The sequence below is a fragment of the Vespa velutina genome, chromosome 7 (assembly GCF_912470025.1).
Source record: "Vespa velutina chromosome 7, iVesVel2.1, whole genome shotgun sequence".
NCBI classification, from domain to species: domain Eukaryota; kingdom Metazoa; phylum Arthropoda; class Insecta; order Hymenoptera; family Vespidae; genus Vespa; species Vespa velutina.
Window position 1 is genome coordinate 26,343 of NC_062194.1, and position 62,109 is coordinate 88,451.

At 36.1% G+C, this 62,109-nt stretch overlaps 2 protein-coding genes and 1 long non-coding RNA gene across 11 annotated transcripts; 2 read left to right on the top strand and 1 right to left on the bottom strand.

The window, feature by feature from the left end:
* Positions 1-8,650: 8,650 nt before the first annotated feature.
* LOC124950381 lies at positions 8,651-52,555 on the bottom strand. 8 transcript variants are annotated; one of them, XR_007101346.1, is made up of 8 exons: positions 52,388-52,555; positions 12,883-13,047; positions 12,595-12,820; positions 11,750-11,975; positions 11,338-11,511; positions 11,072-11,217; positions 10,349-10,459; positions 8,651-9,502 (listed from the first exon to the last, which is right to left on the bottom strand). It is a non-coding gene; the product is annotated as an uncharacterized LOC124950381 (long non-coding RNA). The 8 variants fall into 8 exon arrangements; XR_007101345.1 differs by having other exon boundaries at positions 12,883-13,020; positions 52,388-52,554; XR_007101348.1 differs by lacking the exon at positions 52,388-52,555 and having other exon boundaries at positions 8,651-9,210; positions 9,317-9,502; positions 12,883-13,330.
* On the top strand, positions 13,380-15,871 carry LOC124950379 (troponin C, isoallergen Bla g 6.0101-like). Of its 2 annotated transcripts, none has more exons than XM_047496975.1 (5): positions 13,380-14,176; positions 14,275-14,308; positions 14,396-14,539; positions 14,724-14,939; positions 15,138-15,871. In XM_047496975.1, the coding sequence occupies exons 1-5, from the start codon at positions 14,156-14,158 to the stop codon at positions 15,161-15,163; spliced, it is 441 nt and encodes a 146-aa protein (XP_047352931.1). In that variant the 5' UTR covers positions 13,380-14,155; the 3' UTR covers positions 15,164-15,871. The 2 variants fall into 2 exon arrangements, with proteins under 2 accessions (XP_047352931.1, XP_047352930.1); XM_047496974.1 differs by having other exon boundaries at positions 13,386-14,176; positions 14,685-14,939.
* On the top strand, positions 17,442-19,240 carry LOC124950380 (troponin C, isoallergen Bla g 6.0201). Its single transcript, XM_047496976.1, has 5 exons — positions 17,442-17,596; positions 17,788-17,815; positions 17,915-18,058; positions 18,160-18,411; positions 18,700-19,240. Exons 1-5 carry the CDS (start codon positions 17,594-17,596, stop codon positions 18,732-18,734), a joined length of 462 nt encoding a protein of 153 aa, XP_047352932.1. The 5' UTR covers positions 17,442-17,593; the 3' UTR covers positions 18,735-19,240.
* Positions 52,556-62,109: the final 9,554 nt, after the last annotated feature.

The following is a 62,109-nucleotide window of genomic DNA, read 5'->3' on the forward strand; positions in this document are numbered from 1 at the left end:
ATGATAGGACTTTTAATCGCGCCCGGACACCCACGCAAGTGTTCGAAAAACGGTGACTCTACTCTAAAAAAACGCGTTCGCGAGGTAATCTAATCGAATATTCGAGCAAATATAAACGAAGTCCCCGGTAGGCCTTTTAAGTCGCGCCCGCGTACATTCACGTGAGTTTTAGAAAAACGGTGACTCTACTCTAAATTCGCGTTTTCGATACGAACAATTAAACGAAGTTTAATCGCGCCCGAGAACACCCACGCTTGTGCACACCGACACGCGCGCCAGTGTTCTTCCTATCCTTCCCGTATCCGCGCGTAAAAATCGATGATGAATCGAGGCAGGCGATGACGCATTCGACCAGTGATGAACCTATCCCTTGATGATCTATCCTGAAAAAAAAGAAGATAAGAAAAAAATAAGAAAAAGAAAAGAAAAGACATATTGAATATCGCTGCATGATTACTCGATCATCCCTGAAAAAAAAAAAGAAGATAAATAAGAGAAAGATATATGAAAAATATATGAAATATAAAAAATATATAAAATATATAAAATAGAAAATAAATACGTATAAATATATAAGAGTGCTGCACGATGCTGAAACAGCTGTCCGCATCATCTCATGGGTTCTACCTAAAACTTATAAATCATAATTAATAAGCATATATTAATAACATAACTGAAAACATGATTATACACATAATTAAACACATAATTAAACACATAAATAAACACAAATAAACACAAATAAACACATAATTAAACGCATAATTAAACACATAATTAAACATATAATTACAAACATAATTAAAAAGAAACAATATAAATAAATATTAAGAAAACATAATTAAAAAGAAATAACATATTAATAACATAGCTGAAAACACAATTAAAAAAGAAAAATATGAAATAGAACAGAGAAATAAAGGGATGCAGTTCTATACGATGCTGAGACAGCAACCCGCACAGAGGCACACCCCCATGGCCCATCCCATGGGTCCCACCCGAGACTATAACTCATAACTCATAAGAGTATATTAATAACATAGAAAATAAAAACAAGAAAAATATAACTTAAAAGAGAGAGCCGCAGAAAGATAAGAGAATAAAAGCAGCTCTACATGATGCTGAGACAGCAACCCGCACAGAGGCCCTCACCCATGGGCCCCTCCCATGGGTCCCACCCGAGACTATAAATCATAATTAATAAGAGTGTATTAATGACATAGAAAATAAAAACAAGAAAAATATGACTTGAAATAGAGAGTCGCAGATAGATAAGAGAATAGAAGTAGCTCTACATAATGCTGAAACAGCAACCCGCACAGAGGCCCTCACCCATGGGCCCATCCCATGGGTCCCAACCGAGATATATAAAGGATAATTAATGAGAGTAAATTAGAATAAATAGTAATGACAGTGAAGAGAATTTTCTTTGCGTTTCAATTTTAAATCGATAGTATATTTATTAATCAATAGTATATAGTAGTACATGTATATGATCTTTATAACGTTATTAAGAATATCCTGTTGTTTAAATATTAATTAAGTATAATTTACGGACATCGTACATTATTTAAATGTTAAGATAATCTTCTTTATTAATTATTCCTTCTCGTGTTGTCGATCCCACGACCTGGAGGAAATAGCTGAAAAGAAATAAGGAAAGAAAAAATTATATGTACGTATGTATATTAATTATACGAATGATAAAATTATGAATTTAATTTAATTGAACATAACAAAAATAAAAGATTAATTAACAAAAAAAAAATAGAATATGCAGAACACTGACCTAAAGAAATATTATTCTCCCTAAAAGAAATATTATTATATTTATTAATCGATAATATATGATAATACATGTATATGATATTTATAACGTTGCTAAGAAAATCCTATTGTTTAAATATTAATTAATTATAATTTACGTGTATTGTATATTGTTTAAATGTTAAGAGAATCTTTTTTATTAATTATTCCTTCCTGTGTTCGCGATTCCACGACCTGGAAACTAGCTGAAAAGAAATAGGAAAAAGAAAAGAATATGTGTATATATAAATTAATTATACGAACGATAAAATTCTGGATTCAATTTAATTAAACTTAACAAAAATAAAAGATTAATTAACAAAAAAATGAAATATGCTGAATACTGATCCAAAGAAATATTATTTTTTCTGAAAAAAATATTGTATTACTTGTACATTTCATAGATATATGATTTTAATATAGAACTTGATTTTATTAAAATAGAATTATGAATTGAATTGAACTTTAGAAAAAAAAAATGTGCAAAATTTATCAATCGACCTTAACGTAAAATTTAATTTTATTAAACTAAAATCATAAATTCAATTAAGTTTTAAAAAAAAGTTTAATATTAAAAAGGCATAAAATATGAAATAATCCTATTCGCGTACGCGTGGCAATGTGGGAATATTATTTACGGAAAGTTACTTCGTCTCAGTTTTTTAAATTTACACCCATACACCCATCACCATAAGAGCATTTTGAGTGACAACATGGTAAAATTAAAATACTAACATGGTAAAACTAAGAGCCATTCTCGAAAGTTCCTAGTGAACCTTCGAAAATAACTCAATAGCCTAAGTTGTCCTCTTGAGCCACATGTTGTCTTCGGCATATAGCCTCTTTTTTGCTTCGTGCCTCAACCTAATCGATTATCACTCTAAAACTGTAACGACAAAATTTCATTTCAAATTCTAAGATATGAAAGAAAACCCTAATACAACCCTAACGCATCTGAAAACTTATTATCCTTTCGAAAGATACTTTTTCGCAGAGTGGGAGAAATTAGATATTAATTATAAAAAAATTAGAAATTAGATAATAGTATATTAATTGCTGAAAATCCTGAGCTAAAAATTAATTAATTTATCATCTAGGCTTACGGACTACGTCTCTTTGTTTTTTAGCAATCATTCTACTCGATTTTTCTCTTTCAAAGCCAATGACTCTATCGAGACTTTTCTTGTATCAATTTAAATTGATTAAATATTTAATTAATAATTATTTAAAAATATAAAGCAAACCCTTGGACGTTCCTTTCTACAAACGAATATTTTAATTATTGTAATAAAATCATCCACAGTTTCGTTTGTAATCTAGAGACTATCCATCGCGAGTGTCTTCTTGCTCGTTCCTTATTAGAACTTATGAATATCGATTCTTTACTTATTTTCGCGCGAGTAAAATATTTAAAAATGTATTAAAATATTCAAAATCTCAAATAATTATAAACGCGTTTGAGCAAAAAGACCCTATCCTGATCTAATAAATAAATGAAAAAATAAAAAACTATTCACGAGTAAATCTCCGAAGAAATTTACTCGTGGTCACTCAATGCTCTTCTACTAATTAATTACAACCAATCACCCGTGCCGATTCGGACTTTTCGTCCTCGACATGATTGAGTGATTGGAGGAACTTAAAAATTCACTCACTACGTAAGAAGTTCTGCGATGGCTCCAAAACACTCGGTCAGATCGAAATTGAGAGTGGATGATACGTATGTGGTTGAAAATTAGGTAAGTCGACATCGAAGTTGATCAAGAATCTCTTCAATGATGCACTGACTCTATATCGCGATAATTATTTTTTAATGAACGGTCACTGAATTTACTTCGCGAAAATCTACTGTCTTTTATAAACATAGGCTATGCGACTGTTAAAAAATTAATAAAGTTAACGAACAAACACTGACTCTAACGACTGCATTGCACGCAGACGTTGCAAAAACTTTTGCTTTTTAAATCGCGAAACGCGAACGAACGAACACTGCTTCTAATTCGCGATATTCATATTTAAGCGATACAAATGTTCCATTACATCATTGGTTCCCGAGCAATTGCAATGACATTCTGAAACAACAAAATAAAAACAAAATTATTAATATCAGCATTATAATAATAAACTGTATAAATTATTGAAGATATGTAAGATATAAAAATATATTTACCTTAATATTCGTTGATACTTGCAGCGAAGACATCCTGAGACACTTTAAATGTTTACTCGTCAAAATACAAAGAAGAAATGATTCGGTAAACGCAATTTAGAATTTCTAATGTTTAAATAAATGTACTATTGCTTAAATATTGCTCTATTGTATCCCGCATGCAATAAAAATCGCTTAAATAATTATAAAATTACCGAAAATATTAATTTAGAAGCTTTAGCGTTTACAAAAGAGGATGACGATGTGCACAGGTCGGAGTGCAGGAGAAAACTAAGTCTCGAACTGTCAAAGTCATGAAAAAGTGCGTTTATGTTTATATTAAACGAAGCAACTACTCCGATATTAAAATTCTAAAGTACAAGAAGTATATTTAAAAATTGTTCTAAGTCCCGCGCGCGATTCAGACTTTTTAATGTTTAAATAAATGTACTATTGTTTAAATATTGCTCTATTGTATCATGCATGCAATAAAAATCACTTAAATAATTATAAAATTACCGAAAATATTAATTTAGAAGCTTTAGCGTTTACAAAAGAGGATGACGATGTGCACAGGTCGGAGTGCAGGAGAAAACTAAGTCTCGAACTGTCAAAGTCGAGAAAAAGTGCGTTTATGTTTATATTAAACGAAGCAACTACTCCGATATTAAAATTCTAAAGTACAAGAAGTATATTTAAAAATTGTTCTAAGTCCCGCGCGCGATTCAGACTTTTTAATGTTTAAATAAATCAACTATTGTTTAATTATTACTCTATTCTATCCCACGTGCAATAAAAATCGTTTTAATAATTATAAAATTATCAGAAATATAAATTTATAAGCTTTAGCGTTTAGAAAAGTGAATTGCGAAGTGCACAGGTCGAAGTGCAAGAGAAAACTAAGTCACGAACTGTCAAAGTCGTGAAAAAGTACGTTTATGTTTATATTACACGAGGCAACTACTCCGAAATTAAAATTTTGAAGTACTAGAAGTTTATATCAAAGTTATTTTATGTCCCGCCCGAGATACACAATTTTTAATGTTTAAATAAATGTACTATTGTTTAAATATTACTCTATTCGATACCGCGTGCTATAAAAATCGTTTAAATAATTATAAAATTACCGAAAAAATTAATTTATAAGATGTACCGTTTAAAAAAGAGAATCACGATGTGCACAGAACGGAGTGCAAGAGAAAACTAACACGCGAACTGTCAAAGTCGTGAAAGATTGCGTTGATGTTTATATTACACGAGGCAACTACTCCGAAATTAAAATTCTAAAGTACCAGAAGTTTATATCAAAATTATTTTAAGTCCCGCGCGCGATTCAGACTTTCCAATGTTTAAATAAATGAACTATTGTTTAAATATTACTCCATTCGATACCGTGTGCTATAAAAATAATTTAAATAATTATAAAATTACTGAAAATATTAATTTATAAGCTCTATCGTTCAGAAAAGATGATCGCGATGTGCACAGGTCGAAGTGTAAGAGAAAATTAAGTCTCGAACTGTCAAAGTCGTGAAAAAGTGCATTGATGTTTATATTACACGAGGCAACTGCTCCGAAATTAAAATTTTTAAGTAATAGAAGTTTATATTTAAATTATTTAGGAACCCCGCGCGCGATTCACACTATTGTATGTTTAAATAAATGTACTATTGGTTAAATATTACTTTATTATATCCCGAGTGCAATAAAAATCAATTAAATCATTATAAAATTACCGAAAATATAAATTTATAAGATGTAGCGTTTAGTAAAGAAGATCGCGATGTGCACAGGTCGAAGTGCAAGAGAAAACTAACTCATGAACTGTCAAAGTCGTGAAAAAGTGCATTTATGTTTATATTACACGAGGCAACTACTCCGAAATTAAAATTCTACAGTACCAGAAGTTTATATCAAAATTATTTTAAGTCCCGCGCGCGATTCATACTTTCCAATGTTTAAATAAATGAACAATTGTTTAATTATTACTCTATTCGATACCGCGTGCTATAAAAATCGTTTAAATAATTATAAAATTACCGAAAAAATTAATTTATAAGATGTAGCGTTTAGAAAAGTCAATCGCGATGTGCACAGTTCGGAGGACAAGAGAAAACTAACCCATGAACTGTCAAAGTCGTGAAAAAGTGCATTTATGTTTATATTACACGACGCAACTACTCCGAAATAAAAATTCTAAAGTACCAGAAGTTTATATCAAAATTATTTTAAGTCCCGCGCGCGATTGAGACTTTTTGATGTTTAAATAAATGAAATATTGTTTAAATACTACTCCATTCGATACCGCGTGCTATAAAAATCATTTAAATAATTATAAAATTACCGAAAATATTAATTTATAAGATGGAGCGTTTAGAAAAGTCAATCGCGATGTGTACAGGTCGGAGGTCAAGAGAAAACTAACTCATGAACTGTCAAAGTCGTGAAAAAGTGTATTTATGTTTATATTACACGAGGCAACTACTCCGAAATTAAAATTCTAAAGTACCAGAAGTTTATATCAAAATTATTTTAAGTCCCGCGCGCAATTCAGACTTTTTGATGTTTAAATAAATGAACTATTGTTTAAATACTACTCCATTCGATACCGCGTGCTATAAAAATCATTTAAATAATTATAAAATTACCGAAAATATTGATTTATAAGATGGAGCGTTTAAAAAAGAGAATCACGATGTGCACAGGACGGAGTGCAAGAGAAAACTAATACGCGAACTGTCAAAGTCGTGAAAAAGTGTATTTATGTTTATATTACACGAGGCAACTACTCCGAAATTAAAATTCTAAAGTACCAGAAGTTTATATCAAAATTATTTTAAGTCCCGCGCGCGATTCAGACTTTTTGATGTTTAAATAAATGAACTATTGTTTAAATACTACTCCATTCGATACCGCGTGCTATAAAAATCGTTTAAATAATTATAGAATTACCGAAAATATTAATTTATAAGCTCTATCGTTTAGAAAAGAGGGTCGCGATGTGCACTGATCGAAGTGCAAGAGAAAACTAAGTTTCGAACTGTCAAAGTCGTGAAAAAGTGCGCTGATGTTTACATTACAGGATGTAACTACTCCGAAATTAAAATTTGAAAGTACAAGAAGTTAATTTAAAAATTATTCTAATTCCCGCGTGCGATTCAGTCTTTTTAATGTATAAGTAAATGTACTATTGTTTAAATATTACTCTATTCTTTCTCGCGTGCTATAAAAATCGTTTAAATAATTATAAAATTATCGGAAATATTAATTTATAAGCTTTAGCGTTTAGTAAAGAAGATCGCGATGTGCATAGGTCGAAGTGCAAGAGAAAACTAAGTCTAGAACTGTCAAAGTCGTGAAAAAGTGCATTGATGTTTATATTACACGAGGCAACTGCTCCGAAATTAAAATTTTTAAGTAATAGAAGTTTATATTTAAATTATTTAGGAACCCCGCGCGCGATTCACACTTTTGTATGTTTAAATAAATGTACTATTGGTTAAATATTACTTTATTATATCCCGAGTGCAATAAAAATCAATTAAATCATTATAAAATTACCGAAAATATAAATTTATAAGATGTAGCGTTTAGTAAAGAAGATCGCGATGTGCACAGGTCGAAGTGCAAGAGAAAACTAACTCATGCACTGTCAAAGTCGTGAAAAAGTGCATTTATGTTTATATTACACGAGGCAACTACTCCGAAATTAAAATTTTAATGTAATAGAAGTTTATATTTAAATTATTTAGGACCCCCGCGCGCGATTCACACTTTTTTATGTTTAAATAAATGTACTATTGTTTAAATATTACTGTTTTATATCCCGAGTGCAATAAAAATCAATTCAATAATCATAAAATTACCGAAAATATAAATTTATAATATGTAGCGTTTAAAAAAGAGAATCGCGATGTGCACAGGACGGAGTGCAAGAGAAAACTAACACGCAAACTGTCAGAGTCGTGAAAAAGTGCGTTGATGTTTATATTACACGAGCAACTACTCCGAAATAAAAATTTTAATGTAATAGAAGTTTATATTTAAATTATTTTAAGTCCCGAGGGCGATTCATACTTTTTAATGTTTAAATAAATGTACTATTGGTTAAATATTACTCTATTCTGTCACGAGTGCAATAGAAACCGTTTAAATAATTATAAAATTACTGAAAATATTAATTTATATGACTTACCGTTTAGAAAAGGGAATCACGATGTGCATTGGTCGGATAGCATGAGAAAACTAAGTCGCGAACTGTCAAAGTAAAGGAAAAGGCGTTTATGTTTATATTACAGAAGGAAACTAATCCGAAATTAAAATTTTCACGTAATAGAGGTTTATATTGAAACTATTCCAACTCCTGCGCTCTATATAGTCATTTTCATTTTTAAATAATTGTACTATTGTTTAAATATAACTTTATTCTATCCTGTGTATATTAAATATTCTTTAAATAATTATAAAATTTCCGAGGTTATTAATTTATATGTTTTCGCATATATAAAAAAAAAAGTGCACTGGTAGGAGCGCAAAGGGATACTATTTTTCAAAGTTAATCGAAGGATCGTTTTTGTTTATATTGCATATGAGCAGCAACCCATATTAAAGATAAACTTTTTAAGCATATTTTAGTTTAAAATTATCTTAAGTTTCTCGCGCGATCCCTTTTTTATAACATTTAAACAAATCTACTATTGTTTATATATTAATTTATTATATTTCGCGTACATTGTAGATTGTTCAAATAATTGAACAATTATAGAAAATATTTATTTATAAATTTTTGCGTTTATAAGGTGAAAGCTTCGACGTTCGAGCATGAAAGAAAACATATTCGGTGATCATTAAAGTTAAGAAAAAGTGAGTTAATATTTACATTACGCAAGGCCAACTACCACGAGGCTTAAAATTATTATTTATTAATGTAGAGTAATTTTGTATTACAATTGTTTAAAATTTTTCGCTCTTTTCCATCTTTTTAATATTTATACTAACGTACTATTATTTAAATATTACTTTATTCTATATCGGATCCATTATGAACGGGTCTTAAGAACTAAACGGTTTTTAACTTAATGTAGTATTCCTTAAATATTGCATTATCGCATGTCGCATATATTGTAATTAGATATTGAACGTATCTGTAAGATGATTTAATGTAGCCGTATGGGGAGAGTACATTTCAACATTTATTCCTCGGAGTACGAAAGAAGACTGACGTAGTAACTCGTATTATGCTTCCAATGGTCCTTCTTGTTGATGCCATCGATTGACAAAGTTTGAAAGTAAATTATTTTGTCTAACGCGTTTGAAAAACTATGCGAAGCTTTACGAAACGTAATATTGTTTAATTATTACCTTATCGTACCCCAAATGGATTGTACATTGTTTAAATAATTATAAAACGGTCGTTTCTGTAAGATGATTGAATTTAATGATACGGAGAATTCTATTTCGAGGTTTACTCCTCGGAATTCGAAAGAAGACTGACGTGGTAACTCGTATCGTTCTTCCAATGGTCCTTCTTGTTGACATCAACGCACACTGAAAGAGAAATATTCAAAGTCCAACGCATCATAAAAGTATGTAATATAGTAAATATTGAAAATTTAACTCTATTTAAATATTCATTTATATTTATTTAAAATATTTATGTTTCGAGCTACAATTAAATTTGTTTAAATAAATTCGTTATTGTTTATATTGTAATTATTTATAATCCGCATATGTTTCAAATTGTTTAAACAATTCTAAAATTATCGAAATAATGATTTATTTAAGATTAACTGTATGGAAAGAGAGAACTTTTCGGAAGACAATAGAGAACTGTTTCGATATTCGTCAATCTATCATTCGTATTTGATATTATCGTTATCGATATTATACATGCAGCCAACAACTTTGAGATCATTAATTAAAATGAATTTAATATTAATTTAAAATCATTCTATGTTTTATTCGTGTTACGAGGAATGTAATATTAATGCGATGATATTATCCATTGTATCCCGTATTCATCATACATCGTTTAAGTAATTATAAAATAATCGAAAGTATAAGTTTTTTGAATGTTTTTGAGTTATATCTCTATAGCTGTCTAATTTTAATAATTAAGTTTCTTAGTTTGGGCTAACATAGTATCGAAAACCTTGACACGACCTTCCTGTTCGTTCTTATTAACGTGTTACTCAATCATCGTTCGCGCAAGCACCTTTCCAGACGTGTTCAGATCTGTTCTCTCTCTCTCTCTCCCTCTCTCCCCGTTAATTTCGTCGGTTGACGAAAAGCGTCTAGTTTCCCATTTATATTATATTATATTATGTTATATTATATTATATTATATTAAATTCGCAAATTTATATAATAATTATATGTGTCAATTATGCTTACTATTCTTCATGCTTTAATCGTGAAACAAATGCATACCGATGTCCTATTGCTATAGCAGGTATAACAGCAAGCTTTACACGTAGCCAATGAACGCCAATGCAGGATTTAACTCTAATGCAAAAGAAATTAAAATTATCTTAAGTTTCTCGCGCTTTAAGTTACCGTCCTTTTAATGATTAAACGAATGTGCCATTGTTTAAATATTAATTTATTATATTCCGCATACACTGTATATCGTTTAAATAATTACAAAATTACCGAAAGTATTAATTTAATAAGTTCTCGCGTTTAGGAAGATCGAGTTTCGATGTTTACTCGTCGAAATGCAAAAGAAAACTAACTCGATAATTCTCAAAATTAATAAACCGCGCGTTTACGTTTATATTAGGCGAGGCCAACAAAAGAGATAAAAAATTTTAAGAGATAAAAATTTTGAAGTATTGGAATTTAAAATGAAAATTATATTAAGTTTCTCGCCCGCTAAGAATCTCCTATTATTTGAACATTAACTCCATCACAGAATGGATGTGTTAATGAGACAATTAAGATATTCATCGATCGTCCTCTACGTGAAATCTGTTCATGGCATCTATCTAAAGAAGATATTAAAAAATAAGGAGGAAAGAGTAGAATGTCCTTATTACTTTATTATAAATTGAATGAGGACAAAGAAATCAGTTGGCATAAAAAAAGAAAAGTAGGAAGGGAAATCTCAACGATTACCATTAATGTGTACATTTAGAAAGGATTACGTCTATGTTATTTTGGGTTGCACGTTGAAGATCAGGCATCTATCCTTCCAATTCAGATAACGTCGGTTACTAACCACACGTCGACAATGGTTGTTGAAAGAATCCACATTAAATTCACTAATGCAAAATTAATGAAATAAAGTTATCAAAGTAGAATATATTCTCGATAGTTACTCGATAGATGTCGACAACGCATTCAATAAAAAATGCATAAAGAAAAGAAAAATATACTCTTACGGGAAACTGAAGGATAAGGTTAGAGTAAAAGGACGCCGCTTAATGTCCAGGAATGAGCGTAGAAACTCAAAGAAAAGATGTCAATTCTGCTCGACTATCAGCGAAATTTATCTTACATATTTCCAAGTTCACGACACTGTTAACTATAACGAACAAAAGCACGACGGCGGAATCCTGAAAAAAATAAAAAAATAAAATATTAATTAAACGTTCTCGTAAAGTGACAAAATTTTAACAATATTTATGTCGACTAATGCTTTACCATGCGTCGTCATCTGTCCAATAACATTTCTCATTGTGGATAAGTAAAACTGATAACGAAAATTCCTTACGTAACTTTCATTCTATCATAAAAATAACGATTTATCTTATATCCTTATGTTAGGTTAACAAATGCAGTACAATAACTTACCTTTCGCGGTTGAGCGTAATCGATGTTTAGATATACACAATGAATAAAACCTAACTGGACGCATCAATAAATAATTACAATTTCATAAATACTTTATTTAGCCGTCTCAATAACAATCCAGGCATTTCTCCTCCTTTGTCTATTGCCTCTCGGTTCTCTAGTTCGCCAAGTCCAACATAACCAATTTATCGTCACAGGATGGCCAACATCACGAATCTTAAAGTTCCTAGAAAATGTTATGAGCGCGTTCTAAAGTCTCGATTGATTCTCGCACGGTGAGAACCATGCGCGAGCCGCGCCTACGTATCATCTCATACGATACTATGATACGTCAATGCATATGAAAATCTAACACAATATGATACAGGGCATGTAAATAGATACGATAGTATGGCTAATTAATGATAATAAGTCATTAATTTTTAACATCGCAAAAAAGAGAGAAGGCAAGTATTTTGATATCGTGAAAATAAATGAAAAATGTACGAGTAATAAAATATAAATGATTAAGGTGAACGCTGTTAGTAAACACAATACGTAATCTCAGGCAATTTATCCGTATATATAGGACATTTGTTATAATAAATCGATCCATGATAATGCTGCATTGACAATCGAACGACGCCTTTATTTGTAACAAACAAATTATTATATAATAAAAAAATTTATAATTATTCCGAAATGAAAATCTATATACTTGATTATTTCATTATTTCATGACTCCTCATAAACGAGCTCTTCATAAACGAGGACTTGACCCAAGTCAATACAATATTGTCCTAAACTTAATACAATATTAAGCCAGCGGATTGGTAGTCCAGCATGCATGGAGATAACTCGATTACCTAGATTTCTATATTGTTTCAAATATGGTCCAGTGTCTTAAGCCAAATCAACTAATGTGCTCAATCACGTAGATAAAGAGATCTAAATCCTTCGCACGATCGTACCAACGATATCCGAAAAAGATCCTTTTGCCTTCAAGATTCCTTTTTTAAACAGAATTCCTTCGGGTTCCTTTATTCCTTCCTAAAAGAAGAACGACGTGGGCCACGTCCATCGGGTTCTCATCTGCAATGGGGAAAAAGAAGAAGAAAAAAAAAAAAAGAGGGTGCCTCTTGCCGCGTACTTACCATGCCAGGAGTCTTCGGAGACTTCCAAGCGCGCTTGGCACTTCAATCACCGATACCGATGATCAATGAACGACACGTTGCAATCCAATACGTGTTCGTGACTCCGTTCAGATTTAACTTGCTATTTCAACTTGTTTCCTGTGATTTGCGATAAGCTTCTTAAGTCTGTTAGCCGAAACAAATGGGAGGGAATATATTTTTCGACATTTTTATTTTCGGCAAAAGTGATACACAGATACAGGAAGTGTATATATGCATAATTAATAGCCCTTTATTTCTAGGCATTAGTTTTTCGTTTTCGATCAACTTCATTGTCACAGAAAGCGAATGCGTAAAAATGAATACTGCTTAAATCCAATAGGATGGACGTATTAATTTTTGAATTAATTAATTGTTGTATCATCGTATTGCGTAAGATCATTCTCATGCAAGTGTACGTAGTTGTCTGTACGTTAGTGTATGTACGAGGTTAGAAGCAACTGCCAGGCATACTTTTTTATACATCGGTGAGCAGCTTTTGGCAATCGACTGCAATTCTCTAAAAGGACGCAATGCCAATAAGAAACCACTGTAAGGGGTATCGCACTGCAATCGGCATAAACTCTTTTACGTATGATGCCATCAAACGCGTGGGCGTATGAATTGTTTGATTATATACAGATGTTCGTTTATTTTCTGACCATGAAAACAACGTGAATCGTTGTTAACACGCAAATCTCGAGGATTCACGTTTTCATGATAATCTTTGTTAATAAATCGGAACCTATGATATTGCCTTCCAAACGTATCTTAATACGTTAACTGGGTAGACTTGACTTTTTAAATGCGCAAGTTACAGCCTTGGCTTAAGTAATACCTTAGGCAAAACCTTACGTAGGCATTATTAAATTTTTACATTAACGTAATGACCGTTAACGTAAGAATAATAGGATTGCGATTGTGTTCTATCAATCGCGATAGATTGCGTCAGAGATTCGGGATTTGTTTCGCAAAGTGTCTAACGCGCAATGGATCTCAATTAAGCATCACCGTATAGCGTCTTCGGGCTGACAGATGATTGGTAATGATCCATTAACGCTATTAAAAATGTGGGACAATGTCTCTCAGCGAAGCTATTAATTAGTTTACGAACGCTCAGTATAACATTTTCATCGGTAGAGTAAGCTGACAAACGTGTCTCCTCGATAATCAAATCGCCAATTGTCAGCGATATTTATTTCAATATCATCAAACTCCTTTACGCATTAGAAAAACCTCATTACGTATAATCATCATGTGGGACAACGATGATATGGTAATTGTTTTTCCCTTATCTCTCCTCCTCCCTTAGATATAACATAATTTCAAAAATAAAGATCTTTTTTCTTTTGAATTTTGCTTTTATTATCGCAGGAAGAAATTGATCTCAGCAAGGATCAACTTAAACGTGAGTATTATGTTTGGTATAATAAAAAATTAATATTTATTAAATTATTCTTAATAAAGCAACTATCTTGCATGTAAACATTGACAGACCTTCGTATGGCATTCGACACTTTTGATCCCGAAAAGAAAGGTGCGATTGAAACCTCGATGGTTCCAACGATTTTGGAAATGTTAGGGCACGAAGTTAGAGGTGTTAATTTGCAAGAAATGATCGCAACCTACGACTTATGGGGTACGTCTAAATCATTCACAACAAGATCGAATCCTTTTTAACTTTTCGATTTTCAAAAATAATTGTTTTTTGAGCACGGAAAGAGAAAAGAAGAAAATAGAAGTGAAATAAAAAAAGAAAATAAAAATATTATCTATCAACGTAGGAACGGGCGAGTTGAAATTCGATGAATTCTCCAAATTAGCATCTCGTTTTATGGAAGAGGATATGGACACGGAAGCCATGAAGGAGGAACTTAGAGAAGCTTTCCGAATTTACGACAAGGAAGGAAACGGTTATATCACTACCGATGTCTTCAGAGACATTCTTCATGAGCTGGATGACCAACTATCCCCGGAGGAACTTGACATGATTATAGAAGAGGTGGACACTGATGGATCTGGCACGCTCGACTTCGAAGGTGAAGAGATTTTGCTTGTTTGTCTTACTTTTAAGTCACGTGTATTACGGTACGCAGGTGTCACGACAGTTTGTGTCTCTCTCTCTCTCTCTCTCTCTCTCTCTCTCTCTCTCTCTCTCTCTCTCTTTCTCTCTTCCCCTCCCCCCTCCCCCCCCCACCGATTCACCCTGGAGATAAAGATGACGATTTATATTTCAGAATTCATGGAGGTCATGACGGGATAAATTATGAGCTTCTCGCCCGAATTAGCAGTTAAGTCCTACCAATGCGGTCGAGGAAGAAACGTCGTGTCAAGTGTACAGATAGGGACGAGCACGATTTATTATAGTTGTGTGCGAAAATGTCTGGTTATTCGAGTGCGTGCGTGTGTGTGCGTATGTGTGTGTGCGTGCGTGCGTGCGTGCGTGCGTGCGTGCGTATGAGTATGTACGTTCAGCAGCACGTTCCTTGGGCAAACCCATTATATAAAGTTCGATTCTACATGGAAAAAGTTTGCGCCTTTGATTATTTAGGATTGATTGTAGGATCTTTTGACAAGGTCCTCTTAGAAGATTATGAACTCGTTAGAAATTGTATCGTCTTGGTGCATTTAATGAAGTTGAAATTTGCCGAAATTATTATATACAGTTTGCTCGGGAAACGTGTGGAATACGCGAAACAATCATCATATATGTACCTACAGTATGAATATATTTTCAACTAATGTGAATTTTCGAATTTATTTGAAAAAATATGTGTAAATTTGAAAAAATTTAATAAAGAGAAAAATCGTAAATCGTAAAGCATTACCGCCGGCTGTCCTTGATTAAGGACAATTTACACGATAATGGATAGTAATATGGATATACAGAATACAATAATATAATACCTCCTTTATAGACATATGTATATTATATTCATGTATATGGTAATATATATGAATTTTTTCTTGTTCCCTTTTTTTTTTTTTTTTTTTTTTTTTTCTATCGTTTCATATTTATTCTCTCCTTCCTTGATAAACCATTATTGTTTAAATGTGCAGCGTAGAAGAGAGACGTGACCATTGAAATAACAAATGGCTATATTTTTCAAAATTTATGCAAGATCAGAATATTTTATCTTTATTGAGGATAGAACAAAAATAGAAAGTTATAGAGAATAGACATAGTGATGACAGTAAGCAGCAGTATGTTCGATTTTACGATAGCGTATTACCCATGTATTCACCAACTTCCATCCGGCTTTTACGAGCTTATAATTAGCGATCTAAGAATAAAACACTTGCAGTTATTACGTAGAACCTTCTTCGATTCGTCCCAAGCGTGTTTCCGGCGTAAAGCCAACTATGTCTATTGTTATAGCTTTCATCTGACACGTGTCTGACAAAAATGTGATAAACTAATGCTGCTTAGCAGAGTAATATGTTTTTGGCTTGATATCATATTCTTACTGACGCTTAACATTATGAGTTGTTACGTTAAACGTAAATAAAAATGCGCAAAGGAACGCAAATGTTATTTTCCGCTAATAAAATATATAACAAACTTTGTACCGATTCAATTTCTTCTTTCCAGATATGTAAGTGAATGTATTTGTAAGAACGTCAAAAAGTTGCATTGAATTATTTGAATTCTTCAAATAAATTTGGGGATTATATAGAAATATATAAATTCGAAATATCTACAAATGTTATTAACGGTTCGCGTGACATACGCGTCATTTGAATTTTCCAAAATCTAATCAATATGTTTGAAGCAAGTAGTCAACGTCCGCATCTGAAGGAGCATTTACCTCAACGAAATGACTCATTAATTGTTATATTTGTAATTAACGAATGAATCTCTTAGAGTCCGTCGATATATGAACGATAACGCAGCATATATTATCACGCTTATCAAAGTCTAACGGATGAGATTCTACTGTCGATCGCAACGTTGCTACGGTGGATCTATATGGCATACCTTATATTAACTATATCTATAAATGAAATATCAAAATTTTTTCTCATTTATAAAAGAACGTCTGCAGTGTAGAAATAAATATAGTAATTTTTTTTATATCTACACTCCCATCTGTCGGTAAAAGAAAAAGTACGAAGAAAAGTTTATAAATAAATAGACATTATACGTATATAAATTTATACCTCCGTTGACTTAATCAACAAAATTTCAGGAATTAATAATTTTCTCTTCGATCCATAGAGTAAGATCCGAATAAATAATATTCGTAAGACTCTGCAATTTGTTCCAATTCGATACTATATTATTACTATGTTACTATTCGTTGCAGGAATCGATAATGGTTTGCAATCGATTTGATTCAGCGCATCGAAAGTCGAGGATTCGTGGAAGTACCGAACATTCATGCGAGCACTTGATGTTGCAATCAAGGAACCGTTAGCGCGGCGATCCAAGTTCGTTGATACAATCGGGATACGTTTAAGGAAATAGGAAGAGTGGGGATTACGTCCTTGATGGATTTGAAAACCGCTAGATTCGCGGGCTTGTAGATATTAGCATGTACAATTATGTGCCAGAAGATTTTCGTTATGATCACTTAAAACACAAGTCCACGGCTAGAATTTGGTGCACACCCAGTTAAGCCGTAGACGTCGACGGATCAACTGTCAAGCGGGTGGTCTTAACATTTGAATATCTAATTATTACAATCTCATCATGGTAAGTAGTTCTTTTAATTTCAAAGTTTACTCAAAAACTCTGAACAATTTTAGCAATTTTAAATCGCTATTTTGCGTTCCAAATACACTCCCAGAGTTTAGTGATTATAATTATTTTACTTCAATTTGAGATAGGGAGAGAAATGAAATAAAAAAAAAAAAAAACTCATAGTGTCTCTATTCCCCTTTTAGGATGACCTTCCAAAAGACCAAGTTGCACGTAAGTACAAAGACACGATTTCATCATAGATCACGATTGATCTTTCCTTTGACCACAATCAAAGAAATATTTCGTTTTAAATATGCCGTATTATTTAAGTTCTAAAGAAAGCATTCGACGCCTTCGATCATGAAAAGAAGGGATGCATAGGCACCGACATGGTTGGCACAATTCTGACGATGCTGGGCTACGAATTGAGTGAAAAAACTCTCCAAGAAATTATTAAGGAGGTAGACGAGGATGGTGTGTATTCAAATCGGTTCAATTTCGTCGAAGAACGGAGACATTATTTTCTATTTAACATTAGGAATATAGGTATCTTTCATATCTTTTTATTTCCAAAGGCTCCGGCGAGCTGGAATTCGAAGAATTTTGCACCTTAGCTGCGAGATTCTTGGTGGAAGAGGATTCGGAGGCGATGCAACAAGAGTTACGCGAGGCATTCCGTTTATACGACAAGGAGGGTAATGGTTACATTACTACCGCAGTGTTCCGTGACATTCTTCATGAACTGGACGACAAGTTGACGAATGAGGAATTAGATTTGATGATCGAGGAAATTGATGCTGATGGTTCAGGAACTCTCGACTTTGACGGTAAGTTTCTTTTCTTCCAAGTTGATATTAATTAATTTGATATAAAGAGGAAAAAGAAAAAAAATTACATCATCATTAAAGTACGATGTTACTTGTGTCATAAAAGTGATTTTGCGGAAACCTCACAAAATTTATATTGTATATATGTACATATATATATATATACATATATACACACATTACGAATATATCTTGAAATATAATTTTTCATAATGTCGAAAATGTTTAACGACTTGACCTGATCTGATCAAGGAAGGATCATGGTATTTAGTAAATTTTACTTTTCAGAGTTTATGGAAGTCATGACTGGTGGCGACGACTAGGAAGTGGTCGTTTAGATTCTTCGAAGGCTACGGTTAAGCACGTAATTGGCAGCGATCACGGGAATGCTGACGTCTTCACCTTTTCTCAAACTTGGCAATAGTTAACACGATGAAGAACGCGCGGAAAGAAAAGCAAAGAGCAAAATAATGCTATCGTACTCGTCTGTCGTTCGTTCGACGCCTTGCGCCTGCCCCTCTTACTTTTAATTTCACGCATGAAAATTCCAAAATGCTGCCGCAATTTTCTCCTTCGTCTCAAATCGTTCCTTCAAGATTTTATCATGAATGCGAATTTACGAGCTACCTCGAAGACTGTTCTATACGTATAATAAATAATCAAATAGGAAAAGCGCAAAATATAAGTTTACGTGTTTGAATAATTTAAATAGAGAAACAATTAGAATCGCGTTACCTTCAATATCTGCTGGTCACATTCCTGTTCTCATTTTACATTTGACGTATACAAGAACATAGAAATGTTAAATAAAATGTCTTATGGATATGAACGATTCTCGTATTATATTAAATACCTGACGTAATTATTTGCTTACTCTACTATCCGTAAGTTATATACATACATACATAAGGTTAAATGCAATAATTCACGATAAAAAAAAAAAAAGAAAAAAAAAAAAAAAAAAAAAAAAAAAAAAGGAAAAGAGAATGAGAAAAAATAAGAAGAAAAAAGAAAAGAAAGAAAAACAGGAAAGACATAAACGAGCACACGAGGATTCATAGTACTTTCGATTCATTGTTAGTTACGCCTAAGCTTTATGCAACCACAGTGCCACGGTATATACTCCAACTTGTGAGATCCGATCCACTAGCTTTCTTCGGACCATTGGGTATCAATGTTATTATGTAAAATAAGTCATAACCTATTGTTCGATGGAAAGTCCCCAGTCAGGCAAGTTTACTATTATATATACTTCCTTTCACATCAAATATATATTTCCACGAAATGCTCCGCGCATTATCTTCTCATAATATTTATTTACGTGACATCACAGTTATCTAATATATTAGAAAAAAAAAAATTTCGTGGCACGATGTTAAAAATTAAACGCACGACAATCAATTTCACAAATTTGGCGATTAATCGCACCACGAGTCCTATCATAATTTTCTTACAAAAACAAATCTACTCGCGTGAAAGAACGACTATCATCGAGCCATTGAAATTACGTGTGTTAATGAAATTATTCGTTTCTTATGACGTTCAAAATTCTTCATTATCTTTTAAGATTAGCAAAATAATCGATCAAGTGTCATCCTTTTCGGCACTTATTCATCTTGTATTTGGATTTAATTATTTCATAGAATCCTATGAAAACGACAGGTGCAAATTAATTTAATAAATTTAATATAAATCAGTAATAAAATTTAACACGATAGATATGTGTGACATATCGTCGATGCGATTATACCAATTTTATTAGTAATTAGTATTCGCGCGAAATGTATAGTACTGTCAATTGCGAATGATACGACGCACTTAATGGTGATACGATATATTATGAGAGACTTATGTAAGTAGGAAAGCATTTCAAATCAATGTTTCCGTTTTGAGATGATATTACGTAATAATAACGCACTCTGAAATAAGCGCTGCCGCGCGTACAAGAGGTTCGTAAAGAGCCTTACCAAATCGGGCGTTCTCAAATGTTCTGCCACATCATTATCCTGGTATATTCCCACGTCGCGACCGGGACTAATATACTTTGGCGTGAAAACACTCGCTCGTAGGTATATCGATGTAATTCGCGTTCGAGTTCTATGCAGAGAGTCCTTGTCTCGGAACGAGATCTATCGCGAGGCTAAAAATTTACAAGATTTTTCTTTGGAAAATCGGTGCGGAGGTGCCTGGAAGAGAGAGAGAGAGAGAGAGAGAGAGAGGGAGAGAGAGAGAGAGAGAGAGAGAGGGAGAGAGGGAGAGAGGGAGAGAGGGAGAGAGAGAGAGAGAGAGAGAGGGAGAGAGAGAGAGAAAGAAAGAGAAAATGAAAGAGAAACGAAACAACGATTTTACTTTCGACATTAGTCACTATGTGCGCGGTACTACTACTGTAAGTATATGTATTTACTTCAATTAAAATTTATATCCTAGCAAGTTTACGAACGTTCGCGTTTGCCCGTTCTCGTTTAAACACGTATCCGCGTGCCTGGCGACGTATGGCGATTTGAATTAATTTACACGGAAGAGAAGTTCAGCCCTTTCACTGTACGATTCTCTCGTCCGATATACGTTTAAAGTTTTTTTTGCGAATGTCTATCGTTGCGACGACTCGTGCTAATTCTTACGAGCAATCAGGCTATAATAAACTGTCGTCGAAAACGAACGTGTTCACGGCATAAAGTAAACATCGTTGAAAGCATCGACTGATTTCCTAGTAACGAGTAAAAAGATTAATGGTTTTCGAAAGTTCTCGCTAAGAGAAGAAGAAAAATAAATCGTCGAAAAGAACGATGAATTATATTGACACACTTGACTACGCCCTTACAAATCCGTTAATTACGCGTCTTTCTATTTACATATCATTCATGGGTTAAACAAAGTAAATAACGGATTCGTTTTATGTATTTACTTTCGATTGGACGAATCGAGAGAAAAGAAAAGGAAAAAAAATGAATTTGCAATGTCCTTCCTGAGCATGGGATCCATATATCTAAATCCATGGATAACAAACTGAAGCCTAAATCGTCGTTCGTTACGTATGTCATTGAGACTGAATGATCGTTTTTTTAACCGAAATATATGAGGTAATATATAGGTCTTATATAGGTACTTAGATATACACATAAATACTCGTAAATTGGCGGAAGCAGGTTGTTTTCGACAGATGCAACTCTTAAGGAGAAATCTCCAAATGAAATTAGAATATTCGTAAGGCAACTTAAGTATGCTTGCGTAAATAAAATATAAAGTATAACGACATATAGATGTATGTATCATGATATGCTGTTGATGTTTGATTTCTTCTTCTATCCAACGGGGAACAGGAAATATCAATATTTACCTTGCGCGTTGCAATTAGTTCTAAGTCACCCGAGAAGTTCATAATCGATGGACGTATGACGTTAGTTCATCTGTCTGTCTGTCAGTCTCTCTCTCTCTCTCTCTCTCTCTCTCTCTCTCTCTCTCTCTCTCTCTCTCGATCAATCGATCGATCGATCGGCATCAATTTTTGTTCGCGTTCCACACTGAATCTATTGGACATTGGAATGCAAGAAAAAAGTAATTATCCAGACGACATAATTTCCCATCTTTGAAAAGCAGAGAATGCGTTAAAAAAAGTGTTAAATATATCGGTGCAATTCTCTAAAGTTTCATTATGAATAAACAAAAGTGGCCCTTCCGAAAGAAGATATAATACATACATACGTATATATTTATAGGTATTATTTTCGCATTATCGTTATCCTTCGATATCTTGTCCCTCATTCGGATAATTTCGTTACTTTTATTATACAAACCAACGAGATAGTTATTACGTTTGTATTTACCTCTCTATGAGTATCCCTCGAGACAAAAGGCAAGGCCCGAGCGTTTGGAAATGCGCAATCGCGATTAAATGGTCATTTAATTGTGGCGCTCGTCGTTCCGTACCACTTTCTCCGTCAATTAGATACCTGGGCTACATTATCCATTACGAATTGAGCCCATTGCGTGTTCTCTCACATCGGATAAACATCCGACAAGGATGTGTCTTATTCTTATATCGGTATATTGTATTATATAGTATTATAATTAATTTAGAAACTAATTTAGAAGATCATATCTTTGATATCCATTCATTGAAACATTGACAGTATTGTAATATATTAATTACAACATGGATTTCATAGACAAAAGATTTTCATAAGCGGAAGAATCATCTTAGAAGATTGCACAGGTACTTTAATTATATTCATTGTAACGTTATTCAAAGAAAAAAATTTTTTTTTCTTGCATCAGAGAAATTAAATATCCAATTCGCGAGTATTCGTCCCAATCATTTGTACTACTTCCGCATTAGTGGTTTCTCCACTAATTAGATACCCTGTGATACATTGATCCGAATGAACGAACTAATGGATCATGATTTTCTACACGTCACTCATTATCGAACAGGTGTTCTCTAATGAATCAGAAAGTTCCGAAAATCGAAAGTTTCAAACTCGTCATATTCACGCCATATCCGTTTCCACTGCTTTCGATTAGCAGGATCCTGTGATTTTATAATGAAGTATTTTTCGATTTTAGTCACACTACTTCTGACTCGTGTTTCTACGGAAAATTTTATCGTAGAAACTATTTTCTGTTCCGTTCTTGGGCAATTATTACTTATTATAGGCAAGATAGCCGGTTTGTGCAATGTAATCGTTATGGTGCCGCTTTTTCACATCGAGTACCAGTTTCCTGATCACTTTCTTACCAAATATCTGTATCACTTTTCCTAATTGTGTTTCGTACATTCCATCGCGTAGTTTTATGCGATTACATAAGTAAGTATGAGCATAACGTAAATAGTATGTTACAGTATTCGATGAAATTGGAGAAAAAACGCACAACAAAAGACGTTGGGGGAATTAATAAGATGAAGCTTCTATTCATTGTTTTTATTCTTTTATATGTGCATAATAACATACGTACGTTTATTTATCAATAATCAAAGATCAGCGAAAAGAGAACAGCGTTATTTATCATTAACTTTTACTGATTTCAGCGACAAAAAATTGATCTCTCTCTCTCTCTCTCTCTCTCTTCTCTTATTATCCTTACAGGGACTTGATGCCGAGGTGAATAATCCTCTCGCAGACAATTTACAACTATAACCCAATTGTTGTCGTTGTTCGGGAATACCGGCCTACGAAGGAGAAAGTGGGTGAAGGCTAGAAACGAATGATTTACTACAATTACTTGCAATCCTTTGCGTGCTGCTAGACTTTGTTAACGAAGCAAGTGCCGCCATGAGAAAGTACAAGCGAGCGATTCGAGTTATGCTCTCGATCGGATATGCCACGGCGAAGCCACGCGAGTACTGTCAAGGATTTTTTGATCGATTGAAATCGCTTAATGATCACAAGTGGAACCTAAATCGAGAGATAAAAGTCGAGATAAATCAATGGTGTTGTATTTGATTCGTGTATACATACGTAATACATATTAATACTTTTGTTCGGCTCATAATTGGTTTACCTTATTGTACTTTCCTTTTAACGAGAATACTTGAAATTTAAGCCTATAATAAGGCACGCTTACTTATATAGTTTTTTTTTTTTTATTTAATAACACGATGGCATCATCGATCTTTGATCAATGAAATATCTCATTCATTTGACGTTTCTCCAAATTTTGAAGAGCGTTCGTCGATTAAAACTTTCAAGTTAACTAAGTTGGCTAGTTGGTCATTTAAAAAATTATTTATCCTTCTTACATATGTAGAAATTATGAACGTCATTATCTTCGAAAAATATTAACCTTTATAAAGCATAGCATAAGAAAAAGTGAAAAAATCTGACGGAGTATCCTAATTGCCCGAAGAGAACATTTTGAAATGATTATCTAAAATTGTTTAATCATACATAGTCAATGCATGTATACATAGTCAATACCAGTAGCCTTGCTCTAGATTCTGTATGCGTATGATTTCCATTATGGTATCCGTGATGACCGTTTGCAAAAGTATAAATTAACTACAAATTATAATGATCGAATGCTAGAGTAGCATAGATAGGATACGTATTAGCTCTCTTTTAACTCAACGAGATTGACGTTCCCCTTTCGAACAAAAGAAAGAAAGAAAGAAAGAAAGAAAGAAAGAAAGAAAGAATCGTGTCTACGCCTTAACCTTTGCCTTGACCACCAAAGATTTATGAACGAACGAGGATAGGCACATCGGAAATTACGATATTCTATTCTGAATCATCGTTGGCCTCATCGAAGTGTTACGACGATTTCACTTTCGATCAATGAACGTAGAGACCTTGCATGATCTCTGTTTATACATATCCATTAATTTATATCTATATCACATACTATCTCGATCACCTGTTTCCGAGATAGTTTAACTAGATAATTTATGTTTCAATAAATCTGTTTCTCTGATTCTTCTTAATAAAATCAACCTATATACATATGCATATATATATATATATATATATATATATATATATATATATATATGTATATATATATATATGTACTAGATTAGAGGTAAAAATTGAGAAGCGATAATAAGGCAGATGGCACTATACACTTATTCAACTATAAACGATAATAAAACGATGTTACAGGAAATTAAGGCGACCAGCAATATTAAAGACGAATTATTCCGTTTCCAAAGGCAATAATGTATTGACGTATTGATGATCGCATTTTGCCATCCAAACCGGAAACTCTATATTATTGACCAAAGGATGGTAGAAAAAAGGAAAAAGTCAGAAGACAATTTACGACGACGTAAAAGCGAAAACCTTTAATATATAGAAGAGTAGTTTCTCGTTTCACTCGCATCCAATTACATAGACACGATAATCCGATTAGTATTTTTCCAAGTTAGAGAATAAACATCCTCCTCGAAGTGATATTGTCCTCTCTCTCTCTCTCTCTCTCTCTCTCTCTCTCTCTCTCTCTCTGATTCTCTCCGTCGATTGCCCAACTAAGCTTTAATACCTAATGATTCAAATCAACAGTATAGAAACTTTTCTAAAATTAATCGTTAAACTTGATTTGGATAAAAAAAAGTCATCCTCTCTTTTAACATACTCGTATGTATATCCGAGACAAAATATTAAAGAAATGAATCGAATTAGATGGAAAGGTTCTTTCGTAAAAAAATTTGGAAAATAAAAATTTCGTGGCGAGAAAAAATTCTAAAATTCTTTCAATCGATCCAAAGCCATTGCCAAATTGGTCGGGAAGTTGAATTTATAAGTTATGTCCTATAACGAATGAGACACAACTCAAGAATGATGTCTCGAAATATAGGATTATAAGTCGAAAAAGAAGTGAAAAGAGAGAGAGAGAGAGAGAGAGAGAGAGAGAGAGAGAGGGGGGGGGGGGGGAGAGAACGAAAGAAAGAGACGTACAAGTATTACCTATATATGCAGACGTGTAGATATGTAAGCGAAACGAAAAGATTTATTAAGTATCCTTCGAAAACTCGTCGCACCACGCTTCTATTATAATCGCCAATTGGCATTTGTCAAGGCGTGAAAGGAAAAGGGCGGAGAAAAAGTTGTTGTGTTATTGAACACGTATTTGTGCAGAGACGAATTTGATCGTAAAGCATTTCTGAAAGCTGTGAGAATCGATTATGGAACGGAATATTCGTTTCCATCGGTTGTAAGAAATTTAGCGAAGCGAGCGTAAAATATAAATATTTTACTTTCCCATCCTGAAAGATTTCTTTTTCCTTTCCACGAGAGAGGATTATGATCGAACGATTCGGCTGACGGATGAAATCATTTTCACTTTTGAATTTTAAGATATCAATGATTTTACCAACGTAGTAATGATTTTTAATAAAGCACGATAGTAGCGAATTATGGAACGTAGCCGAAACAAATTTAATGGGCTATGATTAACGCGAATAAAATTACACAGTGAAGCGCGTTCATCCTAATCGACTCGAAAGCTCGAATCACGTGGTTAATCTACGTCGAATTTCCATTAAATTCGCAATCGTTCGAAGCCAAGCGATAATCCATCAAAAGTCATGAAATTATTGTAAAACTTATGGGACGAAAAATATTTTGTTAGATTTAAAATAAAAAATCACTTAATCGAGCAGAATATCGAGACGAGAACAATCGATACAAAAGAAAATTCTACAAGGGCGAGTTAGATCCGAATATTTTTGGAGCGTTTATATGATTACCTTCGACACGTGTTACACCCATTCCCTGAGTCAGAAAAAGCCAGAGAGTTGGGCCTATACTTAGGGCCCGTAATTTGAACTAAAAAGGAAAAATCTGATAATGGATCGTCGTAGGTCTCTCAAGTAATCCTTGAAAATATGTGAAAGTCAAAGAGCGATCAATCGATATGACGTTTGGTCTTCATAGCACGAAATTGTTCCGTCAAGGAATCGAACGCGGTCGATTAATTGATGCCTTTTAGACTAACATCATTTTAACGAGACTTTTGAGCCGACATGACCCGTCGGATGAGCCGGTAACGGATATTAAACAGAGCTTGGGGCTAAAGAGATAGAAAGAGAGTACCGGGGGGGGGGTGACAAGAAGAAGAAGGGGAGGAGGAGAAATAGTTATCCGGCTTTATTCCTTCCCACAGTTCTTCGGTACGACGGTTTAGAATGCGTGTCCTTCGAAAAACGGCAACCATACTCGCCGTCAGAGATCGTGACGATTACGGGGATAATAAATGCACATAGATATATAAACGCATAAATATCTACATGGAACATGCGGTAGGTTATACGTACGTAGAGAGATAAAGTTTTCCCTTCCATGTTCGAAGGGAGTTCGCTCGGCTCGAATCCGTCGCGACTGGTCGCACGAACAAAATTCGTTTGGAACGTGCAAGCGTTAAAAGCCGCACGATGCCTTTCACCACGAGCATGCCGCCGGCACATTCGAACGGTCCAACTGCTAGGATCAACCGACAGGATCAACGGAGCATGCTAAATCGTGCTCTCAACAACGGGACTACCTTCCTCGAGTTCGGCCTCGCGAGACTCGCGCTCGAATGGCCATTCTCGAATGTTGTGATTCACGATCGAGCCAGGCCTCCGGGTGTTGAGCCTTGAAATTGGATCCACTCTGGAGATATTGATCCTAAGGATATCTCGTGTTGTTCGTTACCCGTCGATGCGAGAAATTTCTAGACCACCTCCATCGCGATCCAAGGGAAATTATTTCATACATTACGCGTCATGATTTTTTTATTCCTGCTTATAGAAATGGAGAAATTTGAAACAACAAATAAAACATTTTTTCCTTTTTAACAAGCGAATAACCATTCTTATTCATTTCGTTATTGCGTGCAAAATACGCCTACGACTTTTAACAATTAATTAACTTGATTAAAATATTAAACGTACGTGTTTCTTTTTAACGCTTTCATATTTCGAAATGAGCCCGCTAAAAAGTCCTAAGATATTACGGAAACTTTGTGTTGGCATATTAATCGTAGCTTATACAAGTTCTTAACATCGACTTTACGCACGCATAAACTTCTTGCTCAGAATGTTTTTCCCATCGGAAATAAGAGCTCTTTGCTTCTTGCACATACGTATATATGAAATCAACGAAAAAACGATCGAGAATTAATTTCAGAAGAAAAAGTCGGAAGGTGCTGTTGGACGATAGAAATGATATCGGTAAAATGTGACGGTGATAAGTTGTTAATGGATCCGCTTCTGTTAATTCGCAAGAGGCGAGAATAAAAGAGTGATAGGAAGAGAGAGGGAGAGGGAGAGGGAGAGGGAGAGGGAGAGGGAGAGGGAGAGAGAGAGAGAGAGAGAGAGAGAGAGAGAGAGAGAGAGAGAGAGGGAATGAGAAATAGGAACCGATCGAAAAGAAATCAGACGTCCGGTCTTCTATGGAATATCTAAATCCCCTTCACAAATCGCCTGTGGCAGTCTGCATATGTTAACACGAATATCCGCATGTATTTAACGGGCAAATCGACCATGGTGATTGAACTCACAAAAAGGTGTCAAGTATAAACGGAAGCCAATACCTTTATGCCAACTTCAAGAGCTCCCCGCTAGATATGAATCGCGGTATGTCATAATACGGCCTGCGGTCTTTTCTCCATTGGCATATTCGATTCTTTTTCCTCGTCGTAGAGAAGGAAATGAATCCACTTGACCAAGATATTATATCCATAGGATTCAAATGCGACATTTGTACTTTTTTATTGTTATAATTTATCATAGGTTTTCAATTTCGTCTATAAAGTCTATAAATGAAATGAGATGACTGTTGGGAATGGAAATCTTTTACCTATCTTATACGATCGTTTTATTTTACTTTAATGATTGATAACAAATTCATCGCTCCTCCTCGTATCATGCGAATTTATCGGCAAAATGGTCTTATGATATGTTAGTCTTGTTTTTGTATTTTCATTCGCTCGATCGAACACAACGAAACCCAATTTTTCTCATTCGTATAAAACATTCGAGTTAAAAGCACGACGATAACGAGGATCAATTTTTTAACTTTGAGCTCGGATGAACTTTTCTTGTATTCGCCTCACGTTCGGCACTTGTAGTTTGCCCAATTATTCTGAAACGCAACCCATTGTGCATTTCCAACATTTTAAACATGCTTTAATGATCCTCGTAAATTGTATTCGTTATATCGTTCCATTAATAAAACAACAGAGTTAACTTTCATCTGATTGAACGCTTTTTAGTTCGAAGAATCGGGTGTCTAGGGGTTCGAGGGGAGGAGAGAGAGAGAGAGAGAGAGAGAGAGAGAGAGAGAGAGAGAGAGAGAGAGAGAGAGAGAGAGACATTCACGGGATGATAAATCGAGAAGCATAATTATTTTGATTTTCACAAAAGCTATGCAAAGTCGCGAGAAAGTAATTTCTCAGATCAAGTCCATCCCTTATATCGTGCTCGATGAGAAGAAGAAACGTACTTTTGCGAATCCTATCTTTCCGAATTATTGTTGCACACATACGCACACAAATGAAATTTTATCATGGAAAATACGACAGGTAAAAGAAATAAATATTTGGTGTGGTAAGAGCAAAAAACCGGAATATTTGGTGATCAAAATCAGTTTTCTTTGAAATTTCAAACATATGATAATTATAAAAAGACATAAGAAGAGATTAGTAAATGCTCTCTCGTAGTAAACGCAGATCCGTATTAGAGATAACCGATAACTGTGACCTTTATGCAAGAAACAAGAAAAGTAGTTACTTAAAACAATCCAATTGTTATGATTATGCCCAATTCGTCGTAGTAAAGGTAAGAATCTCTTTCGATAGACTATGACAAAGTGTTAAAGAAGAACTTTTTCATTGGGGACGGCAAAAAGAAATTCAATCGATGAAATCAGAGACACCTGTACGAATGAACAGGCAGAAAGATCTATAACGTATCGGTTATAGTACTTTTTCGCTCATTCGACGAGTAAATGTCATTATATTTTACGAGTCTCTTTCCTTTATTTACATTCCTTTATGCCTCGACGAGGACAAAATTTTTTTGTACGTTCGCCATTCACCAAACACAACTTCCAAGCGAAATATGATTATTATTTATTTACATCGGAAGCATACAAAATGAGAAGTTCATTAGCGTCAAGGAGAATTTGCTTCCATGGTAATTCGTTCGATGAAATATCTATATGCGTGCGTAGCATAACGCATCTAATTCTATTCTATTCACGCTCGATCCGTCGAATTAATTAAAACTGTGGGAAAAGTGATCGATCTTAGGACGAGCCGAGTCTTTTTAATTTTAACTTTTTAATGTCAATTGTCTCGCATAGAGCATAATACGCAACCGATCACCAAATTGATACGCAGTTTTTCTTCCCAGCAAAGTGTCCGTTTACATCTGGAACTCTGATTACGATAAAGGCGTACGCATAATTTTACTTGGATATTAAATAAAAGTGTTTTTGCATTAATCTGATTGTTTCTTATCTTTGCGTCCCGATTGCACTTTCCTTCGGTCGACAGTATGTACCGTTCAATCTTATTTGATACGTGTCCATGTTGAAGAGTTGAGAATAACAGAAGGATTTTCTCATCGTCGAAATATGAACGATGTCCGATGATACGAACAAGTCATATTTAATCGGATATGGAAGCCATTAAAATTTGTTGACTCGGTAATATTTCGTTTGTTCATATTCATCTATATTGAGAAATCGTTGTTAATATACGGGTATTATATAATGCATCAAGTACAGAAATGTGGACTCTATATAAATTTTCAAACAATAGAGGCATTCATAATTACGAAATATAGTTTATGAAAATAAAATTAACGATTCCTCGGTGAGCTCGGCCTCGCGTATACTTAGATTAATGCGTTAGAAAAGAAATGAAACGAATTAATATTTTCCAATTAGCCATTGAAATAGTCTACTTGGGATAGTAATTAAAGAATTCCAACGTTGTGAGATTAAACGCACGTAACTGCGACAATGGTCCGTACTCATTGCGTACACCCTTAAGATACCTTTGACCCATATGCCTGGTACAATGGCGAAGCGAAAAATATACAAAGATATATCTCTATGTATTTTCAAGCGAATCTTATGCGCTTAATTTCGCCTTACCACGTGCTTTACCGCGTGCAAAGTTTAAAGGGCCGTGGAGAAGATAGGTATGGAGGATCGTGTTGAACGATTTTAATTTCGGATTAACGATTTCTTTTGAAATTATTATTATTGGCCTGATTCTTACTCATTTTCAAAACGCTTATTGCGATAGTCTTGATACGTATGGCTGACGAGATAAACATCGTCGTAACAGGTCAATGTAACTAACTAAAGGAATCCGTCTACCGACGGTTTTTCTTAACGGTCCAATTTGACGAGCAACGAGCTTCCGAATTAACAATATATTATATATCCCATAATTAAATTCACACATAGAAATTGTACATATGTACATCGTTATGTGTTTTGTTCTTTCTTTCTTTCTTTTTTACACATTTTTGGAATAAGAAATTGAACTCATTATTTCTCGTTTAATTGCGGACCTAAGTCAACTGTATAAACGCACACGTCAATTGTCCTCTTCGTTCCTAATCGCACACATTAACCTTATAAGAGATAGGAAATGAAAAAGAAAGAAGAAAAAAAAAAAAAAAAAAAAAAAAAAAAAAAAAAAGTACAAAGAGGTTAGAAAGGAGAAAGAGAAAGAGAGGAAACGTGTTCCGTCTCATTGTTCTATAATACTTTCACTAAGAGCCTTGTAGCTTCTTACTTCGTATCGTCGTATCTCGAAATTGATGCCCGTCGAAGCGGGTATCCGAAAGTAACGTTTTAATCTTTCCATTGAAAGTTAATTAATCATCGAAACGAGCTGTCATTCCGATATCTTTTCTTCGCGAAGAAAAACAAACGTCGATCGTCGTAATTGAGTTAGGTTGAAAGAAAGATTAAAAGATATAATATCCGTTGTCATAGTAAATTTTAAATTTCCCTCTTTTTAAAGCGACGTATTAATTAAATTTTTATAGGAAACAATCCATAATAATATAAACTTTCGTACATACATAGAAAAATATAAAAACATATTTGAGCTTTATTCAAGTTTAGAGAATTTAATCGATAAAAAAGCTTTACTCCAGTTTACCTTTAATATAATATCTTATCTCATAACTTACTTGTTCCACTTGTTCCACTGCTGGCAAATTAATTATAATTATGGCGCATATGAGGAAAATATACGCTCGAATGTAGCAAATGTTTTTCGATTAGAGTAGAGAAAAAGTTGTTCGATCTAGTTGTTGATTCGCGAAGCGACTATTTTTCTCGTATGGGCACCTAGTAATACAATCACGTACAATTTCTCGCTTGCAGTCGTCGAGAGATGACTCAGGAGAAATGTTGAATGAAGCGCGAGCGAAAAAAAGGGAAGGAGGTGGAAGAGATCGTGAAGGCGGTGAAGGGAAAGGAGAAGAGGGAAGGAAGGCTGATGGCCACCTAATGTCGAGGACGATTCGTGATCTTGTCCGAACGAGGACGGCCAGATACGATGCAACCGATCTTCGCCTGACGTAATAGTTTTACCTCTGCATTACCGTCTGTCGTAGACGACAACGTAACAAGGGTTATATTAACCTAAGGCGGTAGCCGTTAACTTTTCTCTTTTCACTTATAATTATGATTAATTTATAATTCAATGTTAAAATCAACGATATTATTGAGATGATCGAACTGTTGAAGAATCGCGTATCGAACTGTTGAAGAATCGATGTAATACCCGATGTAATACCCGAAAACAAAGGTAAAATTTTATAAATCTAAAAGAGAAATTATCTCAAGTTTATTACATTTACATATTTCAGCTATGTCGAAATCTTTACAAACATAGGATATAATGAAATTTGTTTGGTCATTAGAGTTAGTTTAATTACATCGGGTAAAATTAATTTGTGAGATATATTTCTCCATCTTAGATGAAGATGCATCACTGATCAGAGTCGAGAATTCTATTATGAGCTTGAAACTCAAGGGAATCCTCTGTCCGGCGACCGATGCCTATTTCCTTCCTCTCTCCTTCTCGCACTCTTTCGTCGAGTTTAAGTAATGCCGTTCTTATTAAGATTTATTACCACTTCACTTGTTAATCCTTGTTGTTCGCTGCTCGTGTTATTTATCGTATCGGATGAGTCTTAAGATAAATTGGCAAAGAAGGATTAGTGAAGATATCTTGGTACACTCTCTCTCTCTCTCTCTCTCTCTCTCTCTCTCTCTCTCTCTCTCTCTCTCTCTCTCTCTCTTTCCCTCTTTATCACCGTGTACTAAGCGAGACAAGTTTACAAAGATCAAATTTAAAGCCGAAGAAAATTGACGTTATTTCTGTTTGATAAAGCAAATGAATTTATTACGTAGAAGCATTTATCGAGAATACCACCAACATGTCTGTCGTTCATTTATTATTATTATATGACCGAATATATTATGATTATTTAAATGGCAACGATAACGAGAATATTAAGGTATATTAGAGACGTTAGAGTTTGATTTACCGATATACTAATCTAATTAGGCTTTTAAATTTTATTCCCGCCAATTATTTCACTAATAAGATACTAATAATCATATGGAATTTAATCGTACGTACAATTAGCAGACTACCCGTATTCGTGGCATGAGTTAATGGGTAAGAAGCATGTTCTAAGGATATTCAACAGATCGTCAAAAGTTCTTTTAAAGTCCGACATAAAGTATAATATAACGAAGTATAGTGAAAAGATAATAAAAGGTAATAGATATGAGCCAGGACCGTTATAGAAATGTTATATTCGAATGATCGTTCACCGGTAATCATCGCTTCGTCAATATTTTCAAGTCGTATCAAGTCGGTCTCATTATTAAATCAAAGTCATGCAAAGTAATCCATCGGCGTTTCCATGTGAGCGAACGAGTAGAGATAATAAATAACCATGCACGATGGTGTTGTAATAAAATGCTTTCAACCGTGTGCCTGGTGATATTGATGCCGGTGTTGGTGGTGTTGGGCACGCAGAATACGTCACGAGAGCATAAGAGGCCACACCCACGGAGAACGAAAGATACTTCAATGACAAGAATGCGACGTAAAAGTGGTTTCGTTCCAATTAGAACTTTAGAGCACTTAGAGACCTTTGAGAACCGCTTTTCTTAGCACAAGCCAAAGATATTAGGAAAGAAAACGCAAATAAACTGCGAACACGTTTTCTACGTAGCAACCTAGCAGGACAACCAGGTTGGAGTGCGAAAGTTAATCGATTTCTCTCGAAAATCGTGGGTCCATACGATCATATACGTTTCTAATCTTCTCTGTAAAATATTATAGATTAACGCGATAGTCGTGATCGCGAACCGATAAATATATTTATCTCATTGTCATAATGCCGTTACGTTCCCGCACTGCTTGATTTGAAATCAGCCGCATGTCCGATCTTGCCTGCAGCTTCGATATCTTTTAAGGGCAAACAAGATCGATCCGATAACGAAAGTCCGATACGAGCTCAGTATCGGCCTCTTTTTACTTTTTGGGACACGAATCATCTCTCAGTTATTGCTATTCGAGTCCATTTGTATTATTTCATATTACGTTGGGTTGACTATTTGAAATATAAAATTATTTAGGTGCATGGGATACTAGGTGTTTTGTTATCGATCACATCGTGGAAATCTTCTCGACGTTGCTTCTCGTTCGTTTTGTTATTGCAATTTGCATTTGCATTGCATTGCATTGCATTGCATTGCATTGCATTGAATTGCATTGAATAGGGAAAAAATAAATCATAAATGTATCTGATGATTTTCAATCGCCTGTGGAGAAAGTCATCGGGTAGCAAGTATTACTTTTTACTCTTTCCTTTTCTTCCGCATTCGATAAGTAACGATAACTCTGGATTAATAAGGAATTGAAAATTTGTCGAACGTCGGCCACGTCTCTAAATGTTATTTATGGATCGGTATATTATAATTATTAAGTACTGCCAACTGGCAACTTCGATATCGCGCACAATCGGCTGATCCTAAAGATAAATTTCAAGTTTTGCAAGCTGACGCTTTTAGCATTGCCACCACGGATTTATCAAGCAAAGAATCTCTTCGTAAAACGAGGAGATATTTATTCGTATTCCAATTTCATATCTTTATTATCTTGAGTAATAATAAAGAAAAACTTGTACAAAAAGAGGTGCATATTGTCGTTCGCGGAAGCATTGTCAGGAATAAGGTCGTTAATGTTCCGGCAAAAGGTAAAATACTTGCTTGAATTCTAAAGAATAGGTAAACAGGAAGATTAAATCATGCCGACAGCTGCCGCATTCGTTTGCTCACTTCAGATTCACGTTTCCTTCTTTTTTTTTTTTTTTTTTTTTTTTTTTTTTTAACTCTTTTTAGTCTCTTATATATCTATTCATTCAAGTACGTGACCTAAGCTTCCACGAGTAGTTTGGGTAATCTATTTTTTCTAACAATCAAGTATAGTAGCTTAGGTAGGAACATATGTATCTCGAAAGAACGATCTAGATTCTACATAATAATATTGACCAAAGTTCGGTATAAAAGTAGAGTCATAATATGGCGAATATTTTATCTCGTGAAATGTTGAAAATGTTGTCAAATTCACTTTTACGTTGTTTTATTCGCTTATTTCGCTTGCGCTACTTTAATAACGCCAAGTATACTTGAGTACAAATTGAATTGGTTCTACCGTAAGAAAAATGCATCTATCTATTAATATATAATAATTACGCGCGCATTTAATCGTAAGCTTGCTCTGAAAGACGTTATATAAATTCTGGATTGCATTCCGCGTATTTTCCTGTTCTCCATGGCTGTGATTGTTGGTGATATCTGTGACGCGGTTAACACGTACCTTGAACTTGATTTAAAGTTCATGGACAATGAGCGTTTGGATATCCGAGAGTGTAATTGCGATAGACACGGAAGAATAGAAATTATAAAACATTGTATGTGTGTGTGTGTGTGTGTTATTACATATATGTATATGTATATGTATATATATATATATATATATATATAGATTTGCACGTAGTTCGTTTACATCGTGGAAATCGTGACATGTATAAAAGATTTGAAGTATCATCTATATTACTTTGTTTATCCGAGATATAACAAATATCTCTACGATAACAAACTGTTTCAATGGTGAAAAGATGGAGGATGCAATGTCGGTATTAATTGATTCAAGTTGAAAGTAACGCTAGGAAAATGGTTCGTAATCGACTAGTGAAAGTGTTCTTTTTGTGTTAAAACTATTTTATTCGGTCGTATTATCTCGTGCGTCCTTTCTTGTTTCAGCTCTCTCTCTCTCTCTCTCTCTCTCTCTCTCTCTCGAGCGAGCGAGCGAGCGAGCGAGCGCGTTTTCTTGCGTAAGGAAAAAACACAAGTTTCGTTAGATATGGATTTCGTAGTTTGCGGAATACCTCACGTCTAACACCTCTCAAAATGTGATCTAAAGATTGTTTCTCCAATGACATGGAGAAACAATCGAGCGACGCATCGCTCAGCGGAAAGATTTTTGCAAGAATCCTCTCTGCGAATTTCTTTCTCGTCCAGCTTTGAGAAAGCTGTCGCATTAGTCGGTCTCATTAGCGGGAAATTCAAAGGACGATAAGCTCGATTTATCTTCTTCCGTAATGATTCTTAATAGCAGATTTCACGATGTAAGGAACGTCGGATATCGTTTTAATTGTCAATCGTTAGCGCGTCTTTCGTACTTTCTTTTGAGACATATTTTATCGAGTGTTACGTTAAATTAATAAAATCGTCTCGTTGCGTAATACCTTCGAAACCTTGGAAATAATTGGAGATGTTTAGAGATGTTTATTCAAAGTCCGCTTGATGGATAGCGAAATGAAATAAAAGTCGCGTCAATATTTATTTTTCAAAACTTTTCGAAACTAGTTTCGTTTAATTCATGAATGAATAAAATGAAACTCTTATAGAAACACAACGAAAGATCGTTTCGTTGTGTTTCTAGACGCAACACAAACCAAAAAAATATAATAAATAAAAGAATTATTAAATAGTAAAAGGGAAAATTTCCGGATTTTATTGCGATATCTTATCAAATCTTATCGATAAAGCCGAAACAATACGGGTATAAAGAGAGGAATGTATACTAACGGAACAACGGCTCATTCTTCGCCAAGTAATTTCGAATAGTCTCTTTCGTTCATGCGCCGTAACTCTTTTAATTGAAGATCCGCCTACGCGATTAGAATTTCCTGCGACTTCCTAAGCCTCGTCATAATTTAAGCGTGTTTTCTCGTATCGACGATGCCAGTGAAACGCCAACTACAAAGCGGATTCTTCTTTTCTTTCTTTTTTCTTATCTTTTTTCTTTATCATACATCTATTACTGTATCTATCTTCCTTTCTCCTCTTCATGAAACTTTCAGTTTTGCCTGTAATTAATTGGTATTAGATCGGTACCGATCTCAGGACATGAAATCGGTTTCTCCTTTTCTTCGTAACAACGCATACTCGAGAAATTTTAGACTCCCATCCTATTAGGATAATGAAAATAATGAGTGCGTTTAAATCTGAAAAAATTAACTCTCCTTTTTCCAAGAAGGCGTTTGTAATTAAAGACTTGTACGTTAGGCGATACGACAAAGCGAAACGTTTCCTAATCATCCCCGGAAGATGCGAGAGAGAACGTTTCACGCGTCGATATCTCGTGATGGCCGTATAACTCCGTGGCCGTTCGTCTAATCGGACTCGTCTAGAGGTATTAGTATCTCGATAGAAATAGAAACTTGTTGAATTTCTTGTCGGCGGTGAACTTTATATATATATATATATATATATGTATATATATGTATATATATGTATATATATGTATATATATTAGGAGAGGAACACTCCTAAATGAATAATCTTTGTAATACTTTCGCGTTCGAGATCAAGATTTTTAAATAGTCGTCAAAGGAGCCTAATAGTAAGAATTCACACCAAGGCCAAGCATATTTCTTTCTTCCTTCGTCGGGAAATACGGATATGGTTCGAGGATAAAGGAACGAATGTTAAACAATGTTAAATCGATGGCAACTGATTTAGTCGAGTCTCTCTCTCTCTCTCTCTCTCGTCTAACATTTAAACGCTCCAAAAGTTCCAATTGAAATTGACGCAACACGGAATACGAGTTCGTTCCGGACTATTGCAACGAACTAAGGGATAAGTTTTGAATGTGTCTCGCGTTTGGTAGTTTTTCTCTCAACTTTTATCAAGCCCGATCATTGACATTTATACTTGCATAACAAATTTATTATGTTATTTTATCTGACGATACATTTCGAAAGTATTTATCGAAAGAAAAAGAAGAGTAAACGGAGAAGGATACGTATATATTTATCAGTTTTGATGATTTTCTTACGCTATCTTTGAGAAAATATTGACTTAACCGACTCGGCACATATTTTTTAACTCTTTTGTTTAATACATTTCATTAAGACAGTAATCGAGCAATTAAGTGGAACGGTCGGTACTCGTATCAGATTTTGTACGCATCGCGAAATAATATACTAGGTAGGTATTTGAAGGGAAATTGTGAAAAACGATAAAATCGACGTTGACCTTAAGATCAACGCGCTCTCGCCTTCCTTCTCGAGGTACGAGAGCACTTTGCCTAACTCGGTGTAATTTTCCTATCAATCCGGAATGCTCCAGCTGCGAGCTTCATCGAAACAATGACGAATTGGAAGCGTTGTCCAAGGCCTCTCCTTAGACTCATGGCGTTAATGGAGATACTAATCGCTAAGTGAACGTCTCGTTGTTATGTTATTATTGTCGTCTTAGTCATCGCTCTCGATACTATGCTTTGCACTTGATTCGTGCTGATCCAATTCTCTGGTTAAATCGGAGGAGAGGAGAGTACGCATTTGCTGATTCGCGTTAATACACGTCTTTGATATTTCCAAGACGTTTTAAACAAATCGATTTTCCTCACTTATTCTTTTCTTGCTCACAGCTTCAGACCTGAAAGAAGAAAGGTCATTGCAAATGATCGTATAGATAGTTGCAATGTTCGCAAAGAAATGGACGGTTAGTTGCGTATTTCGTTGGAGAAGGTTACCATTATGCAACGATTACGTGTATGTATACGGAGCGAATTCGCGCAATTATCTCGATCATTATGATCGTGGTGCGAGTACGGTGAATGGTTTGCATAGAAATAGAGAACGCAACTGGCGTCGTCACTGTGGAAATCGCTTTAAATTTTGCTACGTGGAAGGTGGCAAGAGAAGGTATAAAAATGAAAGAGACGAAAACAAATAGAAAAAAGAGAAAAAAGAGGAAAAAGAGAAAAAAGAAGAAAATAAAAAAATAAAAGAGTAAATAAACGTCGGCAATTGTTCACGCTCGGCAAAGAAAACGAAACGAAATCGAGAGTAATGATAGAAGATAAAGATAAAAAGGAACGGAACCAAAGCCGTTCTCTAGGTGGCACGTATTAAGTGTAAAATCGATGTTTTCGCGACGAGACGCGACGAGTGCCATGTCGAAATGCGCCGTATTTCAATCGTCGTGTCGAAATAATCTATCGATATTAATTAGCAAAGAGAATCGTTTGCCGGACAACAATCACGTCGGTTACGATTTGATTAGAGCGAACGCGCAGGCGTAAGGATTTACACGATAAAAGGTGATAAATATTCTACGAGAAAAAGTAACGTTGTCGTTCGATGATCCACGATCTCGCCTTTGGACTATCCAGTTTTGATTAATAGCTCGGCGCTTGTCTCGAGCCGGACTTCAATTCAGGTGGCCGCTGCGTACATTGTCTCGATGATACACCTAAATGGGACACGGGGGCTGGTTAAAAAAAGATCATAAAGCCCGATACGTGCGTGCGTGCGTGCGTGCGTGCGTGCGTGCGTGCGTGCGATAATGTAATTGTTTAAGTTCGTTGATTCAGATCTACGACCGACGATAATCTTGATTTTTTTCGAGGACGCCGAAAGGAAGACCGAGAGAAACTTAGGCGCGTCTTTTTTTTTTTCTTTTTCTTTTTCTTTTTTACACTCTTTTCGACGGAGAACGGCACAGGCTATCCGATTCGGAGGCGGAGGATACTAGAGAGGAAGAGAAAGAAAGAGAAGGATCAAGGAGCGGCTGTTCTCGTTTGCCTTTTGAATTTTTTGCTTCATTCTAGAATAGAGAGAATATCCAGAGCCTTCTGATAATTCTCATTGACGCATGACCTGATATTCGATCCTTTGCCATAACGAAGTATCTCGACGGTAAACTTCTAACACACGTTTCTACCAGGACTTGAGAATCGGGTCACTTTCGATTTTAGGAAAGTTCATGCAAAAAGGGTTAGATTTTGGAAAGGCGTAACTCCGTTAAAGTAAACTCGAAGAGTTTCGAATGTCGTTATTTTTCTTTTTTTTTTTATCTCTTGTAGCCTCCTTTCGAGCACAAAGATGCATCTGAATGAATTCGTTTCTATATTTTTTACTAACATTCGTTATTGCCATAATGATAAATTAAAATGATGATAAATTAAAATGAAAAGCTTTATCGAATCGAATATGGCCATTATGAGTCCATCATGATCCTAATGGTCCTTTGTAAACGGGAAATTTCTTTAATCGAAATTCATGAACTCAACCGAGTTCGCCTCGTCTCCCCATATTTGCAAGTTCATCGGACGGTCGCTTCGATTTATTATAATCTTTCTTCGATTTATACGGACTACGTGCCGGCTTTTTCAACCGATATAACGTTAATCTCGTTTTAGCATCAAATGCTCCGCATAGGGTTGAATTTTTCAATCCATAAACTGGCTTAATACGCGATTGTAACGTGATTACAATTGTACCTGCGCATGTTCAGATCGAAACGTAGCCGCGAGACAAGTGGTCGCAAATTAAAACAACACTCGCAGCGATATCGCGAGATCCCTTTAATCGAAAATTGGATAGCGACCATAAATTTCGTCCGCGCTCGCAACGAATAATGCGGAAATGGTTAATAAATTATCGTTGTCGCTTAGATTTAACGAATACGCGAGTCGAAGGGTAGAATGTATGTAGGGACTCTTTCTCTCTCTCTCTCTCTCTCTCTCTCTCTCTCTCTCTCTCCCTCTCTCTCTCGTCCTTTTGTTTTCTTGCCCTTTAGCTAAGGTCTCAATAATATCAGATCTTGTCCTCATCATTTCACAGAGTGCTTGTCGATTAACGACTGCCGATACTTGTAGCAGGAGGGAAAGTTTGTCTCGTTAAAGAGTACATCCGTATAGATTTCGAAAGAAGCTAGATTTCGAAGAACGAGAAAATGATTTTGAAAAAGAGAAAGAGGAAAAGAAATGTTATATTGCTAGATCTCTAGTATTATATATTAATGGGCTTTAACTAGAAAAGATAATGGGATGAAATTAGGAAAGTAACTTATACAATGATACTGCCAAGTAAAATCAAATGAAAGAAGGATAAAAAAGGATAAAGTTTATATAAAAATAGTGATAGTAATAATGAAAGGTAAATATGTCTAATTGGTAAAATAGTACGGTGAAAGCAGAAAAAAGAATGGCGAACCGAAAAAAATCGGTTACCAGCATCTTTTCTCTTTCACATCCAAAAAGAAATTCCTTGCGACTATATGTCGCTCTAAAAAGGAAAGCAACATCGTAACTGTGGTCCGGTTCGTTTCGATAGTTTCACTCCCTTGAGAGACGCCGTACGTCTTAAACATCGTTCCTTCCAGACGCAAAAAATAAGATTAACAGCCGAAAGGACACATAGTTCGTGTATAAAATGTATTGCTCTCTATGAGAGGTTTCTGTCATTTCGTTTCTCTCTCTCTCTCTCTCTCTCGCTCGCTCGCTCGCTCGCTCGGTCGCTCGCTCGCTCGCTTCGTATATTTATCCATTTCTTTTTCCCCGTTGAAAAAATATTTGACGCGCGTTTAGAAGGACTATTGTCGTCCGGCCACTCGTCGACCCAGCTATTTGTATAACCATACGTGAAATTTTCCATGAAGAATCAACGTGTCCGTGAACATATCTAAGTAAAAGGCAAAATATAGAAATGGCTAGATAATTATGATGTAATTGCCGTGGTTTATGAACACGTACGTACGTATTTGTACGTATGTAAGTGCAAGTAAAGATGGATAAGTATATCGTCGACTAATTAATTAATTAATTCTCTTATAGAAGCGTAATTATTTCGTACATCTACCGTATCACAATTTAAGCTTCGCACAGATAGTACAAAGATATAATTACTATAATATATTTTGAATTATAATCTCGATTAGATCTAAAAAGAAACGCAATTATTTGATACTATGGATAGCTTAGGTATTGCGATATGTTTCTTTTACTTTCTATGCAACAAGTAAATACTGAAGAAGCACATATTTACATTACCCGTATAGCCCGTATTTATGTGGGTATAGGTTGAGATCTCGATTAACGTTTACGTCTCTTATCGTTATAAATATTCTTGATGATTCAATCGTCCGCCCTTTGAAATCGAGACGACGTCCTAATTTGAAGAGCGCACTTTCCCTTTGAGTCTCGAATGCTAAATGGGTCTGTCTCACGTTGCTCGGCTTCGAGTATGAAATTTTTCACGCCTTATCGCGAACCGTCAAGTATGATTCGCGTCATACTTGTCCCGAGAAAAGATGTCACGCCGTGAATCGCACCGTAAAATTTGCATCTGCCAAGGCATTCGGGATAAGTGAGAGAAAGAGAGATTCGCGAGACAATGGGTCGGCGGCATTAAATCTGACCTCGTGACGTAACGAGAAAGGATCGATCAACGGATCGAAAAAGGTAATTGTTCCGCAAAAATGTCAGTTTGACGAGGAGTCAAGTAAAGTATAATTATTTAAGAGAAACTGATTCCGATTAATCTTCTCGAGAATTCTCCCTACCATCGAACATTCGTCAAATCATTTATTTCTCATCTCGAGTGCTTTCCCAAGGACGAACGATTATATTTTTGAGATAATATATCTAGGTAATTGAAAACATTTGCCCGTTAAATAGCGCATATTTAGCGAATGCGCATATTTAACGAATACGCGTACAGCTTATTTATTAAATATCATGTCGGTTTTTTTGCAATTCAAATTAAACGTGTTTCGTGAGAATTAATTAATATTTATCGTCGCCAAGCGACACTGTATCCTTATTTACTCAAATTCCACACACGCACGCACACACACATATATATATATATATATATATATATGTGTTACATTTATGGCGTCTCCAAAAATTAGTCTCGATATTTATTACCACAAAGTATTATATATTATATCTCGAAACGATCTAAGAAACATTAATCTATAGAGAAATCCAATTATTCGATCGATATATGAGTATAAGTCCTGTAAAAACGTGTAAAAAAGTAATTATAAGTAATGTAAAAGATGCACAAAGTTACACAGAAGATGTAAAATCGAAAAAAAATTGTGACGGGAGAAAAAAATAAGGTATATAATTTTCTAAAGCGGCTTCCTTATAAGCGATCATCTCGTAATGATTGATTAATTGTAGCTGGGCCATCAATAATGATTCGATTTTCATTTAATTTAAAAAACGTGAAATATAAACGTAATATATTCGTTCGCTCGTTCTTATTGCGATTCCTTTTGGGATCTTGGGCAAAGAGAGCCGAGGAGTAGGCGCACGCACATAGCAGGAAGAAAGCGAAATAACTTTCGAAGCGATTAGAAATAGGCACGCCGTCTCGTCTATACGCCATCGTCGGCTTCGGCTTTCGGCTTTGGCTTCGGTTCCTCGAGCAGCAAGAGTAACGGCAATAGCAACGTGGCGGCTAACGTATGGTCGTTCGGTTAGACCGAGAGCACGGCCGAGCGGAGGAACGAATATCAGTGAAAGTCGCTGAATGAAACGAAAAATGTGCCGATCTATTTACATATCATTGATTCGAGTGTTCAACGAGTACGTACAACATTACGCAACAATGTACGCCGCATAAATGTATTGTGCTAACAAGGATCACTCCTACTGGAATCTTGGAAAATAATATATTACGATATGTATTTCTTATGGACTCTAAGGCGATCGTATTTCAATATTTATATTTAATATTAAAATTAAGATATGAAATAGAAGAAATGCAGGTACATACATACATATGTACGTATGTACGTATGTACGTATGTATATATATATATATATATATATATATATATATATATATGTGTGTGACGTTTTAAGTAGATATAATATTTACTTACTTTTAAATACTGCAGAAGGCTAGTCGATAGAAAAGTGGTGGATAGATACGTTGTATAAGTAGTAATAATTCTAAATTATTGCCAACCTAATCATGAATGAAACATCGTTGTTATTATGCAATTATAATGAAGCAGTCATGAAAACGATATATTTAACGATTCTCTCGATAATCGGTTCGATTTTTAATTAAAATAACTCGAGTTATTTAAGACAATTTCTCTTAAATTCATTAAGGACTTACTGAATTTCGTGACTTACCCTATTCCATTTTAATGGTCTCAATAAGATCATTGGCAGCACCCCATTCAAATCTCTAATCTAAATTTTAATAATATTTTAATAATATTTTGAGAAATTCTATAGTCGATCGCTGTAATCGTTCCTTACGTTACTTGCGTATACGTATTATAATGAAAGAGGAATAAATATTAATTGTATTTGCCGCTAATGCGAAAATAATTGCAAGTACGGCCGAGAATGTGTACCATATTTTATTTCTTTCTATATCGGAGAAAAACGAACGTACCATAATTGCTAGCAGACAATGTAAGCATTATCGTCGAAATGAGCGGACAATTTCTGTAGAATACTAAAATATTTACTCGCGATAGAATCGAGAGTTATACTCTCTTTATCGATATTTCGAATGTTGACAACTTCAGTAGATGTCTAATAATCGCCGTATCATTGTAAATGAATCTTTTTATTTTTTATTTTTCCTAATAAGAAGAGATTATCATCTTTTCTTCTTTTCTTCTTTTTTCTTTCGCAGGCTTCAAATTAGTGCAGCAAGTTGATATTTTCATACAAATTATTCCCCCAAAGAAATAATGTCTTTAAAAGCCAGTTTTCAAATGCCAGGCGCACCACGCGTATGCTGTAACTATTAATTACTTATACCTTGGAATAGGAAATGTTAAGATATGACGAAATTCCTTTCGCTACATTTCTTAACCGGCGATGTACTAGAAATGCAATATAAATATTATCTATTACTATCTATCGTATATGTTAGTATCGAATAATTAGAGATTAGATCAAAACGATCATGTTAACAAGTCGACGTACCAATAGGATTTTATTCGTTAGTTCCTGGTGAATCTTTTTCTATTTCGTCGTATGTAAAGTTACGTACCAACGTAATACGTACGATCTATAATGTGCTCTCGTAGAAACGTCGAATCTTATTGTCAAACCTAGATCTCGTAGGAATATTGCCAACGGCATACCAAAACGCACGCGTAACCAACGTTCTTACATTGGCTCATGACACGAAGATTTCCCCTTGTAACATAAATCGCAGTCGGACGACATCGTGACTATCCTCCAGAGATTTTTAACGATCTTATTAGACCAGTTCCGGGAAGGATCGTTCCCCTCGGAACGATATGTTTGGTCCTATTAAACTTTTAACATTTAATAATCGTTAGCTCGAACGAAATTTGATTGAAATTATATTAGTTAATTGTAGGATATTATCGAAAGAATACAAAAAGTACATTTAAGTTTAAATGATAGAAGGTGAAGATGGTGCACGTGGAATTGTCAGGTGCATAAAGAAATGCCAGTTAGTTGCTAAATGAGATCGACAATGAGCAAGTCATATGGAATTTCGTATTTATGCAGTCAGCCGAACTGGTATTCCATACGAGGCTACCTTGCGAGACTCGCATAAATACGTGCGAACCATTCTCTGCGATATTACGGTTCGTCTGCCAGCAACCATTGACGGGCCAAGAGACGATTGCTTTCCTATGGAAATCTAGTTTGATTCAATAATAGATCAGCCGACATTGTTCGGTCGACTTCACTTTTCTCGGTAGGTCTAAGCTTTCCATAAGAGTTGTAAAACGAACCTAAAGAATTTCACCGGCGCGAACTATTTTAAACATGTGTCGGACAATGGACAGTCATAATTAAAGCCGAATCACGGAGAGTCCCTAGAATTTCAACTATTCTTCGTTCTGAGAATAGTCGAAAAAAAGTTCCCTGAGAATATCGAGTCGGGATGATATATTTACGGCGCATATTCCCTTTTCCTCTCTCTCTCTCTCTCTCTCTCTCTCTCTCTCTCCCGCTCCCGGTATTTAGTCACCAATCACGTTATTCGAGTTGAAATAATACATGTCCGTTCTAGGTCCAATAGATAGAATTCTAGAACGACTTCGTACTTGTTTTAATAAACCGCTAATTTTTTAAATTCGTCGAATTCTCGACGACGGCTATTAGATCGTTACGGTTCGTGTAAAAGAAGTGACAAAAAATGATTGCCTGTTGCATTGCCGGTCTAATGCCTTCGCGGAAAGAGTAATAGTAAGAATAGAGCGATTACTTTTTCGTTAACATAAGACGTTGTGACATAACGCATGTAAGGAGCAAACAAAGTTTAATGACCATATCGCTGAGTTGATTCTTTGTATTTTAATATACACGTACCGAATAAGTTCTTTTCTTACCCGTTACTTTATTACTTAGTCTTTTTTACATTCGTTCGAAAGTATGGAATACAAGGACCGTGCGTGATCGTTAGACGAGAGATTCAGTTCCAAGATAACCGTCGACGAACATTGTCCACGAAAAGACAGTTCGACGGTCGATCGGATAAACGAAAGTCGACAAAATCGATCGACCAGACGCAAAGATTGACAACATTTAACAACATTTGCTAGTAGTTGCTTTGCCAGGTAGATATCGAGCGCGGTGTTTGGTTCACGTTCTAATGAATACGCGAGCGAAACGATTGTTCGGTTCAGGACACTTGCGTTAAGAAGCTATTTAAAATGGCGAATACTAGTTTTATACTCCGAAAGGGCGACATTGAGCGCTCCGAGCGTTACGATAATAAATCATGAAACGATAAAACACGGTAAGATAGCGAAAGGCGACTATGAGACAAGGCATCCAGACCGTTACGCTTACGAGCGTCTAATTCAAACGGCAACGTCATTGCTAACCTTTGCGAAAGGAACTTGGAATAACAATGGTCACGAGTTTCTCTCTCTCTCTCTCTCTCTCTCTCTCTCTCTCTCTCTCTAATCCTTTCCAAAGTTTTTTCCCCCTTCTTTTTCTTTTCAGTTCAAGTATTTCGTCATTGTTACGTACAATCGATCTCTAATTGTTAAATAATTCTTAGATAGATATATCCTTTATTTGCCTTAATTAATTTGATAATCGTACATTGGTAGCCGTGCAACTCGAGTAGGACGAATTTTCGGAGAAATATTATCTCGATATAAGATGGCCCGGTGCGAGAACGATATTTGACCAGCTAGATACTTGACCCGTACGATAAATAAGGTACGTAATAGCGCTCTGTAGTGGAAATTAAAGTCGTTACATCGAGCTTTTTTCTTTCTTCTTTTTGTTATCTTTTTGTTTGTTCGTTTTTCTTTTCTCTTTAATGATCGATTTGCGTTTGCTTCGTGAACGCTTCTTCGAAAGCCCCCATACGGTATACTATGGTATACTATGGTAATACTATATGTATTTTGTTATGCATAAAATCATAATCATTCGCGCATAAATCAGGAATCTTCGAAACATCCAGTGTGAAAAAGGCGATTCAAAGCGACTCGAATGTAAACAAACAGGGGTACTATTATATTTTCAATCATAATCAATATGTATATGCGCGATAAGAGCCAGCTTGTTACGACCTACGTAGTAAGTATTTATTTACTTACTTACTATTGTTGATTCGTTACGAAGGAGTGAACGCTCGGAGGAGAATCTATTCCATTCTTCCTCGTCCAACGCCCATGCGATGGTTGACTCTTGTAAGGAGCCTTTTAATAAACATTATGCCGCGCTTACACGCCTAGATGAGATCTATCCCGCGAACGTAACGAACGAGGAAGTATACGTTCCTAGATATCTGTCACTTTAGAAATCTCTTGTCTCGCGAACACGCCAATGGATCTGCCAAGGATTGCCGATGTTCTTTTTCTTTCTTCTGCTTTCTTTCTTCTTTCTGAAAACGTGCCACTTTCACTCGTTTATTTTCCTTTCAAAACTATTTTTCCATCTCACAAGGACCGATGGATAGCTCGTACGTTCAATTCATGCAGCAGTTTTTCTTGCTTCTAGTAAATCGGAAGGCCTTCGAATTAACATTTTGAGAATACTCACAATCAGGAGAAAATAAAGAAAAGTCGTTCCTATTTTTCTGGATCTTTTCTTTTTCTTGTCGTTTTCTTTTCTTTCCTTCCCTTCTTTTTTACACGATCGTTCGTTTAAGAACGAACGCTTTCTTTTCGAACACGCGGATATGCGGCCTCGAGATGCACTCTTTCCTCGAATTGCTCCAGATCCCTTTCCTTAAACGTATTTTCCAGGAAACACCTTTCACCTCGAAAGATTAAAACTTCGCGACCGATGCGCAACTGGTTATGAATAAAAGGGATATCGCGAGTGACGACTATTCGCATAATCATTCGATAATTAATGTCAGAGCGTCATTATAGCAATGAGTCTCGTTAAATAGACATGGTGTATTTTCACTCGGTAAGATACAATGTTACGTACCTTTCGCGTATGCGAAATCAACTGCGACGCATGAAAGACGTACGTAATAAACACGATTGTTCCAACGAACGCGAAAATGAGAAGAGGCCAGATTAGATTTTTCAAGACTTGGATACTATCGGCGACATGCACCTCGGCGGCGCTACCTTATGCAGTGATTTGACAAAGGATTGAGAAAAAGAAAGAAAAAATACTAGAGGATAGAATAGATGGAATTAGATAAAAGAGAGATAAGAAGAAAGGATCTCTATGGCATTGTCACTCGTGATATTAGTTGTACATTTCTTCGACGCCGGCGTAATCAAGAATCAATTATAGATCGGTGAATATAGAATGTGTTTGGCTCACAATCGATATACGAAAGAAAAAGAAAATTGAACACGGCGACGCGCTCTGTGACCGACGCAATGTGTTACGAATCTTTGCAAACGATACGCGCCGAGGTAGTACGCGGTTAAATCCATCATTAATTCGCAGGATTTAATTCTCGCGTATACAATGGGCGACCACGGTAAGCCGATCCCACTCGTTCGATAAATTTCTTACCATCTTTCTTACCGCTACTACTATATATATTAGAAATAGTCGACGAGAAGACGGATAAAACGTTCGTCGAACGGCGAATTCGCACGCTCGTCTTGCGCAACTTGCGTTCGATATCGTAATCGAAAGGAAGGATTGGAGGAGGAAGGAATATCATAAATAACAGGGAATGGGAGAAACGTGTAAAGCTAGTCGGGCGGGTAACATTCGCGATCGTAAAAAATGTCTGATCCAGTGACGATAGATACGGTCCAACCTGAAATCGTATCGTTTACACTCTTTTATCTCATTTTCTTTATCTCGAGTTTTTACGAGAAAATTATGCTAAGGCGAAAACAGAACAAAAATCTAGGACGATCGTGATTTTGTCAAACCTTCTTTCTCCTTCCCTTTCTTACATCGAAGAAATCTCACCGACACATCCCAACTGTGATTATGCACGTGTCTGTGACCGTGAAAGAACGCGGACGCAAAGAGAGCGAGATTTTCGGTGAAAGTTTCACGAAATGAAATATTGCTCCCGCTCTATTTCGCTAGATATAGCTTAAAAAAGATCAACATGGCCGTAGAACGTTTTATCTTTATCTTTCCTTTTCTCTCCGGGTAATAACAATTACACGTAATGGTTATTATTACGTATACGCCATTATTAACCGATAGTCGGTGTCCTATCTCTATGCAAATTTATTATCTTTCCGCAAAAAAATATCAAAGTGGATCTGGACTGAAGATTTAAATTAGAGATAAATAATAATATTAGGAAGAATGAAAAGTGGAGAACGCTTTCGTTGAACGTGGAGTTGAAATTAGAAGAGGTGCGAGGCAGTGAATTCTAATTGTAAGAATTTTCACAGCATCCAGGGCCGAACGAGCGCGCTCTCACGGAATTGCTCTCGGCGTTCTAAGGACACGATAATTATATAACACGACAGAGATTACTCTGATCGAGATAATGGAAGGAGTATGTACGTTTGCAAGCCGACGATAGAGAAAGGTATAGAGGGCTGGGGGAAGAGAGAGAGAGAGAGAGAGAGAGAGAGAGAGAGAGAGAGAACGAGTACGCACAGAGGAGGAGGCGGGTTCTAAGGCGCGCGAGATTGTCACGCGAGATCCGATCAGCAAGTGTTTCGTCAGAAAGTCAACGTGCAAGGTGTGCAATAAATCGTTGCTCTGGCTTTTGTTGGGCAAGGACGCACGATGACGGTAGTAACGTGCTACACATCCAACGCTCTGAGATAAAGATTAAAGATCGGAACAAAAGAGATGAGAGTAGAACGAAAGATGGGTGGGGGATCGGATAATCCAACTGGTTGGATATAGTTTGGCCGGATTGAGACAACGGTCGGCTAAGACTGGCTTTGTGGGAAGAGCGTGAGAGACGATTACCAATTACTCCTCCTCCGCCAAACGGACGAAGCTACCGAACGATCGATCGTTCGGTATCTCCGGTATTTCGTTAGCCGCTTTGTTACTCGCCGCGTTTACCTCATCCTTTGCCTCAGTCCTCCCACCGATGTTACCTCGTTAACCATTATCTTGCTTGCTTTTAGGTTAAATCGACTGGAAGAAGGATATGCGTATTGTTTCGACATTTCTTTAACCACCAACTTTCTCTTGGACACTCTTGGGAGTATTTCGTATATGGGCGTATATATGAGTTTCTTGAAAATTGCTCGATCGACTCGATGACGGGGTCTCTTATCGGGAAAGAGGGACGGAGAGTTACCTCTGATAGGAGGAACCTTCTTTTCTTTATGAATTCTATTTTGTGTTCATCGACTTTTTTTTTGCGACTTGAGAAAAGTGCATTTGCATACAATGTTACTCGTTGCATCGTAATTAGCTAATACGTAGCGATTGAATTTTGCCGTAGCACGATCCTGTTGCGTCACGGACGCGATCGACGTCCGTTCTCCGTGTAGCCTTGCACTAGCTAACACTGTCACGAGAATTAAATTATAAACTATGCTTTTACTTCCAAGTGAGCTCGTAGAAAAGTAAACGGAAGAGAGAGAGGAAGAGAGAGAGAGAGAGAGAGAGAGACAGAGAATCCCCCTTTTGGATCGATTTTCTGTCAGCGATCGTTCAGCTCGTCGTTAGCGTCTACTTTAGTTCATTCATGACTTCACGTTCGTTCGATTGGCTTATAAACGATGATACTTATCTCAGCACGAATAAACGAGCAAAAGGAGGGGCAAGATGATGTCAATTTGGATTGCCGGTAAATGTCAGTTATCGCATTGGCTTCAATTTCAGATGAAGATTAAATCTGAATTTATACTCGATTATTATTGGCCGGTAGCGAGAGCTATATTCAAAGGTGCAAACTATTGTCGTAGGATAGTGAAAGTGTTTGATCAGAGACCACTATTTAATATCCTAAGTATGAGAGTAGTGAGACGTAGGAAAGGATTAAAAGGAAAAGATAGAAACGACTTATGTGTCCAGCTGTGCGCGCGATTCGAGTCTTTCTCCCTCCCTCTCCCTCTTCTCTCCCTCCGTTTCTCCAACTACTTCCCTCTCTGGAAAGACTCGAAAATCGCGCGAGCGCTCGTGCGAGACGAATTGCAATGCTCGACACTCTTTCGGAGAACGTTCCGGTCGTTCGAGTGTACGCAAAGGAGAATGTGTGACCCGTTCTTACGATACGAGCCTCGGTCAATATTTTTTTCGACTCTTTCGACTCTTTCCCCTCCTATGCTAAAATTTTCTTCAGTCGATATGGCTAACGAAAAGAGATATTTTCGTTAGCCAGCCACGGTTAAACGGCGTTCGTTACTTACGAACGAAGCGCAGATAATACCGGTAGTCGCATGACCACTTGCAGTTTCACCAGCAACGTTTAATGACACGAGAAAGAGATAGACCGGTGGTAGTTACGTCCAATACGGTAATAAGCCTTTTGTCGATCGCTTAATTGTCCTTCCTCATTTTCTGTTTCCAATAAATCCACAATATCAGAGGTAATTTTACAATTATTTCTATTAAATTTGATTATCAAATATATCTATTCAAGTTAATAATCTCTGACAATGAAGTGGCATATAAATGCATCGATACAACGGCGAATCAAGAAAAGTTCACGTTGGTCCTTTGAATTTATTAAAACGACAATTTTTCTCGAAAGAATCGAAACCAAAGGAAATATATAGGTAATTGCTTACTCAGTTAGTTACTTACTTACCTTACGTCCGTCATTTTTATTGGCAAATTATTAATATTGAAGAGTAATATTTCTAAGAAGGCGATACCGTGGATAGCTCTGTATAAGAGATCGATGTCTTCTGTACGTGCAAGAGCCTATAATCAAGCGCGGTTCGAACGATGGTGAAATTACTTTACCGAGTCTACAGGCCGCACTGCGGCAATATGCGTTTTTATTGGGCTTTAATGGCAAGTATATGCGAGTGGACGCCGCTATATATTATGTGCGAGTGTGGATACGTAAGTAAATGCATATGTATTAAAGAAAGAACGTTTCCGTTCGTTTATATGTAGAGCGGAACCTCTACGGCTCTAGGGAAATACGGCAGAAAGATCGAACGAAAACGTATTTCGAGGGTAGGTGGGATTGACTGGGTAAATAAGCGTGGAAAGTAATGTTTCATGAGCGTAATTAAGCGTTTTAAAGGACGCGTTTAAGAACATAATTAGCCGGATGGGAGATAATTTTCATTTAAATTAAGTGCGGATGGACGTTAAAGCCGTTTAGTCGGGTTCGATCAGATTTTACATTTTTAGATTAGATTTATAATAATAACTTCGATTAAATTTATTTCTCCGTTAAGGATATTCGGTTCACTGGCTAAGCTCGACGAGGCTTATACATTTTATACATTTCTTATACATTTCTTCTTATATATTTATAAAAAAAAAAAAAAAAAAAAAAAAAAAAAAAAAAAAAAAAAAAAAAAAAAAAAAGACACGTATACGTATGAAACGTCGAAGAGTGCCGTCCTCGTGCATTCTTATGAGTTATACTCGTACATTCTTAAGAGTTTTCCACCAATAGAAATGCAATAGCTACCGGAACGCGGTCACCGCATGAAATTTCATGCTTCTCCTTTTTCCGCAGCGCTTCGCCTGATTTTTATGCGCATCCAAAGATATCATCTCGACTAGTCGTTTATTATTTGTTTCTTTTTTTTTCTTTTTTCTTTTCTTTTTTTTTTTTTTATCTGCATTTATATGACACCAAGATGGTCATCGATACGCGACATCCTTTGCTGGAAGAAAATCGTGACGTTACACGGTCCAAGCATCGATGTTAGCCCGCCAATGGAAGTGACTGATTTATTCGCGATTTCGAAATAGATATATACGACATACATATATCGTGCTAGGCTATATAAACTTTATTACAGTTTAACTTTGTGGAAGGAGACGGGCCGCTGGAGGGCGTAATTTTTTAGAACACGAAATAGCGAATACGCGCCGAACTAGAATTTATTTCCCGTCATAACGATCTTCGATACGATCGCACATAAATCTTCTTCAAGTTTGATCTATCGTCGATTTGTTTTTGACATTGATATTTGGATTTCTCGCTTCTCAAGCGCCTTTTTTCGGCCTATCTCGCGACGCGACGCGACGGCTTCTTCCTTTAAATGCCTACATTTCGAGCTCGTTTGTCTTCGTTTGTTGCACCGAAGTTACGAAGAATATCGCGAGATCTGGCTGCGACTGAGCCGTCGATCGGATCGGATCGGATCGGATCTATGGGCTAATAAGTGATTTCGTTTCAATCTCGCGAAAGAATAATAATTACCAACGATGGCTAAGAAATAGGGAAGGAGAGACGGTATTTTTTTCGATCACCGGGGAAGAAAACTTTCACTGAGGATACCGTAAAGAAATGAACTACGTACATACCGTACTGTACAGCATATGCACGTTTTACGAGTGGCAACGCGTTTTCTCGCACGCTGGAAATCGGAACACGCGTGCTCGGATTAACATAGAAGGGGGATAAGCCTTCGCCGTCTAGGAGGAATTAGGGTGAAAGTTTTCGAGAGACACCTGACTTAGATATTCGATCGAAGCGCTCTCATTATTTCCATCTCCGTTTATCTTTGTTTTTCCGTCTTTTCTTCTCTTTTTTACGAACGTGGTCCGATCCGTGGTGAAATATGCGTTTTACGTAGAAGGACGTTGCGCTTGGCTATCTACGTTCCAGTACGGATCGGAGAGAAGCGAAGGAAGGGAAGCTGCGAAGAAAAATCGTCCCATAATAATTAATCGATAATAATACTCTTCTATTGGTTCTCAAAATCATCGTGAGATAATAACAAAGTATAACAGTGTACGGATTCGTTCGTTTATTTTCTTTCACCTTACTCCGCTTTGCTTGAAAAGTCTTCCCATTTTCGGCCCTTCTTTTTCTTTTCCTTTTCTTTTTTACGTACTTTTTCTCTGCCCCAATGTACAAAAGTAATATTGCAAAGAATACAATTATTATGGTAGTCGTAATTCTTTACCAGCTTATTGGAACGTGAGAAAATTGTTCAATTGTTTCTCTCTATGCGCGAGTTCGAGTATAACTCTTTAGGATTGGCGCGCTCGGCACTAAGACGGAATTCTATTATTGTTCATTTCGAGAGATAGATTCGTCGCGAGCAAATACTTTCCCGGATGTCGAGCGGCAATAATAGTCGAAGATAATAAGATTAAGTCGATCATTTAATATTATAATATTATAATATTAGGAGAAAGCAATAAGATCGGTCGTGCTCTTGTCGCTGTCGTCGATCTTTGGCATCGAAAAGCATCGATCGCGAATCGATTGTTCGAAACGCGAACGTTCTCTATCATAGAAAATGATTCCTATAATAGTATAAAACTAGAAGTTTGCCACGCGAACGAACGTTCGCCTTGTTTGTAATTTTATTTGCGTTCGCGACGCGCATTCGTACGCAATATCGAGATATACCTGCGTAATGCACCTGCGTAAATAGTAATACCCCCGTTCTATTCGCGATATAATGCCGATCCTTATCCGAGAAATCGATATTCTGTTTAACGCTATACCGAATGCTGGACTCTTTCGACTCTCTCTCTCTCTCTCTCTCTCTCTCTCTCTGTTCTCTCGTTTCTTTCGTTCGCTTTTTTCTTTTTCTTTTCTCTCAAATAAAACGCGTTTATTCGTTGATTCGTCATCCCTCTTCTTTTCTTTTCCTTTCAATAAAATGTAATCTCATTACACGTCTTCCGCTTGGCTTTCTCTCCTATCATAACTTTCCATCTCGCTATTTCGTACGAAATCGAGCTACGATCGATTACGATCGATATTTGTTCGTTCGAAAATCCTTATTTCACCTTCATCGTTTGTTATTTATTCCATGCTCGGCATGCGCCAATGCTATTCGTTTATGGCTTAAGACACCGTAGCATCGAGAAGGGTGCATTTGTTCTCGCATTTCGTGCTCGAAATCACTCGATAAAGGGATCGGCTTGCGTACAATCGAATTGCATGGATTTGAAACTGACGAACGATTTGATGGTACCTACGAAGCCTGGACGTTAAACAATTTCACTCTCTTTTTATTAATAAGAGTTACATCATTTTTTACTACATCTTCACTTTCTCTTATCGATAGAGATTGCCCTGCTTGAGACAGATTTCTTAAGTTCTATTCTAACGAATGGCGGACCCTACCAAAAGTGCATTGTTTTTCATTGAAACGAAAGCAAAGTAAACGGATAGGTACATATGCCGTTTAACTATTACAGCCAATCAAAATTCCAGAATTTTGCTTTCGTGCGATCGAAGACGAATATCGCGATAATCATTTTAGAGCCATTCATTTTAACCTTCGCCTTGTTATTTTCTTGTTTGCTTGTTGTTCTCTTGTTCATAAATGAGATTTCTAGAAAATTTCATTAATACGAAATTCAATTGAAGCACGCGTCCTCTCGCGTTTACCGGACAAATTCAACGAACTAAATGGATTAGATAGAATTAACTTGGTATGTACGATTAGTATCGTTATACCGGTTCAGCTTTTTATTCGCCTTATTGTTCCTTAACCGTGAACCGAAAGTATATCGGAAACGTCCGTTCCACTTATTCGCATTCCCCTGATACTTAGCAAGTTCAAAGTGGATAGATGTATCTCTATTAGTGTTCTTCTAATGGCACGAAAAAGTGCAACGAGTGCAACGAGACAACAGGGCTAATGATCATTCCATTCTTATTACTTTTATTTGAACTTTAATGGAATGATGTCTCGCGAGAGGGGAGGAGAGAGAGAGAGAGAGAGAGAGAGAGAGAGAGAAGAAAAATGAGAGGCCTTTCGACGAGAGCTCCCGAAAAGAAGAACTTTCTTCTTTCTTTCTCTTGCAAATAAACGGCGTGTCAATGTGAAGGATGAAAGTACGCGTGCAATTACGCGGGGGCCCTTTCGAAACGCACGAAGAAAAAGTAGCGGTTAAAAAGGCCCGGCCGATCGGTCTCTCGATTCTTCTCGACCAATTCTTCTGCGTATAGAGCGGTGTAGAAATGAGTGCGAATGATGTAGGTACATATGTATTACACGCACAGACATTCACCGACAAGTTCGACTCTCTTTTTGCGAGTGAGTACGACGAGCCCTAATTAGCGGTTGCTCGTGGCACATGTAATTGTTCGGTTTTATCTGTTAATATTTTTTAACAAAACTATCGACTATTTGTTCGGAAAAATAATCGGTTAAACTCGTCGGCATCGAACCGTACAAGATTAGGGTAAGTATGCGAATTCAAAGTCGTTTCGTCTCAAAAAGCAAAAGAGAATGAACGAGAACGTTGTCGCGATACGATTTAGAACTACAGAGGGGGAAGAGAGAGAATGAACAGTAGACGCTCGTTACGATCATTTCACGCATCGTTACGATTCTGCTTCTCAACCCGGACTCCTCTAATGGACGATAGAAGCCAACTTCGTTTCGTTTATTTGTCTTTTGGCATGTTACTCACTCAATTAGACAGATATGTTGGTGCACTCGGAGTTTATTTAACAGGCGAAAACGATTCGAAAGGTGGAACTCCCGTCGATAACCGATTTGCGCGGTTTCGAGAAATGAATTGGGAAACTTCCGCTTTCCGTCGTCCATTCACGAGCAGTTATCTTATATGTTTCTTAGATTTAGATCCGTAGTTTATTTCATTTTTGAAAATGAATTTTTCGACTCGGGGATCGTAAATAATTGCACCAGGAGACATAACCGTTCTCGTCATATAATTGCCTGGAAAGTTGGTAAAGCTCGAAGGCAAAGTATTCTAGATGGATTTATGAATATCTTAATGACGTATAAAAAGTCTATAAATTTTTACGTTTAATAACGCAAAATGGGTTTCACTTAATTTCCCACGAGAGCGGTGCGATCGACGAGTACCGTAGAAAAAGTAGAAAAGTAGACAGTGAAGAAGGAGAAAGAAAGATAATAATGTCGATTAGACGATCATGGCTTAGAAACATGAGTCACGCGGAAGTCGATGCGAAAAATGTTAAACAAACGACATTTCTTTCCCCGATCTGTCTGTTTCTTCGATATCAATTAGTATAGAATTCAAATGCAACTTGAAAACTTTTTCGCTTTTCTCTGGAGTTGCGTTCGGAGAGATTAGCAGCCAATTCCGAAATTTCATTTGGCTTTCATTTGAGTCACGTTGTTACACGACCATTATACGCTTTTTTCTCGTTAAATTTAAATGTAAATTCGTTCGCTTTCGTTCGAGGAGACCGCACGAGCGTTTTTACTCGTGCTATTGACTACACGCTATCGATCCGCTATCGAGTCCAATCCCTTTATTCGGCCGACTTAGATATTGTTCGCGATATCTAACTCGTGGATATGGTGCGACCAAAGTCTATATAAGTAATTAACGATATGCGCCAAGACAAGACAGACAAAGTAAATAATAATGATAATGATAATGATAATGATAATAATAATAATAATAATAATAATAATAATAATAGTAATAATTCGTTAATTAACCGCGACGCGATATCGTAATGCGGAAGCGATTGTATTGAGCCACTATGCATAAACACAGTACGTCTCTTCCGACATATTATTTATAAATTTAAAAGAGGTTTTCCCGTGACCGCGATATACGGCGCGAACAGAGGGAGAGAGAGGGAGAGAGAGAGAGAGAGGGGTACGTCTGAATTAAACCAGAAATTTCTTTTCTCTTTTTCTTACTCTCGATCATTCTGAGACAGCTCGACGATCCGTTGGATCTGGGAAATTATTGGTTTTGGTCAACTTGCCGAACCCGGTATCCAGCGTGAATGGCAAATGATACTATAGAAGGCGAGCTCTAAGCCGATTTATCTATAGTTAATTATCGTTTCCCGTTGACAGCTACGAAACGTATCTATGACTATAGCACGACTTAATTAAATCCATACGCGTGTCTAGACTCCCCGTTGCGTTTCCGTGGCCAATTCGTATAATAACGAACGGCTACCTCGTTCGTTAGAACGAAGAAGAATCACGTCGTCAACAACGACTAATGCGATCGATTTTGGTCCTACAAACATATCCATTTCCTTTCACTTTTTCGTCCATTTCTCCTCTCCCCTTAAATATATAAGACTATCCACGTGCGATATTCTATAACGATAAACTCCCCGTAGAAATGGGAATCGAATATTAACGAATGAGAATGGAAAATCGATCGGTTCGATCGGAATTAGCCAGTATTAGGTGGGATTAGCTGGCATTAGCTGAAATCGACGAGTCGCGGAACGATAGGCACTCGGGCAGCCTATCGTGACGTGTCCGTTAACGCAAGAAAAACGATAAGCTTAATTTCGTATAACCGTTAAATCGAAAGGTACGCCTTGTTGCGATTGGATAACCGGCTCTCGTAAAAACTTTATAGCGAGTGCCCGGCCTTATAGTTCGTAGTTTGCGATAGTTTTAGAAAGTCGCTCAAAAACCCCATGGACAGTTCTCGATCGTTCGCAGTGTACGTCGATGTTTAAAGGTATCGGTTAACCGTAGATAATGTTATTCTTCTATCTCCTGATCTCGCAAATCGGCATTTTAATTCTGCGCATATTATTTTCACGTACTTTTTCTTTGACAAAGAAAACGAACCGATCAGAACGGCACCTTTTTTATTTTCTACTTTTCTCGCGACCATTATACCAATCAATTTATAATCTATCACTGAGTGAGCGATTTTTCGTAATTCAGACTGCGAAACCCTTTTTAAAAATTATCGGCAAATATGAAATAGAAAATGTGGAACGCGCGGCCAAAGTCAAAGGCGAGACTTATCCTTTGAGTATCGCGCGCGCGATTAGAATCTACATTAGAATAGAATGCCACGGAATGTGCGAGTTTAGCCGGCGAAATCGTTTTAAATAGCGCGTTTGTTAAACACGCGCGATACGTGACAGTGGCAGCTCGATTTAAATCTATCCAATCCATTCCATAAAAAGACAATCATTACGAGAACGAGAGGAATTTTTATTCGTTCAGATATCAGATATCTGTTCGTTAAGTCACGCCGAATAATACCCGATGGACAATATTAGATATTATTTGTTTGTCAATAATGAGAAAAGTTAAAAGCCGTTTATAACGTTTTATTACGGACGGACGATAAAAAAATTTGTCCATCTCTCCTCTCATGTAAAAGTTCCGAGTTTAATTTCGATTATTAATAAAGAGTACTCGATTTGAATCACACATCGGAAGGGCTCGGCGTAATTCCATTGAATTCCATTCATCCTGGCTCTATGTTCCACATTTGATCTCCGGTCTCTGCTCTCCCCGTATTCTGCAATCGCTCTCTCATTACGTCATTGTCCGTGCACCTTCTCGATTCAGAAGCGATCATAGGATCGATAGTAAATAGTCACGATTCGCATTCACAATGGTGCCAGGAACAGAGATCGGTTCTCGTATGCGAGAACGATTGCTCCTTCGAACGCTTTTACTTTTTAAAGCCAGGTGACCGGAACGCTTTGAAAAAGTATATTATCCAGAACGATCGATACAAAATCTTCCAATAGATCCGGATCGATCGATATAGGACGAGCGATAAAATCGAATGCAGATTTTCAATTAGCTCTTTTACAGGATTCTTCCCTCGACCCTTTTCTTTTGTCAACTTTGATCCTCGTTACGATTTACGGAATATCGATCGTCGAGTAATAAGGCTTTACAGTTAAAGGTTTATTCAACGACGATTTTCAGATAATGGGGGGAAAAAAAAGGAAAACAAGAGGAAGAAAGAAGTAATGAGAAATGACGGGTCAGCTCTGCTTTTAAACGAAAAGAAAAAGGAGAATAAAAAATAGACGAGGTTGGTGCGTAAAAAGGGAATAATTATAGCTGGCGTTACGAGCTAGTAGACGATTAGGTAGGAGTACGAGACGAGATTGTATTGTGCTCTTCTCCGTTTATAAGTTTCGAAAAAGAAAAGAAGCTCGTTTGTGAAACCAACGTCCTAAGAACGGTCTTACGTAATCATTCGCGGATCGCGGATCACAAAAGACAAATTCCTCCCGAAAGTAACGTAACGATTAAAACGAACCTGTCCAGAAACATATTTCTCAACGAACTAGACTTTCACGATAACAAAGAACAAAGAAAAGGGGAAAAAGAGGAAAAGAAGAAAGACAGATCGTTGGTCGCGACCGTGCCGTGCTCGATCGAGTCTTTCATTTGTTTAATGGGGAAAAAAGGTGCAAAATTTAATCTCGACGTGTAGACGAGACATCTTGGGGAATATGACTAGTGCTCGAAGATAATTCAAACGCGTTAACGTTCGTAACGTAAAAAAAAGAAAAAAAAAAAAAAAATAAATGATGAAATAATTTCTTTTACGTTTGTCCTCGTCGACGTAGAAACAAGTTTCAAATTGGTGCAGAGAAAAAAAGGAAGAAATTCGAAACAGGTTGCCGATAGGCGAGACGCCAAAGTGTACTCGTGAAAGAAAAATATCGCACGAGGGAATAAAAGCTATAAAAGTTAGTATTTGCTCATGAATATGCTCATTTATCTATGACCCCGTTCATTTCGCCGAATGTCATTTCGAGCAAAAGTATTCGCGGCCATTAACCTGTAATATTAAATTTCCAATTGCCAGGCAGCTACTTATTTGTCGGTTAAAGTGGATATTGGAAAGTGTCCGAAATCGATCGACCGATCTCTAATTTTGAGACCTATGTAGATCGTATACGCGTTTAGCGAATTCGCTATCGGTTTTTAGATTCTAATCTTCGAATCGATCGTGCGTAGGAGTCTTCCGGGTGAGTTGGGATCCTTGTTTTGTAGCAGGAGAGAGAGAGAGAGAGAGAGAGGGAGAGAGAGAGCGCGCGCGCGCGCGCGTGTGTAGGTGGTAGAAAGGAAACACAAGTAGATATTTACGCGAGAGAGGAGGATAGAAAAGCATAGAGCGAGACTATTAGAATGCGTCGCGTGCCAGGACGATAGCATTTCACTCGCACTCGGCTTGGCAAAAGCCGAGCGTGTCGTTCCGCTCGCTTGCTTTTCTCTTCGGGAGAAAAAGAGATTCCTGATATCGTATATGTATTTCTCCTTCTCCTATGTTCTACTCGACTTTTCCTTTCAAATTTAATTTCACGACGTACGAATCAATATGACGATTAATTTGTATTAATTACGATGGCAACAAATTCTTCTACAAAATCAAGAAATTTTTCTCTTGTCAAGCTTCAAACGATAACAGCGCTATATTTTCAACAACGTTTAATTATAATCGACGACGAACGAAACTGTCATCATGTCGTTTAACAATTTATAATATAGCGATGTTTAATATAGCGCCCCTCGATAAGGATCGATGCCCTTGTAAGATAAAATGTCGACCCGCTTGAAATTTCATACTAATTGTAGATATGAGAGATCGATCGAATTTCCATTTAAAGGTGAAGATCGTCGA

Bases quoted from the DNA above. Each gene is read 5' to 3' on its own strand.
- LOC124950379 (XM_047496974.1), top strand. From the start codon at position 14,156: ATGTGGGACAACGATGATATG. The intron at 14,177-14,274 runs GTAATTGTTTTT...TTATTATCGCAG, and splicing joins TGTGGGACAACGATGATATG to GAAGAAATTGATCTCAGCAA. The intron at 14,940-15,137 runs GTGAAGAGATTT...TTTATATTTCAG, and splicing joins TGGCACGCTCGACTTCGAAG to AATTCATGGAGGTCATGACG.
- LOC124950380 (XM_047496976.1), top strand. The intron at 17,816-17,914 runs GTAAGTACAAAG...GTATTATTTAAG, and splicing joins TCCAAAAGACCAAGTTGCAC to TTCTAAAGAAAGCATTCGAC. The intron at 18,412-18,699 runs GTAAGTTTCTTT...TTTACTTTTCAG, and splicing joins AGGAACTCTCGACTTTGACG to AGTTTATGGAAGTCATGACT.